Source organism: Onychostoma macrolepis, chromosome 22, assembly GCF_012432095.1.
Source record: "Onychostoma macrolepis isolate SWU-2019 chromosome 22, ASM1243209v1, whole genome shotgun sequence".
NCBI classification, from domain to species: domain Eukaryota; kingdom Metazoa; phylum Chordata; class Actinopteri; order Cypriniformes; family Cyprinidae; genus Onychostoma; species Onychostoma macrolepis.
Genome location: NC_081176.1, coordinates 4,999,033 through 5,071,121, shown reverse-complemented (window position 1 = coordinate 5,071,121; position 72,089 = coordinate 4,999,033). Strand labels below are relative to the sequence as shown.

The 72,089-nt window shown below is 38.4% G+C and overlaps 3 protein-coding genes and 1 long non-coding RNA gene across 8 annotated transcripts in view; 1 reads left to right on the top strand and 3 right to left on the bottom strand.

Annotated features, from left to right (window-relative positions):
* Positions 1 to 21,386: 21,386 nt before the first annotated feature.
* Positions 21,387 to 32,172, bottom strand: LOC131529850 (uncharacterized). 2 transcript variants are annotated; one of them, XM_058759793.1, is made up of 5 exons: positions 31,594 to 32,172; positions 28,131 to 28,451; positions 25,897 to 26,025; positions 25,724 to 25,755; positions 21,387 to 24,794 (listed from the first exon to the last, which is right to left on the bottom strand). In XM_058759793.1, exons 1-5 carry the CDS (start codon positions 31,727 to 31,729, stop codon positions 24,417 to 24,419), a joined length of 996 nt encoding a protein of 331 aa, XP_058615776.1. In that variant the 5' UTR covers positions 31,730 to 32,172; the 3' UTR covers positions 21,387 to 24,416. The 2 variants fall into 2 exon arrangements, with proteins under 2 accessions (XP_058615776.1, XP_058615777.1); XM_058759794.1 differs by lacking the exon at positions 31,594 to 32,172 and adding an exon at positions 28,644 to 29,323.
* Positions 32,173 to 33,820: 1,648 nt separating this feature from the next.
* LOC131529865 (uncharacterized) lies at positions 33,821 to 44,838 on the bottom strand. 3 transcript variants are annotated; one of them, XR_009268235.1, is made up of 6 exons: positions 44,788 to 44,838; positions 43,617 to 44,313; positions 42,933 to 43,017; positions 42,487 to 42,581; positions 36,061 to 36,152; positions 33,821 to 35,290 (listed from the first exon to the last, which is right to left on the bottom strand). It is a non-coding gene; the product is annotated as an uncharacterized LOC131529865 (long non-coding RNA). The 3 variants fall into 3 exon arrangements; XR_009268236.1 differs by lacking the exon at positions 44,788 to 44,838 and having other exon boundaries at positions 33,824 to 35,290; positions 43,617 to 43,976; positions 44,176 to 44,678; XR_009268234.1 differs by lacking the exon at positions 44,788 to 44,838 and having other exon boundaries at positions 33,828 to 35,290; positions 43,617 to 44,643.
* Positions 44,839 to 56,818: 11,980 nt separating this feature from the next.
* Positions 56,819 to 59,817, bottom strand: LOC131529856 (paraneoplastic antigen Ma1 homolog). Its single transcript, XM_058759801.1, has one exon. It carries the CDS (start codon positions 58,052 to 58,054, stop codon positions 57,209 to 57,211), a length of 846 nt encoding a protein of 281 aa, XP_058615784.1. The 5' UTR covers positions 58,055 to 59,817; the 3' UTR covers positions 56,819 to 57,208.
* Positions 59,818 to 66,267: 6,450 nt separating this feature from the next.
* LOC131529849 (uncharacterized) overlaps positions 66,268 to 72,089 on the top strand; it is a 15,373-nt gene continuing 9,551 nt past the window's right edge. Inside the window, exons 1-3 of one of the 2 annotated variants that reach the window (XM_058759791.1) lie at positions 66,268 to 66,582; positions 66,725 to 67,012; positions 68,071 to 68,142. In XM_058759791.1, the coding sequence (XP_058615774.1) occupies positions 66,288 to 66,582; positions 66,725 to 67,012; positions 68,071 to 68,142 (655 nt within the window). In that variant the 5' untranslated portion in view covers positions 66,268 to 66,287. The remainder of the gene's footprint in view (positions 66,583 to 66,724; positions 67,013 to 68,070; positions 68,143 to 72,089) is intronic. The other variant, XM_058759792.1, reaches the window with a different exon arrangement.

The window sequence follows — 72,089 nt, the reverse complement described above, 5'->3', positions numbered from 1 at the left end:
ACAGCAGCTTTCAGTTTGACTCAGAAGCTGAACCTCAGTAAAACCGATAGTGTGAGATGGCAGACAGTTTTAACTTTCACCCATTAAAACAGTTAAAATACAAGGGTTAGATGCAATAAAACATTATACCATATGCAAATACAGTGTGTAATCTAGGAGGATCAAACTCTGTCAGGGGAGGATTCACATCAGCTTGAGTGTTTTTAGCAGATAGTTTTCTTAGATCTGACAATGAACAACTGAAGAAAATGATTCACATGTTTGTTTTAATTACTAAAGTTCTATCATCATATAATATTAAATTATCATAATATTATATTATAATGCTTGACTGACTGATACTAAGTGTCAGTAGATAAATAGTGTAGATTAATCTACAATGTTTTATAATAATAATTTATTCATTTTAGTGTCCATTTAATTAATTTAACATATATTTAATATTGGGGCATCCAAAGTTATTTGACATTTAAACATTTTTAAAAAGTAACGCAATAGTTACTTTCCTGGTAATTAGTTACTTTTATATTGATGACAAATATGCATTCATACTTGGTTATTTTAATTACTAAAGTTCTATCATCATATAATATTAAATTATCATAATATTATATTATAATGCTTGACTGACTGATACTAAGTGTCAGTAGATAAATAGTGTAGATTAATCTACAATGTTTTATAATAATAATTTATTCATTTTAGTGTCCATTTAATTAATTTAACATATATTTAATATTGGGGCATCCAAAGTTATTTGACATTTAAACATTTTTAAAAAGTAACGCAATAGTTACTTTCCTGGTAATTAGTTACTTTTATATTGATGACAAATATGCATTCATACTTGGTTATTTTAATTACTAAAGTTCTATCATCATATAATATTAAATTATCATAATATTATATTATAATGCTTGACTGACTGATACTAAGTGTCAGTAGATAAATAGTGTAGATTAATCTACAATGTTTTATAATAATAATTTATTCATTTTAGTGTCCATTTAATTAATTTAACATATATTTAATATTGGGGCATCCAAAGTTATTTGACATTTAAACATTTTTAAAAAGTAACGCAATAGTTACTTTCCTGGTAATTAGTTACTTTTATATTGATGACAAATATGCATTCATACTTGGTTATTTTAATTACTAAAGTTCTATCATCATATAATATTAAATTATCATAATATTATATTATAATGCTTGACTGACTGATACTAAGTGTCAGTAGATAAATAGTGTAGATTAATCTACAATGTTTTATAATAATAATTTATTCATTTTAGTGTCCATTTAATTAATTTAACATATATTTAATATTGGGGCATCCAAAGTTATTTGACATTTAAACATTTTTAAAAAGTAACGCAATAGTTACTTTCCTGGTAATTAGTTACTTTTCTAATGATGCAACTCAGTTATCCTTAGTGCGTTTTATATTGATGACAAATATGCATTCATACTTGGTTATTTTAATTACTAAAGTTCTATCATCATATAATATTAAATTATCATAATATTATATTATAATGCTTGACTGACTGATACTAAGTGTCAGTAGATAAATAGTGTAGATTAATCTACAATGTTTTATAATAATAATTTATTCATTTTAGTGTCCATTTAATTAATTTAACATATATTTAATATTGGGGGCATCCAAAGTTATTTGACATTTAAACATTTTTTAAAAAGTAACGCAATAGTTACTTTCCCTGGTAATTAGTTACTTTGATAATGATGCAACTCAGTTACTAACTCGGTTACTATTTGTGAGAAGTAACTAGTAACTATAACTAATTACTTTTTTAAAGTAACGTGCCCAACACTGGTCATCATAAATATCTACAAAAGTCATGGAAAGTCATTAGTCCAAATGCGCAGGAGCCCTGAGAACACGAGAGATGGTGATAAAACAGCGAATGTGTTTTATACTGTTCTAAGTGTCTCATTTACTAAGTACTGCAAATATTCAACACAATAAAACTATGTAACCTTAAACATTGATTTTACCCCACAGCAGATAACTTTAAAACAAATTACAGTATACATCCCTGTTCATTTTATGTCTCTGCTGCTGTTGTAAAGGTTCTTCAGTTCACATGCAAATTATTAAAACTACAGCTGATTTCAGGATTTGTAAACCAACAGCAGCCTTAAAACTTCTTCATGTTCATCAGGTGTGTTTGGTGCAGAAACAAATGAAATACAGTCATTGTCAGTGATGGAGGGAGATTTTGTCACTTTAAGAACTAATGTTACTGAATTACATGAAGATGAAGACATAACGTGGAAATTTGGAGCTGAAAAGACTCTCATCGCTAAAATCGCTGAGAAACTAAACTTTTCAACGTTTGATGGTAATAATGGGAGATTTAGAGACCGACTGAAGCTGGACAATCAAACTGGATCTCTGACCATCACAAACAAACAACTCAACATGCTGGACTCTATGAACAACAGATAAGGGGAGTGAAACTGACATCAAAAATGTTCAGTGTTTCTGTCTATGGTGAGTAGAGATCATTTGGTGACAGGTGACAGATCATACCAACACTCACTTAACACACTGAGCTAAAAATAAAATTATTGTGTAGATTTATTCATATTTCATATTTATTCTCTCATATTTTGCAGCTTGTCTTCCTGTTCCTAACATTACCAGAGACTGTTCTTCATTATCATCATCATCATCATCATCTTCATCACAGCAGAATTGTTCATTGTTGTGTTCAGTGGTGAATATGAGTCATGTGACTCTCTCCTGGTACAAAGGAAACAGTTCATTGTCCAGCATCAGTGTGTCTGATCTCAGAATCAGTTTCTCTCAAGTCAAGTCAAGTCAAGTTGAGCTTTATTGTCATTCTGCTACATGTGTGGACATATAGTGGAACGAAATGTCGTGTCTCGCAGGACCACGGTGCTACATACTAGTTAGACATGAGATACACATACAGCAATGCAAAAAAAAAAAAAAAAAAAACCTCTATAGGGCTACACAACAGTTTAACCATCTGACTATACATATACTATAAATACTATAACTACTATACCTAGTTGACTACACATACACAAACTGAGACTGTACAAGAACTTTACATAAATACTGTACATGAAATAGTGCTAAAGAGATATTTGTACATGAAATTGTGCAGGAAATATATATTTTTTACATTAAATTGTTCAGAAGAGAGATTTTGTGGGAAGCAGCGCATAGTGCAAAAGAGTTAGTAGTGCAATGCTCCAGTAAACATTATTTTGTAGTGCAATATTCAAGTAAACATATATTATCTTATTGAGTCTTTGTTGCAGGGAGTGTTTATAGAAAGTGTCTAGTGTGCATATAGTGGGACGAGTGCGTTACTACAGGTGGTTTGTATAGCCCACTCACCTATGTGTAGCACACCCAGAATTGCACTTAGGAGAAATTTGTCAATAGTTATTTATGAGTTGGGGGGCTGAGGTGTTCATGGTTTCAGAGCGGGGACAGGGAGATTGAGTTAAGAGCTCTCACAGCCTGGGGAAAGAAGCTGTTGAGCAATCTGACAGAACGAGCTTTGATACTCCGGTACCTTTTCCTGATGGCAGGAGCTGGAAGAGGTTGTGGGAGGGTGGGTGGGATCCTTCACGATGCTGGAGGCCTTGCTGGAGCATCGTGCAAGGAAAACGTCCAGGATGGAGGGAAGAGGGGCACCGATGATCTTTGCGGCAGTGTTCACTGTCCGTTGTAGGGTCTTGCGGTCAGCAGCACTGCAGTTCCCATACCAGACAGTGATGCAGCTGGTCAGCACACTCTCAATGGTGCCCCTGTAAAAGGTGGTGAGGATGGGTGGAGGGAGACTTGCCCTTTTCAGCCGACGGAGAAAGTAGAGGCGCTGTTGTCCCTTCTTGTTGAGTGACGGACGTTGGTGGTCCAGGTGAGATCCTTTGTGATGTGCACCCCAGGAATTTAGTGCTACCGACTCTCCACGGTTGAGCCGTCGATGGTCAGTGGGGGTGGTCAACAGAGTTTCTCCTGAAGTCCATCACAACCTCTTTGTCTTACCCACATTGAGGGACAGGTTGTTAGCACCACACCATTCAGCCAGCTGTGCCACTTCCTCTCTGTAGTGCGTTTCATCGTTGTTGCTGATGAGGCCTACCACAGTTGTGTCATCAGCAAACTTGATGATGTGGTTGGAGCTGGACTTGCTAGTGCAGTCGTGGGTCAGCAGCGTGAAGAGCAGCGGGCTGAGCACACAGCCTTGTGGGGCACCTGTGCTCAGTGTGGTAGTGCTCGAGGTGTTGCGGCCGATACGGACTGACTGAGGTCTTGCAGTTAAAAAGTCCAGGATCCAATTACAGAGGGAGGTGTTAAGGGCCAGCAGGTTTAGTTTGTGGATGAGCTGTTGTGGGATTATTGTGTTGAATGCTGAGCTGAAGTCGATGAACAGCATTCTTACATAGGAGTCTTTCTGTTCCAGGTGAGTAAGAGCTAGGTGGAGAGTGGTGGATATTGCATCGTCCGTGGAACGGTTTGGACGATATGCAAGCTGGAATGGGTCCAGCATGCTTGGGAGACTGGACTTGATGTGATGCATGACTAACCTCTCAAAGCACTTCATCATGATTGGGGTCAGTGCTATGGGACGATAGTCATTCAGACAGGACACATGTGACTTCTTTGGTACTGGGATTATGGAGGTGGATTTGAGACACGTGGGGACGACTGCCTGGCTCAGCGAGGTGTTGAAGATGTCTGTTAAGACATTCGTCAGCTGTGCAGCACAGTCTCTCAGTACACGTCCAGGTATGTTGTCAGGGCCCGCAGCCTTTCGTGGGTTAATCCTGGATAGGGTCTTCCTTACATCGGCTGGGGAGAGACAGAGTACCTGGTCGTTTGGAGATGTGGGTAGTTTCTGTGCAGGTGTGTCGTTCTGTATCTCAAATCGTGAGTAGAAGTGGTTGAGTGCCTCTGGTAGGGATGTGTCATCGTCACTGGCCTGTGGGGGGCCTTGTAGTCAGTGATGGTCTGAATGGCTTGCCACAGGGTCCGAGTGTCTTTACTGTCGCTGAAGTTGTTGTTGATTTTTTTAGCATACTGATGTTTTGCCTTCTTGATGCCATGAGACAGATTGGCTCTTGCTGTTTTGAGGGCTGCTTTATCTCCTGATCTGAATGCTTCATCTCTGGTCTTTAGCAGCCCACGAACCTCTGCTGTCATCCATGGCTTCTGGTTGGCACGTGTGGTGATGGTCTTGGTGACTGTCACATCATCTATGCACTTTTTGATGTAAGCAGTCACAGTTTCAGTGTACTCCTGTAGGTCTGTGTGGTTGTTGTAGGTGGCCGCCTCTTTAAACATGTTCCAGTCTGTGTCCTGGAAGCAGTCCTGCAGTGCTGAGGTGGCATTTTCTGGCCATACCGTGATCTGCTTTTGAACCGGTTTGGTGAGTTTCAGAAGTGGTCTGTATGCTGGGATTAGCATAACAGAGATGTGGTCCGAGTACCCGAGGTGGGGGCGGGGTTCAGCTTGGTATGCATTTTTCTCTATTGTATAAACAAAGTCCAGTGTGTTATTTCCCCTTGTTGCAAAGTTCACATGTTGGTAGAACTTTGGCAAAACTGTCTTTAAGTTTGCGTGGTTGAAGTCACCGGCTATGAATGGTGGAGTCCAGGATGTTGTTCTTTAGCCATGTTTCAGTGAAAACAAACACACAACAATCCCTTGCCTCATGTTGTGTAGACCGACTGAGTTGAATTAAGTCCAGTTTGTTTTCCAGAGAGCGAACGTTTGAGAGCATGAGTGTTGGAAGAGCCGGTCTTGTGGGGTTAGCCCTTAGCCTGGCTCGTATACCTCCGTGCTTACCGCGCTTCCGTCCTCTCTCACACCGCTTGCGGCGCCGCCTTGTGCGGGCAGCGTCAGTAGGCGAGGCCGCGGTCTCGAGGTCCGGCCCCAGCAGTAAGCAAAGGCCTCGTAGCTTCTCAGTAGCCGCCGGCGAGAGTTTGTGTTTGTATGTGTTGTCGATATCCAAAAGGCTTTGGCGATCATAGATGTATCCCGGAGTGATCTCCCGATGAATTAGCGGTAAATTGACATTGTTTGGAGACGAACAGACGACATTAAAAGACATAAAAGCACCGTCTTTGGGACCCGGAGAAGCCGCTGCGTCTGAGCGCGCCGCCATCTTGGATTTTTTCTCTACCTTTGGAGGTGGAATATCAGGATAAAAACACCTACAGCTGTGTTCTCAACAATTCATTCACTAACCAGACCACGCATCTGGACATCAGTCAACTCTGTCACACATGTGCAGGTACAGCAGCGCTGATATTAATATTTATTTATTTCATCAGTCTCTCTCTACATCTGGAGGTGGAATATCAGGATAACAACACCTACAGCTGTGTGCTCAACAATCCCATCAGCAACCAGACGAGACATATCAACATCAGCAAACTCTGTCACACATGTGCAGGTACAGCAGCATGTTTATTAACTCACCTGATATTTTCTTGTAGGTCAGACTGACACATTCACTTCTCTATGATTAAAGCATTGGATGGAAACTTTACTTCACAAACAGTCTTTCTGATAGTGCTGGTTTCTGCTCCTGCTGGATCTCTGTTGATTGTAGCTGCAGCCGGGATCTTCTGCATTTGCAGGAAACACAGAAAACCTGATCAAGAAGGCAAGCGTTACCTAAATGACATGTACTGTAGCTTTTTAGTTTAAAATTAAACTTGTTAATGCTGCCAAAAATAATTTGGCATTAAAAATTCATTTGCATACATTGATGCTTTCACTTTAACATGTTGCAAAGAAACAGATCTAGTTAAGATTGTGTTTTGTTGTTTTAATGCATCTATTACTGTTGTGGTCAAAACAGTTCAGGCTCATACAGAAGAGATCACTTACTCTGATGTGGCGTTCCACAAAAGAAACACACAGAAATCGGTAAAACAAATTATTCCTAATTCATGTTACTCTGTCTATTCTCTGTCAACTAGAAACTCTCTCTCTCTCTCTCTCTCTCTCTCTCTGGTGCATGCTGGGAATTGGGAAGGGAATGCATGGGAGGGTGATCTAGGTGAGAGGTATTTTCAAAAAAAATGTTTTACCTTTTCTTTTAAAAAAAAAAATAACACAAAAATAACAATAATAAAAAAATAATTAAAAAAAAAAATTTGCGAGAGTTGTCTCGTGTCGGAGGTAGGGATGGCGCCTCACACGAGTGTGCAGGCGTCAGCCCTGTCGCTTCGGCATGGGATTAGGTGTGTGACCCAAACAGGTGTGCCTGTAGAAGACGTGTTACTGGATGTGGCAGAGCGCGTGGGGCACGACAATATAATTTCGGCGTCGCGGATGAACAAGGCTGTAGTGGTATTTTTGAAGGAAGAAAATCTTTTTTTTTGATCGAGAGTGGGATTTCGGTAAGTGGTACTTTTGTTCCTGTTCAACCTCTAGTTTCAATTACGACGAAGGTGACTGTTTCTAATGTTCCAACTTTTATTCCTGATGCCGACATTGAGCGAGAGCTTTCTCGTTATGGAAAACTTGCCAGTGGAATTAGAACGGTTCCACTTGGGTGTAAACATGCCGCTTTAAAACACGTATTGTCGTTTAGGCGACAGGTATACATGTTTTTAAATGCACCTACGCTGAATATCTCTTTCCGCTGTGTTTTTGAGGGCAAATCGTACATGATGTACGCGAGCACGGGAGAGATGCGGTGTTTTGATTGCGGGTGCATTGGACATGTTCGGTTGTTGTGTCCTCATAGAGTTGAATCTGAGAATGAAGCAGGCCCTAGTAATACTTCAGGTGAGAGTAAGCAAAATGAGGTACAAGAGAGTGTTGCATTAAGCGAAGCAGCAATGGTGATTAATAAAGATCAGAATGCGGATTCAAATTTGAAGGAAGAGATAACAAAGATTTTGCCCCTTAATAATGAAAATAGTGCAGAGGAAAGTTCGGGTAGTGAGACAAACCAGGAAAAAATGAATAAAGTTGAGGTTGGAACTGATGTTACTGTTGTTAGTGATGAGAGAAGCACTGTGGTACAGGTGTCTGAGCAGGTTGAGGCCGTGGAGAGCTCGGAGGGAATAGGCCACACGAATGATGATGCAAACGGTTTGAAAGGTGATGTTTTGGAAAGAGGAAGAACAGTATCTTTGATCAAGAAGATGCAATCAGAAACGGTTGACGAGGAAATGGATGAGGATGATGATAATGAGGATAGCGTATTGTCGGATTTCTCAGATGTGTCAGACGTTTCACAAATAAGCTGTGAGCAGGTTTATCCACTGGATGAAATAAACAAATTCTTGGATGAAACCTTTGGAAAATCTGTTGATGTGCATAACTATTTTTCTGATCTAAAGAGGTTTGAGACTTCTGTTCTTTATTGGCAGAGGAAAGTTGGAGAAGATGGACTCAGTCAGAGAAAAAGGTTTCGTTTAAAAAGTTTCTTGCAAAATTGCGAAGGGTAAAATCCCTACAAAACGTAAAACCAGATAATTGAATCTATGTTTTACACATCACTCAGGGTGACTTTACTGTACTCTTTATTTCTTTCTGTCTCTCTTTTCTATCTCTTAATATATGCTATGGAGATGATAAGAGTAGCCTCTTTAAATATTAATGGGGGGAGAGACAGGAGTAAGAGAGCAATGGTAGAAGAATTAATAAATATTAAGAATGTAAATGTCTCTTTTTTGCAAGAAACACATACAGATTGTAAAAATGAAGTAGAGTGGCGTAGATGGTGGGAGGGTGAGAGTGCTTTTAGTCATGGCTCAAATATGAGTGCTGGGGTAGCTATTCTTTTTTCAAAGAATTTGAATTTGAAAATTTTGTTAACTGAAGAAATAGAAAAGGGTAGAGTTCTAATGGTCACAGGAGAAATTAATGAGTCAAAGTTTCTTTTTATAAATGTTTATGCTCCAAACAATGGATCGGATCGTGTGGAACTATTTCGAAAGTTGCAGGGTGTATTAAGAAAATGTGACAATGATTTGTGTGTAATAATGGGTGGTGATTGGAATTGCACTACAAACTTTCTTTTGGATAGGAACAGGGAGGAATCTCATCCACTGTCTAGTAATGCTCTTCTTAATATTATTAAGGAGTTTGAGTTAGTGGATGTATGGAGGAATATGAATAAGATAATTAGACAGTATACATGGGTAAAAATATTAGATTCCAATGTAACTGGAGCAAGACTAGACAGAATATATGTAAGTAAAGCAACTATGAATAGAGTATCCAATGCTAATATTTTCCTAATGGCTTTTCTGATCATCATATTGTGACCATAGATTTTAATATTACTACTCAGAATGTCCCAGGTTTCATTGGCCTTTTAATACTAAGTTGCTGCAGGATAGGTTTTTCTGTGAAAAATTTTGTGATTTTTGGAAAATGTGGAAAATGAGTAAAGGTAATTTTGAAAAAATTGCACAATGGTGGGAGGTGGGGAAAACACAGATAAAGGTTTTTTGTCAGAATTTTTCCTACAACACTACTGTGTGTGTAAAGAAAAAAATTGAGCAGTTGGAAAAGGAAATTAAAGGAATGGAAAGTGAGATGGATGTAAATGTTTTGGGTGTATCCAGTGATTTAAAAAGTAAGAAATTTGAATTAAGATCTATCTTAGAGGAAAGAGCGAAGGACGCTCTAATTAGAGCCAGAATTTCTTCTATTAAGGACATTGACTCTCCCACTTCCTTTTTTTTTAATCTGGAGAAGAAAGTTGCACAACAAAAGCGTATACTTCATCTGCGTAAGGAAAATGGATCATTAACATCAAATCCAATGGAAATGAGGAAAATGGCAATGGACTTTTATGCGGATTTGTATGGACACACTGACTGTGACTCTGAGAATATGGCGCAATTGTTACAAGGACTACCAAAGTTGCTACCTGGGGATAAGGAAAAGCTTGATACCATGATTCATTTGAATGAACTTTCAGATGCAGTTCAGCAACTTTCCAATGGGCGTGCACCAGGAATAGATGGTTTACCTGCTGAATTTTATAAGACTTTCTGGACTGATTTAGGTGAAGATTTTTATGAAGTTTGTTGTGAATGTTTTGAAAAAGGCATGTTACCAACTAGCTGTCAGAGGGCTGTGATCTCTTATACCAAAAAATGGAGATCTTGGTTTATTAAAAAATTGGTGCCCTGTGTCTTTGATGTGCTCAGACTATAAAATATTGGCTAAAGTTTTAGCCAATAGGTTAAAAAAATATTTACATGTTGTGGTCAAAAGGGAGCAAACATATTGTATTCCGGGTCGCACAATCATGGACAATCTGTTTTTAATCAGAGATGTTATTGATGTGTCTATTATTGAAAATTGTAATGTGGGCTTTTTATCTATTGATCAGGAGAAGGCTTTTGATCGGGTACATTTTTAAAGTCTTAGAATCATTTGGGTTTGGGAATGTTTTTATTTCATGGATACGTTTGTTGTATAAAGGGGCTTCAATAATGCTTAAGATGGGGAATGGTTTGACTTATCCTTTGCCTGTAAAAAGAGGTATTCGACAGGGGTGTCCTCTCTCAGGGCAACTTTATAGCCTAGCAATTGAGCCCTTTTTATGCAAATTAAGAAATGAATTAAAGGGTTTTATGGTTCCAGGTGACCCGCGGGATTCAAGATGTTTTTTGTCGGCTTATGCCGATGATGTAACTGTTTTTGTTACCAGACAAGAAGATGTGCAAATACTATGTAAGAGTTTGGATGTTTATGAAAAAGCGTCTTCGGCTAAAGTCAATTGGGGAAAAAGTAACGGGTTTATTGTGGGTCAGTGGGAAAATGGTGGGCCACCTCCACTTCCTGGGGGATTGCATTGGGGAAGAGAAGGAATCAAAATTCTTGGAGTGTTTTTAGGAGTAGAAAGCTATAGAAGAAAGAACTGGGAGGGTTTGCTGGAGAAGGTGGCTGTCAAGTTGTCTAAATGGAAATGGCTATTGCCAGAGCTATCCTACAGGGGTAGAGTTTTGGTTACAAATAACCTGGCTGCCTCCAGATTATGGCATAGACTGAACGTATTAGAGCCACCAGATGACATTGTCAAAAGTATCCAGAGAAAACTGGTGGAGTTTTTTTGGTCAGGACAGCACTGGATTCCAGCGTCAGCTTTATATCTTCCAACTCATGAGGGGGGACAAAGTCTGATTGACATAAGAAGCAGGATTCGTACTTTTCGATTACAGGCAGCACAGAGACTGTTATATGAGGAGGACGTGAGTGGACAAATGTGGCATGCGCTCTGTTAAGGAGAACGTCAAATCTGGGATATGACAAGCAGCTGTTTTTACTGAAAGTGAATGAACTGGATTTGAATCATCTGACTTCATTTTACCAATCCATGTTAAAAGTGTGGAATGTGACGTTTTCTGTGACTAGAGACATTTTGCGACCACAGGACTGGATTATGGGAGAACCTTTATTTCATAACCCTTTGATGCAAACAAAAATGTTGTCTTCAAGCAGTGTGAGGACTTGTCTGGTCAGAGCTGGATGTACAAAGATCGAACATCTAAGAGATGGCAGTGGGTGGAGGACGGCAGTTTCAATTCAGCACAAGACAGGAATACGTGCTTTACGTCACTTGGATCAGATGTTAGCGGAGGTACGTACAGCACTGCCTGGAGCCTGCAGAGAAGCACTAGAATCTCTTTCGGAGGGATGGAGCTACAGTTTTCCATCCATACGAGTCTCTGCTGCACAGGAAATTCAGGGTGATGAAGATACTTTTTTGTCCTTCAAAACTCCAGAGTTGGGATTATTTCAAGACATTGGTAAAAAGGCACTGTACATTGTGTGTGTTAAAGTGTCACATCAAACTGTGTTGAAAAGAGTTAAAACATGGAGGTGGCCAGAAGTGTTTGGGCCAGACTTCAGGGGTTGCTGGAGATCTCTGTACAAGCCTCCTATTGAGAAACGTACAGCAGATTTACAGTGGAGACTGATGTATGGTATAATAGCAACAAACAGACACGTGGCGCACCTGAATCCAGAAGTAGGGAGGGAATGTCTTTTTTGTGGGGTGGAGGAAACAGTTGAACATTTGTTTATCCAGTGTGGGAGGCTAAGAGGTCTTTTTTATTTTTTAGAGGTTTGTTTTGAAAGCGTGGGTGAGGAATTTTCCTATCAAGTTTTTATTAGTGGTCCAAAGTACAAAGTCAGTGAACGAAGGAAAGTGGTTTTGTTAAATTATCTTTTGGGCTCAGCCAAGTTGGCAATTTGGAGGACTCGGAAAAACAGGACATTGGGTATTGGTTCAGTCGATGCAGAAAGAGTTCTGAAGGGGATGGTGGCTGCTCGAATAAAAATAGAGTTTGCTTATTTTAAATTAGTTAATAATGTTATAGATTTTTCTGCAATATGGTCTGTGGGGAGTTTTTTGTGTGAGGTTGGGCAGGATGAAATGTTGGTTTTAAAGATTTAATGAAAGGGTTGAAATTTGTATCGATTGGATTGTGTTGTTGGTGTTGTTGTTTTTTTGTTTTTGTTTGTTTTTTTATTGTAGAAGTTTGAATGGAATATTGGAATGAAAAATGAAAACGGATAAAATAAAGGTGTTTTAAACCTCTCTCTCTCTCTCTCTCTCCCTCTCTCTCTCTCTATAAACAGACGAAAATATTAAAAAAAGAAGATATTTCCTTAAAATGATTTCAGGTTTATACAACAGAAACAAGTCCAGGTTTGTGTGTCGGCTGACTACTATAGTATCACATATTAATGTAAACATAATTTATTATTGGAATTGAGCACAGTTATTTCTCACTGTGGTAATAATTGTGCTTTGCACACCAAACGTCTTTCCCTTGGCTGAAAAACACATATGATTACATTTATGTTCTACAAGTGGACTGAACCTTGTATTTGCTAACTTTGGCAGAAACTCACTGTTAAACCATCCGAAAGCAAAATCACACATCAGACCAGAATTTTAGTGTCCAATTCGGCATTATTTCAATCCATTGTATAGTATTCATGTGAATCAGTGAAGCCAGAAATTTACATGCTATGTCACAACCATCTGTCTGTCCAAAATGTCTTTCTAAAAGAGTCACACTTCACTTTGTTTGAAGTATTATCATTTCTTGTGTAATGTTTTTTATTTTTTTATTTTTTAGCAAGAGGAAGATCATGTGGAGTATGCACCTGTTGCCACGAGAAGATGATCTTCAGTCTTCAGTGTTTTTCTATCAGATCTGTGTGACTGCTTTTACTAGGAATCTCCAGCAACAACCTCAGACTCTGAGTGTTGGGACGAGTTTAGGGATTGGTGAGAATCACCATGTGTGACACTTAAGGACTAATTTTGAAAGGATCCCCTAAAATGTCTCATTTATGTACATGTGTATGGAACAGTGGTTTGATCTGTTGAGTGGACAAACAACTTGTGCATGAGAATGTGTCTACTGCTGGATGATTGTGTTTGATGTATTATTCGTTATTAGTCTTTTTTTGATGTAACAAAGTGATTAAAGGTACGGTTCACGGGGCAAATTCCAAATGGAAGTGATCATCTCTATCCCCTTGGAGTGGAGACTTTGGAGTGAACAGGGCACGTGCGAGCCATTATTTAGTTGTTTGAAATGCACTTGGCAAAGGGAGCGATCTGATTTCCTCATTATCTTCAGCTGGGATGTTCCCGTGACAACGCAGCACGGTGTGCGTCAGTAGATGTCGCTGTTTTAATGTCATATGTCTTTTTATTGTTGTTAGCATAACTGTTGCAAATGAATATACATTTTATATTTTAAAACGTTTTTCAAGTTTTTTGCTATATAACAACTAATATGTATACAACTTTTTAAAATATAAAATGTATATTTTTTTATGCCGGTGTCGGTCAGCGAATCTGCTGTGCTGCGTTGTCACGGGAACATCCCAGCTGCAGATAATGAGGAAATTAGATCGCTCCCTTTGCCAAGTGCATTTCAAACGACTAAATAATGGCTCGCACGTGCCCTGTTGACTCCAAAGTCCCCACTCCAAGGGGATAGGGATGATCACTTCCATTTGGAATTTGCCCCGTGAACCATACGGTTCGGTACGCGTACCGTGCCACCCCTAGTATGTGGGATTTTGACTCTACTAAAGCATAAAAATACCATAATATGTTTGCAGATATTTAAGAAACATGCTAAGTTAACATACTTGTTTATCTGAAATTTCTTCCTTCCTGTCAACTTTGCATTTAATATGCTTTGATACAGCACTCTGTGAACAGCCACCCCTTTCAGTAATGACCGTCTGTGACTTACCCTCTTTGTGGAGGGTGTCAATCAGAATCAGAATCAAAATCAGCTTTATTGCCAGGTATGTTTGCACATAAGAGGAATTTGTTTTAGTGACAGTAGCTCCACAGTGCAACAGAATGACAGCGACAGGACAGGACACAGATAATAATAATAAAAAATAACAAAAAATGTACAAATATACAAAATGGACAATATGCAAAATAGCACAAACACAATAAAAAAGATAGACAATTCAGTATGTACAGGTATGTTAGGTGCAAATTTGAAATGTAATAAGTATGTGTGTTAAATAAAAAATAAAAATAAAAAAGTAGGATAGTGTTGTGTGTTTCATGTTTATTGTTAAGAGTTCAAATGTTCATGAAATTAATTGCCTGAGGGAAGAAACTGTTCCTATGTCTGGTCGTTCTGGTGCTCAGAGCTCTGTAGTGTCGACCAGACGGCAACAGTTCAAAGAGGGAGTGTGCTGGATGTGAGGGGTCCAGAGTGATTTTGCCAGCCCTTTTGCTCACTCTGGATAAGTACAGTTCTTGGAGAGTAGGGAGGGTTGTACCAATGATTCGCTCAGCAGTCCGGACAACCCTCCATAGTCTTCTGAGGTCAGATTTGGTAGCTGAGCTGAACCAGACAGTTATAGAAGTGCAGAGAATGATTCAATGATGGCGGAGTAGAACTGTTTCAACAGCTCCTGTGGCAGGTTGAACTTTCTCAGCTAGCGAAGGAAGTACAACCTCTGCTGGGCCTTTTTGACAATAGAGTCAATGTGAATGCCCCACTTCAGGTCCTGGGAGATGGTGATGCCCAGGAATCTGAATGACTCCACTGTTGTTACAGTGCTGTTCATGATGGTGAGTAGTGGGAGTGCAGGGGGGTTTCTCCTGAAATCCACGATCATCTCCACTGTTTTGAGCGTGTTGAGCTCCAGGTTGTTAAGACTGCACCAGACAGCCAGCTCCTTAACCTCCTGTCTGTAAGCAGACTCGTCACCGTCCTGAATGAGAACGATGACTGTGGTGTCATCTGCAAACTTCAGGAGCTTGACAGAGGGGGCTTTAGAGGAGCAGTCATTGGTGTAGAGGGAGAAGAGCTGTGGGGAGAGAACGCAGCCCTGAGGAGCTCCAGTGCTGATGCTGCGGGTGTTGGATGTGTATTTTCCCAGCCTCATTAGCTGCTGCCTATCTGTCAGGAAGCTGGTGATCCACTGACAGATGGAGGCGGGTACAGAGAGCTGAGTTAGTTTGGGCAGGAGGAGGTTTGGGATGATCATGTTAAAGGCAGAGCTAAAGTCCACAAACAGGTCTGTCCCTGGTCTGTCCAGGTGTTGCATTATGTAATGCAGTCCCATGTTGACTGCATCATCCACAGACCTGTTTGCTCTGTAGGCAAACTGCAGGGGGTCCAGTAAGGGTACAGTGATGTCCTTCAGATTAGCCAAAACCAGTTTTTCAAATGACTTCATGACCACAGATGTTAGAGCCACAGGTCTGTAGTCGTTAAGTCCTGTTATCTTGGGTTTCTTTGGGACGGGGATGATGGTGGAGCGTTTGAAGCATGAGGGGACTTCGCACAGCTCCAGTGATCTGTTGAAGATCTGTGTGAAGATGGGGGCTCTTCTCTTGTTCTTTTTGAAGACCTGGCGCATGTCATCTTCTCTTATCTGCAGTGCAGGTGTGGGGGAGAGGGGGGTTGCAGGAGGTGTTAATGGTGTTTTTTCAAACCTGCAATAGAACTCATTCAGGTCGTCTACCAGTTGTTGATTCTCCACAGTGCTGGGGGATGGTGTCTTGTAATTGGTGATGTCTTTCAGACCTTTCCACACTGAAGCCATGTCACTGGAAGAGAATTGGATCCTTAGCTTATCGGAATAATTCCTCTTTGCCACTCTGATCTCCTTTTCCAGTGTGTATTTGGCCTGTTTATACAAGACTCTGTTCCCCTTTCTGTAAGCATCTTCTTTGGCCTGACGGAGCTGTCTGAGTTTTGCAGTGAACCATGGTTTGTCGTTGTTATAAGTTAGATGAGTCTTGGTAGGAATGCACATATCTTCACAGAAACTGATATAAGATGTTACAGTCTCTGTGAGCTCGTCCAGATGGTACCTCATTCTCTACCCTCTCCCTCCTTCATTTTTTAAAGGTAGACATCAACTTTCTTAATATTCCTCAATCTATTCATTATAAACAATATAACAAGAAAAAAATAGTAAAATATAAAAGAATGCCAGTTTTCTGATACATTTTTTGTAAAAGGTTTATAGTGTATGTAGAGACCCGAGGTATGTAAATGTGCAACTATATTTTGTATCTGATGACTCAATACATGCAATGCATCTTTTTTCCTCAAGGGGGTACTATTTGATACACAATGATGATGTGATGTTTCACTCATAAGTACTAAGGCATAAAACAAAAGAATATCATCAGCAAAAATTGAATTGGTTTGAATGGCTTTACTGCAGAGCAATTACTATATGCAATGAAATATAAATGTCACTGCCATTTAATGCTGGATGTGGTGAATAAGCTAAATATGCTTTATTTTATTCTTCTGTAACTGTTCTTAAAATATCAAGAGACTTTTTTTTCTATTGCAGCAGTTAGAGATCCATCCAAGCTGGATGTATAGGTCCGGGTCCCTAAAGACCCGAATATGTAATAATGATTGGCAAAACATTCATGCACTTGAGGGTTAAAGTCCCCTAGAATGATTAAAACAGAGTCCAGGTGTTGTTGTTCTGTGTCTGTGATCAGATCAGCGAGTTTCTGTAAAGCTGAGCTCACGTGCGCTTGCGGAGGAATGTAAACACTCACGAGAATGAACGAGCAAAACTCAAGGTTGTATGTGTATATATATATATATGTACATACATACAACCTGAATTCTGGAAATGTTGGGACGTTTATAAAATTTGAATAAAATGAAAACTAAATCACATGAGCCAATATTTTATTCATAATAGAACATAGAGAACATAACAAATGTTTAAATGGAGAAATTTTACACAGAAACCACTGTCGGTAAACACAATCCGCCCTGCCATCTGCAGATGCCAACTAAAGCTCTATCATCAGCGTTCAGTTCAAAAGCCAGCATCTCTGATGGTATTGGGGTGCATAAGTGCATACAGCAACTCGCATGTTTTGGAAGGCACTATGAATGCTGAATGGTATATAAAGGTTTTAGAGAAACATATGCTCCTCTCCAGACGACGTCTATTTCAGGGAAGGCCTTGTGTATTTCAGCAGGACAATGCAAAACCACATACTGCAGCTATTACAACAGCATGGCTTCGTAGTAGAAGAGTCCAGGTGCTGAACTGGCCTGCCTGCATTCCAGATCTTTCACCTATAGAGAACATTTTGCGCATCATTAAACGAAAAATACATCAAAGACAACTACAGACTCTTCAGCAGCTGGAAACATATATCAGGCAAGAATGGTACCAAACTATAATATAATTAATACAATAAATATATAATATAATAAAATATTGGCTCATGTGATTTGAAATTCTTTTAGTTGCCTGGACACATCATCATTGCAATCATCTGTCTCTCATCACCTCATCAGCCTCCCACTATAAGGATAGCACACACACACCATCACTTCGCTGGTGATTGAATGTTGTATAGCTCTTCCATGGTTTTTTAAGTTTTCCGTTTCCTTGCCTTCGTGTTTTGATCCCTGGACTGTTTTCTTGTTTTGCTGCCTGCCCTGACCATTGCCTGACTTTCTGGATTACTCTTTTGCCTTGCCTCTAGTGATGGGAGAAACAAATCTATTTGAAGCTTCGAATCAATTGAACCAATTTCTTCGCAACATGATTCACTGTTTCGAAGCACTCGAAACGCACAGGCTACTGATGCCTGCTGGTCAAAAGTGTGTAAATGCAACAAAAACTCAGGCTAAAACGTGCATAAAAACAGCTTTTAAAACCCCTTTTTTTTTTGAAAATATAATACATTAAATGCAGTAAAAATAATAAAGTACCATTAAATATGAAGTATCTGTATAATATGTGGGTTTTGTAAATATCTTATATTAATTTGCAGGTATTGCTTTGTTTGTTTTATGGACAGCTTGTATATAGAGGACAGTAAGATTAACTACTTTAACTTATCCTTTTAATTACACAAATGTCTCGTTTTGAATGTCTACAAACTGATGAAACTGATCCGAGATCAGGTAAAAACTATAGACGCTGGTTCAATGGTTCTCAATGAACTCGCATGATTCATGGGTTTACAGAGATTGCCCCCCAACAGCAAACCATTGAAATTTCAAAATGTTTTGAAACAGTTATGATGTAATGAAGCCTCGTTTACTGAAATCACGTGACTTTGGCAGTTTGATATGTGTTCGAACCACTGTTTCGAAACAACTGATTCACAAAAGTTTCGGAGCTTCACGAAGCAGTGCTTTGAAAGCACCCATCACTACTTGCCTCTGCCATCGTTGTTGTTGACCATGCCTGTTTGACTACACTCTTATTAAAGCCTTGCATTTGGATCCCCACTTCGTTGTCACGCCTCCTTTGTTACATATATATATATATATATATATATATACATTCCTCTTTAAAAACTTTAGCTAACTCTTGCTAGAGCTGGAAATAACTCCTGAAACTAGCACTGTTTATCTGCAGGGTCACAATATGTGTGGTCATGGTCATGTTCTTTTTTTTAGAAACAGGGCTCCAGGGGCCAGTTGCATAAACTTGTCACCATGTTAAAAGCCACCATGTTAAAATTTAAGAACTAGTTTGACCAACTAGCAGTTGCCAAATAATCAGTCTTACTTTTCCAATACAAATAAGACCAAACTACCTTTTCATAACTGAATTAAAAAAGTTATGACCAGTCTTGAAGAAAGAAAATTAGGTGACTAACTTTTTAAAACTAGTCTAAACACTTTATGCAACCGGCCCCAGATTATAACATAGCCTACTTATTCTGTCTTTTTGTAAAACATTCTGTTGCAGCTCAATACCATTAACAAAAATCAGCCTAAAGAAAATATTTTGGTAACACTTTACAATAACAGTACATGAATTATCATGTACTAATACCTTAATTAATAATTACTTGACTATGAACTAATGAAGAGTTAAGACATGTATTAATCAAGAACTAATGAAGAACTAACTTAACTACGACATGAGTCATATGAATTACCTCATGAATAACACCACCTTAATTACATGTTAGTTCCTGCATGTTAGTTAATGTATTAATTAACACTTTGGGGTAAACTAAATCAAACATGCTCTAGAAGAAAGATTCATGAAAATGGCACACTGCAAAATTGTTTATAAATTTTCCACCTGCAGCTGTCACAAACATCAGTGAATGACAGTGGATTTCTTGCAATATTTACGTTTAACCTAACTCATCCAACGCACAATGATGCATTCATAATTAAAAACAACTTCATCTCATCCTGTTTGGAGTGATTCCACTGCTGCCCTCCTACAATAACGTATTCATTAAGCGCAGAGGTCATGTGGCTGCAGAGGTCATGTGGCTGCATTTGGATGGAGAAGGAACTGAACGGTGGGAGGAAGGTTAACATTTTGAAGGAGCAATAGTGGCCCAAAAGAAGAGCAAGAACTCAAGACAAACGTCTGATTTCAGTGCATTATTATGATATAAAGACAGTAAACCAATCCATAACATAACCATCATCTCTATGCTAACACTGATTTTAATTTGGAAAATCGCATCTGCTTAATGAATACGTTATTGTAGGAGGGCAGCAGTGGAATCACTCCAAACAGGATGAGATGAAGTTGTTTTTAATTATGAATGCATCATTGTGCGTTGGATGAGTTAGGTTAAACGTAAATATTGCAAGAAATCCACTGTCATTCACTGATGTTTGTGACATAGCTGCAGGTGGAAAATTTTTAAACAATTTTGCAGTGTGCCATTTTCATGAATCTTTCTTCTAGAGCATGTTTGATTTAGTTTACCCCAAAGTGTTAATTATTACATTAACTAACATGCAGGAACTAACATGTAATTAAGGTGGTGTTATTCATGAGGTAATTCATATGACTCATGTCGTAGTTAAGTTAGTTCTTCATTAGTTCTTGATTAATACGTCTTAACTCTTCATTAGTTCATAGTCAAGTAATTATTAATTAAGGTATTAGTACATGATAATTAATGTACTGTTATTGTAAAGTGTTACCAATATTTTTTTTTTTTTAACAAAAATGCCATTTCATAAACAACTAGACAAACTAATAGATACATTTAGTAGTTACATAGTTACATTTGTGCGTTTCTGAGCTCACACATTCGAAGCACAGAACGAGGCTGTGATACGGCGCTTGTCACTTGAGTACTAAACTCTAAAAAAGTTATCTTTCATGTCTTAATGCACTTAAACTGTCAAAAACAGTTCATATGAAAAACACAGAAGTTACATAAACACAGTCAGTTATGTCTGTCAACATAAACAGCTGGAAAAGAAATCACATGTGTATATTAGTGTGACAGCAGTGTAACATACAGTACTTAATGCTGTCTGTGTTGTAAATATGGATCAAAAAACAAAGGAAAACAGAAAATCACTCACTGCTTTTGACTGAATAACTTCAGTAGCTTATTAAGAATTAATTCCATGCTTATATGCTGAATTTCAATGCTCTAGCAAGGAGATAAACATGGTGGAATGTGTACTGCTCACTCACGGATAGAGCTAAGCTAATAAGTCAGAGAGCATTACCAGTTTAGGGGTGGAGCCTATTCAAAGTGACATCACCTTGGAGGACATTTCTGAATGCTCATTTTGAGACTGTTTCTGATTTATCAGGAAAATAACAAATGGAGTGGATGGATTTTTAACACAGTTGGGTGGTTGTGTACACACACTATGGACACAATATTATGTTTAAAAAAATAAAAATAAATGAAAGTGAATTTTGCATAATAGGTCCCCTTTAAATTCCATTCAACTAGAAAAAGCAAATAAAAGTGTTTATTTTTCTGTTTTATTTCAATTTAGAAATTTGCATTTTACAATAAAACAGACAACAAAATCAGAATGGAATCAAATCACAAAATCAGTTCCAATATTATAGAACATACACTGCAACATTACAAATTAACCATATGCTATCTGGAGCATTGGTATAACTATTGGGAAGTCCATTTTACACGGCAAGATGATTTTTTAAAAGGCTGTCTCTTAGGTGCCAGGTTGAGCATAAAAGGCACCTATTGTCTGTTGGATCAGTGACCTGGAAGATAGTGCACATATTATGCAACACAGTTTGCTAAGGATACTCAAATTTTGTAACTTCCCCTAAAATGTGTTAGGACTTTTATGGGCCCTGGAGATGTTTTGACTAATACTATACTAATACAATTACTTATACTAATACAATTATATACTAAAGTCCCTTTACACTGTGTTCAGCACAAAAAGCACTGAAAATACACCCATTAAAGCTTCAGATGTTGTCTTCCTTTTTATCTATATGGCCTGCTGGATTCACATACTTTGTTACTGCAGATAAAACAAACAAACAAACAAACAAACAAGTGATTGTGTTGGCACTTCTGTGTACTCAGAGGATGAAAAACTCATCACTAAACACCAATGACTTGTACACATGGGAACAGTCATTTTAGACACTTTCAAAACTGTTGCAACAGAGATAGAAATACAATTTTTAAATAAATTAATTACGTTTCCATCTTCGTTGCCACAGTTTTGGAAGTGCCGTTTTTTGTTCTAAAGAAGGGGGTGTCCCGATACTTTTGTCCATGTAGTGTATGTACAAGTCATTGGTGTTTAGTGATGAGTTTTAGGCTCAAGGTCTGCATTTAAAGTCACACCAGAGGTGTTCAGCTTGGATTAGGACTTGGCTTTCTGCAGAACAGTCAAGTTCTTCTACACTGACTCAATCAATAATTTCTTTTTGAACCTTGCCTTATACACAGAGACATTGTCATGTTAGAATAGAAAAGAGTCCTGTCCAAACTGTTGCTATAAAATTAGAAGCAAACAATTCCCTAGAATATCATTATATGCTTAAAAATTAAGATTTGTATTCATGGAAATTACTAAAGTAGTCAAACCTGTTAATTAGATGGGGGTGACCCAATACTTTTGGCAATATAGTGTGTGTATATATATATATATATATATATATATATATATATATATATATATATCCAATTAATCGTGATGATAGCCGCTTAGCTGCCAACACATCTTTTACACACAATGCACACACTGCGCCATTTCACGCAGTTCACTATTTACCCGATAACAGCACTCAAATAAACTTAATTTAACACACTGATATCTCGAACTAATGGTTTAACATAACATCAAATAGAATACTTTCTCACATTTGATCATTTAAACATGAAGTGAACAGCTAGAAAACAAAATTTAACATCAAATTAACAGAGCTCATGAAATCGTACCTCTCTCCTCTTAATGGCATCGCCAGAAAGAGGACGAGCCTAGATTTCACCGTGATTTCCTTCTCTCACCTACGTATGATGTCAGCCGATGTGCACACTGTAATTATAACCTTTGATAAGAGCGCACAACCTTCTGTCAAAATAAAATACCCCCTAACAAATAATAATTAAAAATAAAATAATGTAAATAACTAAAATTTATAATCTGGTGTAACAACATATCCCTGCTACATATACATACATGCATACATACATACATAACATACGAACCAAAAGCCAAAGCATCGGTATGGGCCACGGAATTTTGAAAACACAAGTTTATAATTGACAAAACAAGTGAGGCTTTCTGGTTAAATAAAGTGTATATACTAGAGGTGTGAATCTTCACTTGCCTCATGATTCAATTACAATTCAGAGCTTAAGGATTCGATTCTAAAACTCACCAAGACAGATATTTTGAAATAATTCTGTGTGCATCTGACCGTTCAAGCGCAATACGCCACTAAAGAAAACTGAATTCAGTGTCACATACTGTCTGAGAGAGAAGGCTTTCTGTGTATGCGCTTCAGGTGTGTGTCAGTCAGTGCGATTAAAGCATTGAGATATTTTCCATGGCTTATTGCGCTTAATAACTCTCTTTAACATTGAGCACGTCCTGCAGTTTATTTTCTCATTTATGCATGTTCCTTTAGTAAAACCTTAAATCGAAACAATTGGTGCAAGTGTTGTGCCTCCTAATGACATGCACAACTTTTTAATTAATATATTACAAGCGTAGCCTATACTTTTTTTTCACAACAAAAACAGTGATATGCATATTTAATTACGTTTTTAAAAATCGATTTTAGCAAATACTGTATGCAATCAAATAGAAGTATCACTGTCATTTGAAGGTGGATGTGGTGAATAAGCTGCCTGCCATCAAAATCAGTGGTAAAATCATCTGCTCAAACTGAACCATTCTAAGTTTCAAAAGGTAATGAAATTTTTTATTTTTATTTTATTTTTTTCTTTTGTAATAGTTATTAAAATATCAGGAGAGTTTAGAGAGTTAGAGGTCCATCTGTGTTAGATATATAGGTCCGGGTCGCTATAAAGACGCAAATATATAACAGTGATTGGCGAAACTGGCGATCCACCCGCCGGCCCAAAAGCGGAGTCCAGTGGCCTGGTTGAAGGTTTAATGCTCATTCGGTCTTTTACTTTCGCCTCTGAATTTATCAGGATTTGGTTTCAATTTTAGTCTAGCTCCGTGTTCAATCTGACTCCAATTTCAAGTGATCATTAAATTTAGGCAATATTTCTAATTAAAAACTGATCACAAATATTGATTGTTTATTAATTTATATATTTGATTATTCTGGAAATCCCATACTTTCAATTATCCATTCATTAACGTCCCAGTGTCACTTAGAAATTCACTTGGCCAACAGTGAAGTTGGAGAGTGGAGAAGGGGCTCGTAAATGAGCAAAGGGGGTGGTGGTGTTTGCTCTCTTTGGAGATCTCTTCTCCAGCTTAGTTTTATTGTTTTGTTGCATGGCATCTGTTTTGTGTAAGTTCCTGACGTTTTGGATTCGTAAGGAAATAATTTCACTCCTTACAAAACATTCATGCATTTAAGGGTTAAAGAAACAGCAATACTGGAAACACACTGTTTCTGTCTCGATAGCTGTAATAATCCCTTCACCATGGTTTTACTGCAGGTAACACCCTGTCTCAGCCTGATTAACATTTGCCCCTTCAGCAGCACCTGTTTGCAGGGTCTCAGCCTGATCAGCAGATGCCCCTCCAGCAGCATCCGTCAGTGTGGTTTCATTCTGATCAGTGGACGCCTCTCCAGCAGAACCCATCTTCATGGTACTGAAGGTCTGATCAAGGGATGTCCTATCAGCAACAACCATCTGTAGAATCTCATCCTGAATAAGGGGCAATGGTTCTCCACCATGCTCCTGAAATCTTTTGTCTGTTTGTCTGTTCAAGCTCAAACGGGGCACACCACACTGTAGGACAGAGATCCTTAAATCAGTCAACTCATCATTGGAGATCCACTGCACCTGCTGCTCATTTCCACCCTGCAAACAGACAAAAGAAAAACACAACACAAACCAGAACTTAAGACGCCACCTAGAAGCGACCAGATCCCGTATAGGGAACAGGTGCTACCCTGGGTCGTAACATCTTTGTTCTTCATTCTGAAATAATACAGCACAGGAACACTGCTCTCTTAAATAAGTCAAGTATTATTAGTTCTATGTGATGATTTTTGAATGAAAACAAACATACTTTCACACAGAAACCTCAGAAGTTGCATACCACCTAAGGCCCCAATATACTCATGGTTAAGTACTTTTCCTTATTCACTTTAGGAGTAAAAATAAGTTTGAAATATGTGACCAGCAATATACTGTTCATATATTACATTCTAATATAATAAGATATAATACATTCTGACGCCGCCTGCACTGCTGAGAGTGGCGTTTATGCAAATATGTGCTGTGCACTTTTCTCTCAATAGCAAAATAAACACACAGCAAAAATAACAGTGCTGAGAAAACAGCAGCTAAGAAAGCATCTTATCATAGCGATGTGGATATGTTTGGACGGGCTGCAATTCAGCATGTATATAGCACTTTGTACAATAGAGCTTTAAAGCAAGCAGCTATACACTATTGAACATGAAAAACAGTGTCGTATTGCTTTCAGTTCGACAGAATGACATTTTCAATTTCTATAAAGTAGCTCTCCAGAGTATTCATGCTTTTATTCACGGATGTCTGATCTTGAGGGACTAAACAGAATAAATGAATTGGAGAAGATTTTGATGTCAAAAAAGCCCCAGAGCCACACCTACCTATAGCATAATCACCACAGACAAATGATAGTTCAAAGCAAGCAGTTTCAAACTCCCAAAACAAACTCCAACATAAAAAAATCACATTGTTTTGGTCTAATGTGGTTTAAAATGACATCACAGACAGATTTTGTGTACATAGTGTCTCACCAGGTCAGGATCACTGTGCTGTGTCATTGTTCCTGTTTGAACAAAACAACAAAATTTTACTTTGGTCAATTACAATAAATATACAAACTTTAACATTTTTAAACATTCTCTTTTTTTTCACACAGTAAATCTCATTATTCCAGCTTGTCGAATCAACTGTATGCAATACTTGCCATTTTGTCCTGCTGGTGTAGATCTCCTGCAGCAACAATAAATCACACCAGCAGCTGCAACCAGCAGAACAACAGCAGCAACAGCAACACTACTTATTACTGCTGTAGACAGGCCTGAATCTGGAACCGCTAAAGACAGACAATCATCATTACTAGAGATGGACTGATAAACAACTTTACCAATACTTTTGACTGATATTTTGTAGAAAATTGTATGATGTTGATTTGTAAGGAAAAGCAGCTTAAACAGCAACAAGAAACAGCAGTGTTCACAGGAAAACTGACTAATTGTCACGCTCTGCTACTGTGTTGGAGATGAAGGAGATTCACATTCAACTGTCTTTATTCATCCAAATAAAGCCACACAGGTAACAAGCAGAAAACACACACGTAGCAAAGGGGTTTGACATACAGGTGCATCTCAATAAATTAGAATGTCATGAAAAAGTTCATTTTTTCTTGTAACTTATTTCAAAAAGTGCAACTTTCATATATTTTAGATTCATTACATGTAAAGTAAAACATTTCAAAAGTTTTTTTTTGTTGTTTTTTTGTTTTAATTTTGATGATTAGAGCTTACAGCTCATGAAAGTCAAAAATCAGTATCTCAAAATATTAGAATATTTACATTTGAGTTTCAATAAATGACCATCCATACAGTATAAATTCTGGATATCTCTTGTTCTTTGAAACCACAATAATGGGGAAGACTGCTGACTTGGCAATGATCCAGAAGACGAACATTGACACCCTCCATAAAGAGGGTAAGTCACAGAAGGTCATTACTGAAAGGTGTGGCTGTTTACAGAGTGCTGTATCAAAGCATATTAAATGCAAAGTTGACTGGAAGGAAGAATTTGGGTAGGAAAAGGTGCACAAGCAACAGGGATGACCACAAGCTTGAGAATACAGTCAAGCAAAGCTGATTCAAACACTTGGGAGAGCTTCACAAGGAGTGAACTGAAGCTGGAGTCAGCGCATCAAGAGTCACCAAGCTCAGACATCTTCAGGAAAAGGGCTACCAAGCCACTTCTGAACCAGAGACAACGTCAGAAGCATCTTACCTGGGCTGTGGAGAAAAAGAACTGGACTGTTGCCCAGTGGTCCAAAGTCCTCTTTTCAGATGAAAGTAAATTTTGCATTTCATTTGGAAATCAAGGTCCCAGAGTCTGGAGGAAGAGTGGAGAGGCGCAGAATCCATGTTGCTTGAAGTCCAGTGTGAAGTTTCCACAGTCAGTGATGATTTGGGCTGCCATGTCATCTGCTGGTGTTGGTCCACTGTGTTTTCTGAAGTCCACAGTCAACGCAGGCATCTACCAGGAAATTTTAGAGCGCTTCATGCTTCCTTCTGCTGACAAGCTTTATGGAGATGCTGATTTCATTTTCCAGCAGGACTTGGCACCTGCCCACACTGCCAAAGGTACCAAAAGCTGGTTCAATGACCATGGTGTTACTGTGCTTGATTGGCCAGCAAACTCACCAGACCTGAACCCCATAGAGAATCTATGGGGTATTGTCAAGAGGAAGATGAGAGACACCAGACCCAACAATGCAGATGACCTGAAGGCCACTGTCAAAGAAACCTGGGCTTCCATACCACCTCAGCAGTGCCACAAACTGATCACGCCACGCCGAATTGAGGCAGTAATTAAAGCAAAAGGAGCCCCTACCAAGTATTGAGTACATATACAGTAAATGAACATACTTTCCAGAAGGCCAACAATTCACTAAAAATGTTTTTTTTTTTTTTTGGTCTTATGAAGTATTCTAATTTGTTGAGATAGTGAATTGGTGGGTTTTTGTTATATGTGAGCCTAAATCATCACAATTAAAAGAACCAAAGACTTAAACTACTTCAGTCTGTGTGCATTGAATTTATTTAATACACGAGTTTCACAGTTTGAGTTGAATTACTGAAATAAATGAACTTTTAGGAAGGAAGGACCAAATAAGGACATAAGGGAGCACAAGGGGAACAAAACGCAAGACAAGCTTGACACTAATATTATGACTTTTTTCTGTTAACAATAAACTTCAAAAGTTTAAAATCCATAAGGTGACAATTGTCAGTTTGATGTGCATGTAAAAACATGATAGATTTGATCTAAATTATAATGTAATATTGAGTCAAAGCTCACTTCTTCAAACAGGCCACAATGAAAACAATTACTGGGACAATTTAAATGTATCAGTTTTCTAAAATGATTCAAGTGAATGACTAAAATGATACTCACCAGTGACACTAACACTGAATGTCTTTATAATGCCATTGCTCATCAGTAGTTTATAAACTCCAGAGTTTGGAGTTGTGATGTTCATGATGGTCAGAGATCCAGTCTGATGATCCAGCTTCAGTCTGCCTCTGAATCTCTCAGTACCATTATTACACTGAACATCTGTACAGATCTTACTGAGATCTCCAGTGATTTGAGCGATGCGAGTGTCATTGAAATACCATCTAATTCTGTCTTGTTGGTTTGTTTCAACACCAGTGTGTAGAGTGACTGATTCTCCTTGCATCACAAACACACTGTCCGTATCGTCACCAGATGCACCTGAAGAAGAAATTAATCACAATTTTTAATAAATTCCCAATTTCTTCCCAATGAATGCAGATTATATAAAATAAAACTGCTCTGTCCCTCTGCATTAATGGCAACACCATTAGGTGTGTTTGAGATGTCAAACACTTTGCCCTTGATGAGAGTACTACAATAATACACAAATGAACCAGTTCAAAAGTTTACCTTGATTCTTAATACTGTGTCGCTACCAAGATCAAAATCTGTTGCTATGTTTGTGATAATTGTTCATGATGCCCTTGTTTGTCCTGAGCATTTAAACATAGTTTTCCAGCATCTCCTGCATATCTGAACTCTTTTCAGTGACTGTATGGTTTTGAGATCCATCTTCATACTGAAGCCAACTGAAGGACTCAGACAAATATTACACAAGGAAAACATTTAGTAATGCTCAAAAAAAAAAAAAAAGAGCCTTTTTGAATTGGATGATTGGGAAAAAAACTACTTATGTTGTCTTCTGGGAAACAAGTAAATATTATGTAGTTTTTATACTAAAGGACAGTACTAATTTCACAGTAAAGTACTGGCAGTAATGGTTCCAGCCATTTACAATAATTTCACCATTTCAATACCGTTTTCCACTATTCATAATACTAAATACAATTATAAATTATACATTACATATACAATGTATAATTAAGATCTCTAGTATATGTAATAAACACTGTATACAAGCATGTCAGACAGTTTGTTCACTAGATGGAGATAAAATAAATAAAGGAGAAACGGATTATATTACATTATTTGCTATTAGTAAAACACAGACAAAAAATTAAAAAAAATAAATAACCAACACAAATCCTTTAAAGAACTGATTAAAAAAAATTAAATAAAATGATCTCATTATTCATTTACCCTGACGCTATCCCAAATGTGTGCAATGCTTTTCTTCAGCAGAACACAAACGTTTTTAGAAAGAAATTTGACATAGATGCATTCCATGCAAGTGGAGCTGCAATCTTTTGGAGGGTCCAAATGTCATGCATGCACCTTCTTATCAACTGATGTCTTATGTAGCAAAACAACAGGTTTGTCTAGGAAATAAATTGATAAATAAAGTTTGAATTAAAAATAATTTTCCTATCATCAATTTATCATGTAGTTGTATGTTAGCGTGTTCACTTGAGAAATATAAAGCGATGCTTTAACTGTAATAGAATAATGAAAGTCACATGAAAGTTCATAAATTTTGAGCAGTATCAAAGCCCTGGTCAGGAACACTAATTTGAAGTTGATATTGTTTTACTTAATTATTTTTTTTTTCTTACTTAAATCACAATAGTGAAACCCATTGACATCCTACAAAGCATGAATGTTTTATTTCTTCTGTTACAAGCATTTAGATGATCATTACAATATCTAGCTTGTCTGGATGTGTTTTACAGCAGTACTATATTGCTCCATTCCGCTTTAGCGTCTGCATGCTCCTTTTGCAGAAGAGCAACCCCTGGTCACACTTTTCCCTAGGTCACGCATTTTGGCACAGCACCTCTGTTCTTACAATAGGCCTATATGCCTATATCAGGATGCTCTACTAGCAACACTATATTTGAGCGTAATGGGCTGGTTGGGTTGGTTTTATTTCGTAGACCCAAACTCTGCTCCTGCTAGAAGATGGTAGGTGAGGTAAAGTGAGTTTCATGTTGGATATTCGTAAGACATTCTTAGAGCAAATTAAGGGACTGTCTCAAAAGTGCATTAAAAAAAATAATAATAATAAAAAGATATGCACTTGAACTCAAAGAACTGAGCACATGCAATTCATCATGTAACTAGAATGTAAAGATGTGAATTAAGTGGGAAACATGATTTTAAGCTGTAAATGGGATATTCACTATGAATTGTTACATTGTTATTACATTGTACTCCCACATTTTCTTTTAACTGGTGCTAGTATGGCACCTGTAATATATTAATATATTCAGTAACACTTCTAACACATCATACACAACTTGGATTTTGGATAAGTCATTTTGTCTATTTTAATGATTTTTTTTTTAAATATTCACTGATCACATTTGCAACTTAATCACTGATTGTTATAGGTTTTAGTGTGTATCTAAACTTTTTTATTACTGATTTTGTCATACTGCAGCATTTGCTCCAGCAGTATTATGGCAATCTTATAATTTGAGGAATTTTAAAAACATGCTGGACAACATGTTTTGAGCATATCAGTCAAATACACACAGATATCCAAGAATCACCGTATGAAACTCAACAATGGTGACAATCAACAAAATGCTTCATGCTGCAGTGCATTCTGGGTGTACAAATGATATGCATTACTGTCAAATATAACAATTGTGCTGGTTTGGCTTTGCAGCCTTCTGTCCAGTTATTTCCCCGCCACCTATGTTTTGTAAATAAAATAATTAAATTATGGTATGGTAGTCACAGGTAAAACCATGCATTATTGCCAGGGGTGATAATAATAATAATAATGAGAAGAAGAAGAAGATAAAGAAATATGGAATGTCATAAATAAATATTATAAACACACAGAAAAAGTGACAAAAGTGACATTTCCCAATAATTAATAAGTATAATTGCCTAATTGTAACATTTATTATAAAGACATTTCTTTTCCACAGTGTTAGTAACAGCAAGGTAAATTACTACAAGGATGGTGCAGCAGCTGAATTAACAAGTTTTTGTCAAGATGTTTTCCAATTTACCTCGTCAATGCAGTTTACGTGGTCATTGTTTTCAGCTATAGTTCACCACAGGGCCTTTATTGTTCCCATATCATACTGTACAAGTGTTTAACTCAGAATTTTGTGTCGAATTTAATCGGATTAAATGATATAATTATACAGGCGGAGCAATATACTTCATCACTCCGTCCATGGCGCACTGTAGCTACACAGAATACTGTCAATGCAGAAGACAAACCAATTGGCTGCTGTTCCTGCATGATGTAACCCGTTATGACAGATTACCAAACCATCCCTAACGCACTAGCCTAGCCTATCTGACAGCTTCTGTTGTGCCCACGAAGCATCCTATGCATGTTGGCTACTGTTTTTACTGAAAACACCGTTTTAACCACAAATTTCGGCTATCACAAATCGTTAGAACGCAGAAAGAAAGATATTAAGCCTAAATGTCTTACCATGGTCGAGTAAACACCAGGAGAATAAGGGCGAAATAAAGAGAAGTTCCATTTTCATTAGGTTTTCTAAAAAATAAATGCAGATTTTGATACATAATAGTGCTATGTTCTTTCTCTTCAGTAAACCCGAGGCCATTGTGTCTTCTTCTTATTGTTTTACGGCGGTTGGCATCCAGCGTACTGGTGTATTACAAACTGCTGTGTCACGATTAATGAAAAGTGAAACTATAACTTGGGAGCATGGGGTGGGGGTTGACTTCGCACACTGGCACAATGGATTAGAAGTGGCATTATAATGCATTATAAATGTACCAAATCCTTGTTGTTATTGTACTAAATAAAGTGTGTAAGATTGTACATTTTACATCCTAGTCTACATTTTAATATTAGAAACAGTTAGTATTAGATGCCAGATATTAGCCTATTTATTAAGACTCTGGATAATTGATTTTTAGAATAGAGATCACGGTTCTCCCAAGATTCTGAAGCAAAACATTAGATAAATACAAAATAATATGTAGGCTAATTCACTTAGGTTTCTTACAAAATGTTTTATTTAAATGAGAGTAAAATGTTATAAATGAGCCTATTAAAATAAAAATATGTAAAAATTATTTGAAATATATGAACTTGTTTCATTTTTGAACGAATCTCTTGATTGAATGAATTAGACATTAGATACATTTTAACAGTCACCGTTCGCTACCTTTTGGCATAACGTGACATTTATAACCGGGAGGCGCCAGAGAATTTTAAACGCAGGTGCTCAGGGGATAGATCAATGACAGGAGGAGCTGGGCAATAGTAAATATGACCAAAACAGGTTATTATTATTATTATTATATTAATAATAAAATCGCTGTAGGTGCATTTCAAGTATTTATGAGGAGTGTAGGAGTAGGCCTATTATCGCGCTTAATTTATGACATGGGGGCGCCTGCGCAATCTTTTTTTTTTTCTTTTCCTGCGGAAAGAACTTAAAATACTTATTCATTTTTGGATGTGCTTTCTGTCGTCTCATGCAGTCTCTGTGGATGGAGCGCGTCGCAACAATGAACCGGCTCACAGACATAAACTAAACTGAAACAAATCTATAGAAAGCTTGAAATGTCTACTAGGAACTAATTAAAAAAATAAATAAAAATAAAATAAAATAAAAAAATCTTCTCTAATTATGTAGTCCGTATGAAAATGTGCACGTCCATTAGCCTACTGTGGAGATGGAGAGTCAGCGCCGGCGTTTGCAGCCGACACTAAATGAGAAAGCACTAATTTAGTAATAAATAATTAAAATGTCTTCTTTTTCCCCGATGCATTCATAATTATTACTTTTGTCGGTGCTTTGCAGCAAGCTTTATAGCCTGCATTCTGCGCTCAAGCCTGCGCATAAAGCTTGCTGCAAAGCACCGACAAAAGTAATAATTATGAATGCATCGGGGAAAAAGAAGACATTTTAATTGTTTATATTAAACAGATTAATGTAATACTAAACCATCTTTTAAAGGATGGTTTAGTATTACATTAATCTGTTTAATATAAACATTCGACTAGTTTACTAGAAAAATCCATAGTCGGGGCTGCATGGCCTAGCCTACTTGGCACAAGGAACCGATCCATTTTTTAAATAAAATGCTGTGACATTACGACATGCGACTGCAAATCACGTCACATAGTATTCCATTGCACGAGTTATGCATGTGTAAGTAGACAAATGTTTTTGTATTATTTAATCTTTCTTAAACTATGGTCTTTTTATGGGTGCTGGAGCACCTGCGCCGCCCGTTACAATCATTTGAAGCGTAATAACAGTTCCAAAGGTCAGATTCTCATTTTGAACGCGGCTGCCGCAACATCAGAGTCTATATCCGGATTATAAACGTTTACCCCAATACTTTCATTATTATTTGATGTTTGCAACACAGAAATGTAGCCTACTGTGTAGACTGTTTGTAAACCCAGACAGCACACGTACGTCTGGCCGACGTCGGCCCGATGTACAAAATTTCGTCGGCACGATGTCGCTCAGGGATCGTTTGCTAATCGGCAATACGTCGCCGCGACGTCGGCCTCTGATCGGATATGCCCTCCGGCCGATGTTGGGACGACGCAGCTGTAAATCCCGGCCGCTCTGCGTGGACGCGGTTCACCGGCGTTTTGCTCATCGTTACGGACCACCTGCAGCTGCCGCCGCAGGTTTATAATAAAACAATACACACCACTCTCAAGAACAGCTGCAACTTTATTAATATTTTAATTTAACACATTACACATACAAATACATTTACATTTACCAGATGTTTTGATCAAAAGCGGATAATTCACGATTATTTGTGGTCTTTTGAAAATTAACCATGATTTTACCACAGCATTTGCAGTAAAACCATAGTAAACTCAAAATTAACCATAGTTTTACTACAATCACCATGGTTTAACTATGACTGTTGCAGTAAAACCATAGTAACTACAAAAATAACCATTACTATAGCATTTAAAGTAGTAAAACCATAGTAAAAATAAAATCTACCATAGTTTTACTACAGTAACCATGGTATAACTATGACTGTTGCAGTAAAACCATAGTAACTACAAAATAAACGTTACTACAGCATTTGCAGTAAAACCATAGTTACAACATTTACCATAATTTCAAAACTATGGTCACTATAGTCATAGTTACCAGTTTTACTGAAGTATTACTACAATATTACTATAGAATATGACATCGAAACTGTGGTTTCAAAAATAAAAAAAAACACATGGTTACTATAATCATGCTTGCTAGTTTTACTATAGTAAAACCATGGTTAAATATTGTATAAGTATAGCACTTTTCACAATACTTATGCATATTCTGTAAACCTACTTTGAAATGATATTTCAAGGTTACAATTTAAAAACATCCTTTAATCAGCCAGAGGTGACTGAGACTCACTGGGGAAGACCATCTTCTGGCAACAAAATAATGTCCATATGACAGTAGTTCATAAAACAAGTCATGTGTTCTGTGCTGTCAGCATCGAAGGCTATCTTCATGGCAAAAACTGAGTTACAATAATACAACAGTTGCATAAACACAAATTAAAAAACCAGGCAAACAATAAATAAGCAGTTAAAAATTTTAAATAGCATGATAAAAATTCTAAAATATTTTTATTTAAAGTCTCTTATTTTTGTGTTCAGTTAAACATTATCCTTCAACATTATTAAAGGGTAAGTTCAACAATTTTCAGTCCATTTTGTATTGTTACAATGTTGGTAACATATGTAAAAGAACAATGTTTATTCTTTCTCCCAGTGTAGTTGTCAGCAAAACTGATGCAAAACAGCATTTTTTCATTTAGATGCTGCAAAAGTGTTTGTGTCATTTTGTGAAAACTCATTTCATTTTGCGTCATCTTACGAAGTGCTGCTTACAAATAAAAGGGGACAAATAGGGTCCATATAACTCAGAGAAAGAGTAAATATTGTTCATTTACAGATATTACAGACGTTGCAATAATACATTAGCGGGTTGAAAATCGTCAAACTTACCCTTATAGGCAATATAAGGATAATATTTGTTTTGTGTGTCCAGTGTTTTGTGTGTCCATGTACAGTTGCCGTCATCTGTAGTCTTTGTGAGCGTTGGCATCTTCACAAGTGAGTTTGGATCCAAACTGGAGCTGGCTTCATCTCTAGTAACCTCGGGATGGGCATCCTAAGATAGAAACAGGAAATCAAAAGAATAAAGTTTAGCATAGTTGCTGTTCATATTATTCAGACATATAACTGGAGTGCAAGGTTATCAGATGTGTTGTGTGAATACTTGGCTAAAACATGTATTTTAATGGACTACACATGCCACAGTATATTTAAGTGGGTGGAGCATCATTTGTAATTTACACTACTGTTAAATGTTTGGGGTCAGTAAGATTTTTTTACGTCTTTGAGAGAAGTCTCTTCTGCTCACAAAGGCTGCATTTATTTGATCAAAATGAAGTAAAAACTATTTAACAACAGTTTTCTGCATATTATGCAATGTAATTTATTTCTGTGATCAAAGCAGAACATTCATTACTCCAGTGTCACATGATCTTCAGAAATCATTCTGATACGCTGATTTGCTGCTCAAGAAACATTTCTGATTATTATCAATGTCAAATGCTGTACTGTTTTAAAACTTTATTCACCAAAGAATCCTGGAAAAATGAAGCAGCACAGCTGTTTTCAACGCTGATAAGAATCAGAAAATTAGAATGATTTCTGAAGGATCATGTGACACAAAATTCAGCTTTATCATCACAGGAATAAATTATCTCTCCAAATATATTCAAATTGAAAACAGTTATTTTAAATTGTAGTAAATTGTAATAATTTCATACATTAAACTGTGGTTGGCGTAAGAGACTTTCAAAAACATAAAAAAAACAAAATAATCATACCAACCCCAACTTATGAAACAGTGTGTATGTTCGAGACTTTACTTACTAATCCTGCGGTTTATAGCATCTTGGTGATGTTGTCTTACAGGAGTTCACACTGACTCTGCCGGGTGCAGCAGGCCATCAGCACTGAAGAATCTATGAACAAAACAAGCAATTTGACACAGAGCAAACAATATTTAGTTTGCAACTCCAGATTTATAAGAAGGAAACGAGCTAGAGCAGCAGTAAAATGCAGATAAAAGAAAGAATAATATATATAGCAATCTAATAACATATACATATATAACTAATACTACTAATAATATAATCTTAAGATAACAGAATATATGTTTTTAGTTTCAGGTCGAGTGTCACTTATGTTCAGATAAAATCTTACTAAACAAGTCTCTAGTTTTGTGTTCAGTTAAACATTATCCTTCAACATTATTAAAGGGTAAGCTAAAACATTTTCAGTCCATTTTATATTGTTACAATGTTGGTAACATATGTAAAAGAACAATGCTTATTCTTTCTCCGAGATACCCAGTTACAAGCATTAGTGACAGAATCATCAGCCAATCAAATTTTGAAGTTCAATGACAGCCCGCCCTCTGGGTCTAGTGACGTGCCCAGTGCTACCCCCAGCATTATACCACCCTTTTAGTGAGGGATTTCCAAGGTACGAAAGTGAAATTCAATGAAAAGAAAATGACAGCTGCAGTCACCGGCGCCTACACCAGATCTTGTTGCCTAGCTACTAAAAACACCTTTTCAAGGCGCTCTTTTGAAGACAAGTCAAGTCAAGTCACCTTTATTTATATAGCGCTTTTACAATACAGATTGTGTCAAAGCACTTAACAGTATCAAATTGGAGGACAGAGTGTCAGTAATGTATAATGATAAGATTAAACACTCAATTTTCAGTTAAAGGCATTTCATTATTGAATTCAGAGATGTCATTGTCTAGCTCAGTTTAGTTTAAATAGTATCTGTGCAATCAAATCGGCGATAATCGCTAGAAATTAAGTGTCCCCAACTGAGCAAGCCAGAGGCGACAGCGGCAAGGAACCAAAACTCCCTCTGTGACAGAATGGAGAAAAACCTTGGGAGAAACCAGGCTCAGTCGGGGCCAGTTCTCCTCTGACCAGACGAAACCCGCAGTTCAAAAGTTTATATTTCTATTTTAATTTTGTTGCAATTTCTAACAATAGTAGTATTATGTAGTTAGGTATTTTATTATATTTTAGTTATTTTGTTATTTTGGTTGATATATCTAGGGATATATCTCTGGGGGTCATCTGGGTGTCCTGGTCTCCGCTGACGATCAGGGCTGTAGACATCATCTCTTGGTGCTGATCCACCATCCGATCGGATACGGACTGAGAAACAGACTAGGAAAGAAACAGACAAATATTAGCGTAGATGCCATTCAACTTACGATGTAACGAGTACATCGTGTGTTATGGGAGTGTTCCCGGTTCCGGTTGATCTAATTAATGCAGCCTAACAATCCTTTAACGGATTTGAATAATAGAAGCGTGACACGCGTTATGTGTAAGCCAGGCTAAAGAGATGGGTCTTTAATCTAGATTTAAACTGACAGAGTGTGTCTGCCTCCCGAACAGTGTTAGGTAGACTGTTCCAGAGTTTGGGTGCTAAATAGGAATAGGATCTGCCGCCCGCAGTCGATTTTGATATTCTAGGTATTATCAAACGGCCAGAGTTTTGAGAACGCAGCGGACGTGGAGGACTATAATGCGATAAGAGCTCGCTCAAGTACTGAGGAGCTAAACCGTTCAGGGCTTTATAAGTAATTAACAAGATTTTAAAATCTATCCGATGCTTGATGGGGAGCCAGTGCAGTGTTGACAGAACCGGGCTAATATGGTCATATTTCCTGGTTCTAGTAAGGACTCTAGCTGCTGCATTTTGGACTAACTGTAGTTTGTTGATCAAGCGTGCAGAACAACCACCTAATAAAGCATTACAATAGTCTAACCTTGAGGTCATAAACGCATGAATTAACATTTCTGCATTTGACGTTGAGAGCATTGGTCGCAATTTAGATATGCTTTTGAGATGAAAAAATGCAGTTTTACAGATGCTAGAAACATGGCTTTCAAATGACAGATTGCTATCGAACAGCACACCTAGGTTCCTGACTGATGAAGAAGAATTGACAGAGCAGCCGTCAAGTGTTAGATAATGTTCTAGGTTATTACATGTGGGGTTTTTAGGTCCGATAATTAACACCTCTGTTTTTTCAGAATTTAGCAGTAAAAAATTATTCGTCATCCAGTTTTTTATATCGACTATGCATTCCGTTAGTTTCTCAATTTGGTGTGTTTCACCGGGTCATGAAGAAATATAGAGCTGAGTATCATCAGCATAACAGTGAAAGCTAACACCATGTCTCCTAATAATATCTCCCAAGGGTAACATATAAAGCGTGAAAAGTAACGGCCCTAGTACTGAGCCTTGAGGTACTCCATACTGCACTTGTGATCGATATGATACCTCTTCATTCACTGCTACGAACTGATGGTGGTCAGATAAGTACGATTTGAACCATGCTAAGGCACTTCCACTAATGCCAACAAAGTTTTCTAGTCTATTCAAAAGAATGTTGTGGTCGATAGTGTCGAACGCAGCGCTAAGATCCAGTAGAACTAATAAAGAGATACAACCACGATCAGATGACAGAAGCAAGTCATTTGTAACTCTAATGAGAGCAGTCTCAGTACTATGATACGATCTAAATCCTGACTGGAATTCCTCACAGATATCATTTTTCTCTAGGAAGAAATATAATTGTGAGGATACTACCTTTCTAGTATCTTTGACAGAAAAGGAGATTTGAGATCGGTCTGTAATTAACTAGATCTTTGGGGTCAAGTTGTGGTTTTTTAATGAGAGGCTTAATAACTGCCATTTTGAAGGTTTTGGGGACATATCCTAATGACAATGATGAATTAATAATAGCCAAAAGAGGATCTATGACTTCTGGAAGCAGCTCTTTTAGTAGTTTAGATGGAATCGGGTCTAACATACATGTTGTTGGTTTAGATGATTTAACAAGTTTATACAATTCTTCCTCTCCCACAGTAGAGAATGAATGAAATTGTTCCTCAGGGGATCTATAGTGCGCTATCTGATGCGATACTGTAGCTGACGGCTGCAAGGATACAATTTTATCTCTGATAGTATCGATCTTGGAAGTGAAGTAGTTCATAAAGTCATTACTGCTATGCTCTTGGGAAATGCCAACACCTGTTGATGCTTGATTTTTCGTTAATTTAGTTACTGTATTGAATAAATACCGAGGGTTATGTTTGTTTTCTTCTAGAAGAGACGAAAAGTAATCAGATCTAGCAGTTTTAATGCTTTTCTGTAGGATAGGGTACTTTCCGCCAAGCTAAACGAAATACCTCTAATTTAGTTTTCCTCCAGCTGCGCTCCATTTTCCGGGCTGCTCTCTTTAGGGCGGGTGTGCTCATTATACCACGGTGTTGGACTCTTATCCTTAATCTTCCTTAAGTGTAAAGGAGCAACCGCATCTAAAGTGCTAGAAAAGAGAGAGTCCATAGTTTCAGTTACATCATCAAGTTGTTCTGAGCTATTGGATATACTGAGGAACTGAGATAAGTCAGGAAGATTATTTATAAAGCAGTCTTTTGTGGTAGAAGTGATGGTTCTACCATATTTGTAACAAGAAGTTGGCTTTACAGCTTTAGCTATATGGAGTATACAGGAGACTAGATAATGATCTGAGATATCATCGCCTGCTGTAAAATTTCAACGCCACTGACATCAATTCCATGTGACAGTATTAAATCTAGAGTATGTTTTCGACAATGAGTAGGGCCTGACACGTGTTGTTTAACACCAATTGAGTTTAGAATGTCTATAAATGCTGATCCCAACAAATCTCTTTCATTATCAACATGGATATTAAAATCACCAACGATTAGGACTTTATCTGCAGTCAGCACTAACTCCGATAGAAGATCAGAAAATTCTTTAATAAAGTCTGTATGGTGCCCTGGTGGCCTGTATACAGTAGCCAGTACAAACATCACAGGATTTATCATTAACACTTGTTTCTTTGGATAACGTTATATGAAGCACCATTACTTGAACGAATTATACTTGAAACCTGGCCTCTGAGAGATACTGAAAATATTTCTATAAATTGTAGCAACACCTCCCCTTTACCTTCGGACGCGGTTCATGTTTGTAACAGTAATCTTGGGGTGTAGACTCGTTTAAAGTAATGTAATCATCTTGTTTTAGCCAGGTTTCTGTCAAACAAAGCACATCTAGTTTATGGTCAGTGAACATATCATTTACAAAAGTGCTTTTGAAGAAAGGGATCTAATATTCAATAAGCCAAGCTTTATCATGTGTTTATCTGTATTATATCGTTTTTATTTGTTGAACATCAATTAAATTGTTACTATTACTTTGGTTTGGATGTTTTCTGTATTTTCTAGTTCGGGAACAGACACAGTCTCTATAGCGTGATATCTAGATGAAAAGATTCTATGTGCTGAGAGTTAACTGACTTTGGTGACATGAGGCGGCTAGCAGACGATCGGTTTAGCCAGTCTGTCTGCTTCCTGACCTGGGCTCCAGTTAGTCAAGTACAAACTCTAAGACTATGTGCCATATTTCTAGAGAGAAGAGCGGCACCACCCCAGGAGGGATGAACACCATCTCTTTTCAACAGGTCAGGTCTGCCCCAAAAATTCTTCCAATTGTCTATAAAGCCTATGTTATTTTGCGGGCACCACTTAGACATCCAGCCATTAAGTGACGACAGTCTGCTATGAATCTCATCACCCCGGTAAGCAGGAGCGGACCAGAGCATATTACGGTGTCTGACATCGCATTTGCAAGTTCACACACCTCTTTAACATTATTTTTGGTGATCTCCGACTGGCGAAGTCGAACATCATTAGCGCCGACGTGGATAACAATCTTACTGAATTTACGTTTAGCATTAGTCAGCACTTTTAAATTTGCCAAGATGTCAGGCGCTCTGGCTCCTGGTAAACAATGGACTATGTTGGCTGGTGTCTCTATTTTCACGTTCCGCATAATAGAATCGCCAATAACTAGAGCACTTTCATCAGGTTTCTCAGTGGGTGCTTCACTGAGTGGGGAGAACCTGTTTGATGTTCTGATCGAACGGAAGAGTGGTGTTTTGACCCGCGACTATGCCGCCTCACTGTCACCCAGTTGCCCTGCTGCACGGGCTCAACCGAAACCGAACAATGTACAGGACTCCTTGAGCTAGTCGCATCCAAAGCAGTATCTACAGCCCTCACATTCTTACTGTCCTCAACTAAAGTTTGGATGTGTGTCTCTAGTTCTAAAACCTTCTCTGTCAGCCTAACTATTTCTCTGCATTTATCACATGTGAATCCCTCGCTGCTGACAGAGACAGATAAACTATACATGTGGCAGACAGTGCAAACAACAATAGCAGGAGAAGAAGCCATTACTCACCGTGATTGATGAATGATACCAACTTAACTTACCACTTACCACTGTTGTTAGATGAGCTCGTGAAAAACGGAGCGAGGGAAAAAATAAAATAATAATAGGCGCGAATAGAAATGCAAATGGAACCGCGAGTGACAAGCTAACGGGCTAACAAGCTGCACTCGCGGTTTTTAAAGGCGAACGATCAAATTAGTTAGATTAGTTTGAAAGATAACACTAGAAATATGGTGAGAATTAAGTTATATATTATCACTTTAGACAAAAGGGAGTGAAAGTAAGGTAGAGATTCAATAAAAAGCGAAGGTACACGGAGCTACAAACACAAACCTCACAGCAGCACAACAGACTGAAGTAATCGAACAAGAGGATGAAACGAGATCCAACAAACGAGAATGACTGAGAAAGGAAGACCTACACCCAAACTGAATTCGCTAACAAAGGCCAGCAAAGTTTTTATGCACCATTTCAAAGATTGCAACTATGATTGCTATGAGTGGCTAACAGCTAGCACCGAGCACAAGTTATTTTGTTGACGTGTTTACTTTTTAATCCAAGTAAAGAGGCATGGAATGATAGACCCAGGGACTTTATTTACAAGTGACAGGTGAGTGCTTTATTATTTGATGAGTATTGTATCATGCACATTGTTATGGAGGTGTACATGGTGCGTTGATAATACTGTGGTGTGGTGTGTGGATGTCCAGCATTTGTACAGTTTTGCTGCTTTGGGCACGTTGTCATTTTAGAGTGACGTGAATGTGCATAGTGACTTGTGTATTGGCGGATTACTTTTACTGATCATGATGTAGGAAAATTTACTCTGCATTTAACCCACCCTAATCTAGCCTACTGTTGAAATTGTTGATCAGCAGTCATTGTTGTTGAGAGCCTGTGTGCGGCATAATATGTGCATTACGCATATGGCTACATTAGCTGTAACAGAAATGTGTAAAATGTGTACATGTAGTTTACAGTTGCTTACTGAAGGCCCTGACTGAAACCCCACGGTACGCCACTGTCTGACAGTAGGTTCACTCCAACTCTGCTGGGTGCAGCAGGCCATCACCACTGAAGAATCTAGGAAAGAAACAAGCAATCTGTCACAGAGCCAGCAATATTTAGTTTGCAACTCCAGGTTTATTAGAAGGAAACGAGCTAGAGCAGCAGTAAAATGCAAATAAAAGAAAGAATAATATATAACAATTATTAACAAATATATATACACACATACACACACACACACACACCAAATTCTACTACTACTACTAATAACAACATAATCTTAATATAACAGAATCTATGTTTTTAGTTTTAGGTTGAGTGTCACTTACGATTTGATGTCAAGGCCTTCTTAAAATTGGCTAAATATATTCAGAAAAATGCACATTAATATATTTCATGATCTATATTTCAGCTTCTTCAGTTCACCTGTATTTCTAAGTCAGTAGCTCCCTTCAGAAATGTTGAAATCTTGGAGCTTCCCTTCTGTTATGTAGAGTTTCTTTCTGTCCTCCTGAAATCACAGAACAATTTTTATTAGTATTTGTTTACCATGAAATATCAAAACTTGTTTTCAGTCGATTACACTCTCCATGTAAGTGATGTCATCGATTCAGTAAAGTCTTTTCCAACAACCCTTTGACAAATCGCCAGGAAAACCTTTACAGAGCTATCAAAATCTCTCATATGGGTAGTTGACATATCAATGTGTCCTATGGTGTGACAGCAAAAAAATTTAAAAAAAAATTAAATTAAATTAAAATAAACTAACATTGAAGATAAACCTTTCTCATGCTATTTGTAACTCTAAGAATGAAGATACATTTTTCTCAAGTTATTTGTAGACATTTTTGCTGTCACACCATAGGACACAGTCCAATTTTTTATTTTATTCGAATATTTGATTAAAAGCCCAGGGTTTCATAAACACGAGCTCAATCTAGAGTTAGCCTACCTGAAAACTAAGATGCTAACAGACTTTTTCGAAGACACTAAACCATTTCTATAAAATAAATATTTAATTGAAACATGTCAATAACAAGTAAGAAACGTGTCAGGGACGTCTGTATGTAATATTTGTGTGATTAAGTTTAGGGACTATACAGTACTTACCTGAAATCGGTGAAAACCGCAGCGAGAGACGGAGATTACTGTTCGCCAGTAGTTGTGTCAAAGCCCCGTTTCCATGGCAACTCTGCTCCCCGCTCGCGCAGAGCTCAACGCGCACACAGCATTTACACAAATAAACATATAGGATTAAAATATTACATTAATAAATTACAGACTCTTTCAATTAATATTCAATAATGAACTTATAACTCAATTTGTAGTTCAAAAAGCAACAGCAACAATAGCTCACCGTATAGAGACGGATTCTTTCTGGCAGCCGGTAAAAGAGTGAAAAACACGGCGAAAAAGCAGTTAGGACTTCTCTTTAATAATCCGCTTTAACATTTCCCCTCAGAGAAATGGCTGGAAACGCATTAAGGCGTAAACATTAAATTTAAAAAAATCGCTAGCGTGACCGTTAGCTAAACAAGTTAGTTGGAAATTAGCCACAGTCTCTTCACCTGTGCTGTAGCACACCAAATGTGCCTAACTAGTACCTTTTAAGTGTCACAGAATCAACAAAGTAGTATTTGTTTGTAATTTAGCTGAAGTGAAATCTTACCTGAAAGCACAGATGTCACCGGGACCAGTGTCTTCTCTCTGTGGGTTGCTAAGAGACGAATAACTGGGCTCGCCGCAAACAGAAAAGCGCGGCATCGGCCCGCGGTCGTGAACCGACTCGGGGCCGACGACTGATGAGCTGGAAAACAGAGCACTGACCGAATTATATCGGCCTACGCCTGGCCGATGTTTATTAGATGTTTCAGGTAGTGAGGCCGACGTTTCGATATTGGGCCGACGTCGGCCAGACGTACGTGTGCTGTCTGGGAAGCTGTTTCAAACATAAAGTTTATGATGAGCGCTGCTCTCTCTGGATCAGCGGCTGCGCGAAAGCAGGTTTAAATATTCCTATGTGATTGTGATTTCAATGGTTTAATAGACATGGTCTCATCGACATAGCAATAAAACTGAGTGTGTTTGAATCGAGATCATGATCTTTTAATGAGTAATCCATGAGCCTGTAGCCTATGTATTTTTGTATGTCATAATTTGTACCAGACCTCAAAAGCCCCGCCCGCTTCCGCGATCCATGCACACGCACACATTAGCCTTTATAATTTAGCCTTGAGTAAAGAAAACGCTGTACTTATTCAAACATCAGTTCTTTATTTACCCTTGTATTGCAAAGAAGTAGACGTCTGTCTTCAAAATGCACGCCGTCGCCACACTTCATTCTGAATTGAGGCGGGGTGGAGTTATGATGTTTGACTAACAATTTGAGGATGCAATGGCCTTACGAGGTTTAGTCACAAGCTCCTTTGAATGATTTTCATTGGTTAAATATTTGTAAAACCCACAAAACGACATAGCAATGACCAATAGCACTGATTTAAAATAATAACGAAATATAATAGAGATAAGGAAGTTTTTTGATAATTTTCCACGGAACACCTGAAAACAATGGTTGGGAAACACTGTTTTAACAATAATTTACATTTAAGTCAGTGATTCCACTGCGTACCACTAGAGGGAGCCCGCGTACCACACTTTGAGAACCACTGATCTAAACCAACGACCTGTATGTTAGACCCTGTTCCATCTAAACTCCTAAAAGAGGTGCTTCCAGAAGTAATAGATCCTCTTCTGAATATTATTAATTCATCATTGTCATTAGGATATGTCCAAAAAACCTTCAAACTGGCTGTTATTAAGCCTCTCATTAAAACTTGACCCCAAAGAATTAATTAATTACAGATCGATCTCGAATCTCCCTTTTCTGTCAAAGATATTAGAAAAGGTAGTATCATCACAACTATGTTCCTTCTTAGAGAAAAATGCTATATGTGAGGATTTCCAGTCAGGTTTTAGACCATATCATATAGTACTGAGACTGCTCTCATTAGATTTACAAACGACCTGCTCTTATCATCTGACCGTGGTTGTATCTCCCTATAAGTGCTACTGGATCTTAGCGCCACATTTGACACTTATCGACCACAACATTCTTTTAAATAGACTAGAAAATTATGTTGGCATTAGAGGAAGTGCACTGGCATGGTTCAAATCGTACTTATATGACGGCCATCAATTCATGGCAGGAAATGAAAAGGTATCATACCAGTCACAAGTGCAGTATGGAGTACCTCAAGGCTCAGTACTAGGCCCCTTACTTTTCACGCTTTTACATGTTACCCTTGGGAGATATTATTAGGAAACTTGGTGTTAGCTTTCACTGTTATGCTGATGATACTCTATATTTCTTCACGACCCGATGAAACATACCAATTTGCAAAACTAACGGAATGTATAGTTGATATCAAAAACATGATGACTAGCAATTTCTTACTGTTAAATTCTGAAAAAACAGAGGTGTTAATTATTGGACCAAAAACCTTTGCATGTAATAAACTAGATCACTATCTAATACTTGATGGCTGCTCTGTAAATTCTTCGTCATCAGTTAGGAACCTTGGCGTACTTTTTGATAGCAATCTTTTCTTCAAAAAACATGTTTCTAACATTTGTAAAACTGCATTTTTCCATCTTAAAAACATATCTAAATTATGACCTATGCTCTCAATGTCAAATGCAGAAACATTAATTCATGCGTTCATGACCTCGAGGCTAGATTATTGTAATGCTTTATTGGGTGGTTGCTCTGCACGTTTAATAAACAAACTCCAGCTGGTTCAAAATGCAGCAGCTAGAGTTCACATTAGCCCGGTTCTGTCAACACTGCACTGGCTCCCTATTAAACATCGTATACATTTTAAGATCTTGCTAATTACCTATAAGGCCCTGAATGGTTTGGCACCTCAGTATTTGAGTGAGATCTTATCACACTATAGTCTTTCATGTCCGCTGCGATCTCAAAACTCTGGCCATTTGATAATACCTAGAATATCAAAATCAACTGCGGGCGGGAGATCATTTTCCTATTTAGCACCCAAACTCTGGAACAATCTACCTAACACTGTTCAGGAAGCAGACACACTCTGTCAGTTTAAATCTAGATTAAAGACCTATCTCTTTAACCTGGCTTACACATAATACAATATCGCATTTCTATTATTCAAATCCGTTAATGGATTGTTAGGCTGCATTAATTAGGTCAGCCGGAACCGGGAAGATGTAACCCCCGATGTACTTGTTGCATCGTTACAAGAATGGCATCTACGCTAATATTAGTCTGTTTATTTCTTATTCCGAGGTCACCATAGCCACCCAGATCCAGACTGTATCCAGATCAGATGGTGGATCAGCACCTAGAGATTACCTCTACAGCCCTGAATGCCAGCGGAGACCAGGACAACTAGATGAGCCCCAGAGACTGATCCCCAGTGAAGACCCTGTCTCCTAGAGACCACAGGAACCAGATGAGTCCTTTGCACAATCTGACTCTGCTGCAGCCTAGATTTAAACTGCTGATTGTGTCTGGCCAGAGGAGAATGACACTATTTCGACACACTATTTCCCCGTCTAAATACTGTAAAGCTGATGTAAAGCCACCCAGCTTTATATCAAGCTGATGTAAAGCTGCTTTGACACAATTTGCATTGTTAAAAGCTCTATACAAATAATAGTGACTTGACTTGATAGTAACACATAATTTAGATAAAGTAGAATGTCACGTGTTGTCATCTCGGCATTATGACATGGCGTGAAGGCAGCTTTAAAACTCCTTCCAGACAGCAGGAAAAACACGAGTCACAATATTAAGAGCCTCCAAAAAAATCAGTCACTGAAAAAACATCTACAATCATATTATATATATATATGAACGCTTATCAGTGTACAAAGAGGTATTTTTTGCCACTCAATGGTGTAGGTAAATCTAACAGCAGGTGTTATTTTAATAGAAAATGTGAATAACAGCAGCTTAGAGCGCCATCTGGTGTTAAAAATAAAATCTCACGTCTGGAACGATAATATTAAGGTGCGCCAAGTGTTCGTTTACCGGTCAAAAGAGCCCACCTTAAAGGGATAGTTCACCCAAAAATTAAATTACTCACCCTCAAGCCATCCTAGGTGCATGCAGGGCTGTTGCTAGTGGTTTGAAAAGTGGTGACGATTATAGGGGCCCACGGCTGAGGGGGGGCCCCTGGTGATTTCAACCAACTGGCCTAGGCCAGTCTGAAAAGATCCTCAGTACAATTAATGGGCCACTGCTGAGCGTCATCATGAAGGCTTATCAGTTGCATGCATTTTTTAAGCATATTTAAACATTAAAAAGAGTTTAAAGCATTCAAGCACAAGATACTAAAGAACTGAACTGACCAATTTGAGTTTTGCTGCTTCTTGCTCTTGAACCGACAAATACATACACAGTCTTGGTGAGTATCCTCGAAAAAAACCCTTCGGTTATGTCTCAAATGAATGTAAACAGTTGGGAAAGAAATCGGATGTGTATCTTTATATTGGATGTATTGTTTCTTAATGTAACAGCCTGATTTACTAACTGCTGTCGTTGGTGTCCTTAATGTTAATCCAAGAAATTAAATGAAGAGAAAATCACTCATTGCTCTTTACTGAAATACTTTGTAGTTTTAACAAGAATTAATCTATATTCTGAAGATATATAGATTAGGATTTATGCAAATAGAAAAAGCATCAGCAAATTAAGAAAACATCTTCATCAGTTTGACAGCAGGTAATGCAAATGCACAACACAAACAAATAAAGAAAGCACTGCAAATGCTCACAACACAACCAAATAAAGAATTTTATTTGCAGCAAGTTTCTTTGATTGGTTGTGTTGTTAGTATTTGCAGCGTGTTTCTTTATTTGGTTGTGTTGTGAGCATTTGCAGCGCATGTGTTGTCAAATTGATGAAGTTGTTTTCTTAATTTGCAGGTGTTTTTTCTATTTACAGCTCGTTCAGCTCTCTCGGCCACCGTACTTACATATAATTATGTGGAGCGAGATTTATGACCAATAATTTTCATGATAGGTGGGGCTAGTTAGCTAGCTAGTTACGACAAAAACTCAGATTTGCACAAGAGGCATTTATTCGCTGGCTGAATTATTGCATCATGTTTGGAGAGGATGCAGAGTCTCACCTGAAGATGAAATACTTACTGTAACTTTGAACAGCTGTGTTTCTTATAATGGTGTAGAGAACAAGTGAGTGAAACGGTTTTGCATAGTTTGGGCAGTAGCTGCTGGTAACTAGCCTCAAAGAAGCCATCAGTCATGGCAGGTTCTGTACAGGAATGACAACTGCACTGTACAACTGAATTAACTTCCAAAAATGCAGGTGACAGCCACTTTTGTATGGAATCTTAAGAATCTTAATGTATTGCTTAATGTATTGCTTTTTTATTTTTAATTTACAATTTTACTCTCCCAGTATTATTAGACAGATTTCAGTGTCATTGGTTCATGCATTTAGTGGACTCACTCACATATGACCCATCTTAAAGGCCCCGCCACCCCCTTGTGTCAAAGCGGTGTGGCACTTTCAATCTGCTGCAGAGACAAGGAAAAATAGGAAAGAAAATGAGCAAGGTAAGTGATGGATTTGACAAAGCTTATGTTGAAATGGTGGCTGCTGCAATGTGTTTTGTCAATTTAATTAGGCATTTCATGACAGCTTTGAAGACGCTGTTGCCAGTGTAACAACAGTGTAGTGCACGGTGAAGTGTTATCGTGGGCACTTCAAAAGAACAGAATAATTAGAGATACCTTGTACGAATTGTTTAGATTTTTAGAACATATGGTTATGTATATATTTATATTATTGACATGCAAGAAGTGATTTTATTTCCTTATGAAATTAATTCCTCATGAGGCCAAAACTCAGGAACTCTGTGTTCTAGCTTGTGAATATATTGTTTTTCCCCTTCATGTTTGGAATCGTTCTAAAGGTCTCTGTGCGATTGGTCAACTGGTCTCAATTTCACAGTAGTCACTTGTATTATGAGAAAGATTGAAAATGTTTATAGAGTTGTGTCCCCCTTTAGGGGTGCGTGAGAATGTTTTCCTATCTCCAGCCAGGTGTGACCCTGGAGCACTGGAACCAAAAAACCAAAAGGTCTTTTATGTTTTTACAACTGATCTCAAGATTTCTTTGTTGTCTGGTCTGAGTATATAAGGGAAGTGACCAAACACTACTGCGCGATTCTGTAGCCAGAATAAGCCCGTAGTGTGGTGTGTGCTCTTACACTCCGTACTATATATTTTCTAAAAGTCAGACATGCATTTCATTTTTATTCAAAAATGTAATTGTGTTAAATACATTGTGCCCATAGAGCACACTGTATAGTTGTCTGTGCTACTACATGTACACATAGGCTAGTTAAGTTTATTCTTTAAAACACGATTACTTCGCTGTAAGTGTTCTTTGAAATACTTAGGTAAGAGGTTGTTGATGCTATGCATTTTAGACTGTGTGTCTTGTGTTAAATTAGGATAACTGTTACATGTGTGACTATGTTAAATTTGTTTGCCTCCTGCGTAGATCACTTGGCCATATAGCCACAGTACCTATGTACAGGAGCAGGGTTCCCAGACAGCAACATAGTGTTGGCCCAGATTCGGCCCACATCTGTGGGCCGAATCTGGGCCGACACTGGTTGCTGTCTGGGTTGCCACACGGCTACAATGTGATATACAATTGCATTATCCTTTCTAAAATTGGCTTCTAATTATTTCACTATGTAATTGGCATGATACAATTTTACCTGACGAATAATAAATTGTTATATTTGACTTATTCTGATCTCTTCAGAAATCATTTTTTTCAAGTAGGTTAATGTGTAATGATACTTCCACAAATCTGCGTTCAGGACAGATCATACCGAAGCACCAATGGAGGAACCATGAGGGGCTTTTGATTTCTGACTGTCACTGGCGTAACAAGGTGTAGCTCTCGTGGTTATAGGAAAAAAATACACTTTTTTGTTATGAGTATGCAGGGTGCATCTCACTCAAAGGCATTATAACCACTCTGCATCCTCTGAGTAAGTTCAGAACTGAAGAGTTTGTGTCCATGGGTTCACTATCGGCCGAGTGCAATTCCTGTGCGGTACCTGGTCCCTAATGAACGAAGAATTGAGAGTATGGGATTTCCACAATAATCAAATATCTAAATTAATATACAATCGATATCTGTGATAAATTTTTAATTAAGAATATTGCCTAAATTTAATGATCACTTGAAATTGGAGCCAGATTGAACACGGAGGTAGATCAAAATTGAAACTAAATCCTGATAAATTCAGAAGCGCAAGTAAAAAACCGAATACGCATTAAACCTTCGACCAGGCCGCTGAATTCCGCTTTTTGGGCTGGCGGGTGGATCCTTATGTAACCCAGGTCCCATGTAATTAGAAAATAAAGCTGGAGTGGTTAATACAATGAGACTGGGCCTGGGCTCGTTGTATTGGAAATACAACTTGCTTTGAATGCTACTTAATAAACGTATTTGTAATACTCTTTGTTGTTCTTATAATGACCACCACAACTGTATTTTAGATACAAAAATATTCAAAAGTATTTATTTACAACATGAAAAATAAAATAAATGTATCTTAGAATAAAATAAAACAAATCACAGGGGTATGAAAAAAAAATTGAAAATAAAGCTTACAAGCAAATAAAGCTTCACTTTCCCAAAAGAAAACCTTTCTGTGGTTATATTGCAATTAAATAATTATTTAATCCCTCTGAAAATGTCCACACTCGTTGCAGGCCTGTTCAATGACACTTTGTGTGCGGTGGGGCCTAAAAACTGGAATGGCCGCTTCACTCAGAACTGAGCATAAACAAAAAGCACGTGCATGTGGATGTTAGTACTCACGAATCCAGGTTAAGTCAGTACGGCAAAGACAATGGTAATGGCGATGGTAATGGCAAAGGAAGAAACAGCACCAAAAGTCACAGGACGGCAACAGGGCACGCAGAACAGCAGGGCAGAAACAGCAGGGCACTCAGTTGGAAACCCGTCTCTCTCTCACCAACGTCCGTCTCCTTAGAGCATATTATCTGAATTGAGCCACATTATCAAACACTATCTCTTATTGATTTAGCGTTAGCGTTAGCTTTGCTTTAACTTCAGAGATATCACAATGCTAAAACTACAACATATGAGCACATTGGCACAGAATGCTACCGCTAGCTAGCATGTCGCTAACCACGTTATACATCCAGTCTCTTAACTATAACAGTTCGATATAGCACAAAATTACAGGCATACACAATCATATTCACCTCTTGCAGGTCACACCAAAGTTTTGTCAGGACCACAAGTAGTCGACCTTCATAACAAAACATTAATGCTTCCCACACCACGATGCCTCCGTCATTAGCTCTCTATCATTATTAGCGTCTCTTTTCTCTCCTCCTGCGTGCTCACTAACCCTCACACAAACCTGTCCCACTAGTCCCGCCCCTTACACGGTGATGTTACTCTGATTGGCTCCAGTATTAACACAACCAAAAACAAAACAGAAATTAAATGATTGAACAGGTAACAGGTTAGGTTACCCAGATAAACACAGCTTCTTCTCTACTTTTCTCGCAGATGAAACTTAAAGACTTTTATATGAATTTATCTTTAACTATAAATAGTCTTATTTATTAAACTCTACATATTATATTTATACTTTTAACCAGCACAGCTTTTAACTTTAACTAGCATGAACTATTTAAGAACTTTTCTTTTCTTTTATTTATTTTGTGTTACACTGTTAATGATCTTTTATACTCTGTAACTTATAAGAATTTTGTACAGGGCTACACCCTCCCTCTTCTGAATGTGTAGATGTCCTCATCACACCTTTTTGTCCCTCTTCAACTTGACAGGGTAATTCCTTTTATCCTCCTCCATATACCTTGGGGATGTTTTAGACTTTTTCCTTAGTTTGTTGTCTTGGTCTGGAGGGTTTAACTTGAGTTGGATGACCATACCATGGTGCATGATGGTAACTGGTTCAAAAGATGGATGACCAGGTTTCTCATAAGTAAATCTCAAAGGTGGCTTTGGTTTTCTCAGGGATGTCCGGACTGTAGAAGACCTTCCACTTTTTGTACTTTCAGCAGTTATATTACGTCTGTTTCTTTGTAAGGGAGGTGAGCTTGCTCCCTCTTCTGAATCTTGAGAATCTTCTTCCACAGATTCAGTATTTGTCTCTTGGATATCTGAGTGTGACAGAGGAAGTGCAGCGCCTTCAAGCGGTTCCTCATACTCCGTTTCTGTAAGTTGTTGAGTTTCTGTAACTTCACAGTTTTCCTCCTCAGAGCTTTCACTCATCATTCTCCACAGAGTGATTTATGTTTATCCGTCTCCGGACCTCATCCATATCAAAATCGGGAGGTTTGTGAACAGTTTCAAACTCGGAACCTGATGACTCTGTGTCACTTTCTTCAGACTTAGTTGGTTGATGTTTCTGAGCACGTTGAGTTCTTGTTACAGGTCTCCGAACAGAGCTTGCCTCATCTGATGGGTTAAACATCCTGACCATGTAACCGATGGGCAACAGTTGATCTCGATGGAGAGTTTTCAGCACACCTGAACCATGCTCCGGTTGGACCTTATAAACAGGCAGGTTAGGCAACTTCTCCACAACAACATAGGGCATTGATTTCCATCGATCTTGGAGTTTATGTTTGCCTTTTAGACCCACATTCTGTATGAGAATTCTGTCTCCTTTCTCCAAAGGTTGGTCTCTCACACGTTGGTCATATCGGGCTTTATTTTTTAGGTGATTCCTTGTAGCAGCGTCAGATGCCAACTGATAAGCTTTTTGCAACTCTTTCCTCATCCTGGCAACGTACTGTTGGTAGGAGGTTTCACTTTCACCATTTGGTGAGATTCCAAAACAGATGTCAATGGGTAACCTTGCTTCCCTTCCGAACATGAGATGATAAGGGGAGTATCCCGTGGAATCATTTTTTGTGCAATTGTATGCATGTACCAGGTAGGTGATATGTTGACAATGTTGTTTCTGTACAGCATCCAGGGTACCAAGCATGGCTAAAAGCGTTCGATTGAATCGTTCTGGTTGGGCATCCCCTTGAGGGTGATAGGGAGATGTTCTTGACTTCCGAACCCCAAGCATGGACAAGAGTTCTTTTATCAGGCGACTTTCAAAATCTCGGCCCTGATCCGAGTGTATCCTTGCAGGTAGGCCATAGTGCACAAAATACTTGTCCCACAATACTCTTGCAACTGTGATAGCCTTTTGATCTTTTGTAGTGAATGCTTGTGCGTAACGTGTATAATGGTCTGTCACTACCAACACATTAGCAACACCTTTAGAGTCAGGCTCTATTTGCAAAAAATCAATACAAACTAAATCCAAGGGGCCATTGCTTGTTATTTGGTTTAAGGGCGAGGCATGCTGAGGGAGCGTCTTTCTGGAGATACATCTACCACAGGTTCGAATGTACTGCTCGACCTCAGCTGTCATTCGCGGCCAATAAAATCTGTCCTTGATCAGTTCGGTGGTGCGTTCAACTCCCAAGTGTCCACACTCATCATGTAGAGACCTTAACACCATTGGGCGGTATCTTGTGGGCAAGACAAGTTGTTTGATCTGTTTTCCGCACATCTTTTCTTTTACTCTGTAGAGTAATCCATCTCTTAACTCCAACTTGCGGCTTTCACGAAGGAGCAGCACAGTTTCAGGTGAGTCGTTCTCTGAGCGTGTCAGGCCTTGTTTCTTCTCCAGTGTTTTCTTTAATGGTCCAATTGTTGGGTCCATATCTTGTGATGCTTGAATGTCTTTTGAGCTCAGTTGGTCAAGTGTATTCATGCTAAGGTTCACTGGAAACGCATAAGCTTCAGGTACTGCGGCGGCAGGAGCTCCCAACTGATCAACTAATCTGTCTGGCACATCAGCCTCTTCACTGACACAGACTCTTTTGCAGAGGGCTTTGATGCCAACAGGTGGGACACTAGTCCACTCTTTTGTCTCCTCTGAAGAGTACTGTCTGGACAACAAGTCAGCATCAATATTGTGTCTCCCGGGTCGATACTGGATGGTGAAATCGTAGGTGGCAAGGGCGGCGAGCCAACGATGTCCGACTGCACTGAGTTTGGCGGAGGTCAATACATATGTTAATGGATTATTGTCCGTTCTTACTATGAACTTTGCTCCATACACGTAATCGTGAAACTTGTCCACTATAGCCCATTTTAATGCCAGAAATTCCAATTGATGGACTGGATAGTTGCGTTCTGAGTCTTTAAGCTACGACTGGCAAAAGCTACTGGCCTGAGGCCCTCAGAATATTCCTGGTTCAGGACAGCGCCTAAACCATCCATACTGGCGTCCACATGTAAGATGTACTGTTTTGTGGGGTCAGCGAAAGCTAGCACTGGGGCATGGATCAAACAGTCACGAATACGCTCAAAAGCGTCCTGGCAGGTCTTAGTCCACCGTTCTCCGAACGGCTCTGATGGCTTGAAATAGACTTTGCTTGGGTCAACACTTTTTTTAGTCTTGGGGTCTTTCCAAGTGGGGGCGTAACCCTTGGTAAGCTCGGAGAGGGGACGGACAATGGCAGAGTAGTTTGCAATGAACCTCCGATAATAACTGCAAAATCCGAGGAAGGACTTCAGCGGTTTCAGGTGAGTGGGCTCTTTCCAATGCTTTACTACCTCCACTTTGTCTGGATCCGTAGCTATTCCGTTAGCAGAAACAATGTGACCCACATACTTGACCTCGGGCTGACAGAATTGGCATTTGTCAATAGAAACTTTCAATCCGACCTCCTCTAGTCTGTCCAACACTTTGAGAAGACGTTGCTCGTGCTCCTCAAGTGTCTTGCCGAAAATGATGATATCATCCAAGTACACGAGAGCTTCCAGAAGATGCATATCGCCTACAGCCTTTTCCATTAAGCGCTGAAATGTTGCTGGCGCTCCGGTGATTCCTTGTGGCATGCGCTCAAATTGATAGAACCCTAGAGGGCAAATGAACGCTGTCTTCTCTTTGTCCTCCGGAGCCATCTCTATCTGGTAGTAACCACTGCGCAAATCCAGAACTGAGAACCATTGGCTGCCTGATAGAGAATCCAAGGCGTCGTCAATGCGTGGCATTGTGTACTGGTCTGGCGTGGTGCGGTTGTTCAGTGTTCTGTAATCAATACATATTCTTATCTTCCCATTCTTTTTGCGGACTACAACGATTGGTGAGGCGTACGGGCTACGGGACTCAGTGATAATGCCAGTGGCCAGTAGTTGTTGTATGTGTCGCCGCACGCCGCCTATGTCGGCAGGGGCTAGTCTCCTTGACCTCTCCCTGAAGGGTCTGGGGTCATGCAGGCGTATGTGGTGTTCAACACCCTTGGCGCGACCAACATCCCACTCATGCAGTGAGAAAACATTCCGCCTCTCAGCCAACTTCTGCTGAAACCGACTTTTCCAATCTTCGGAATGGGAGAGTCCCGAAATTGAAGAGACTTGGGTCTAGGGTTTCAGCTGGGGGTCAGAAACCCGAACTGGGGTAACTGTATCCACAGCATACATCTCAGCAACGATGGTCCCAACTGGGATAGAAGTTGTCCTTTTAGACTCATTCTGAATGAGGACAGTGAAACTGTTATTGTCTATGTTGGCGTCTGAGAGCACACCAGGCTGTACCAGCAGACCGGCGGGGAGCAACTGTTCAGTGGGTGCATCAATCAGTACAAGATCTTTGGACGGGGCACTCTGTCTTTCCACTTTGCACTTTGCATAGTACTTTACACCTGGAGCAATGGAGAGTAAACCGGGTCCTTTCCACTTTATCTGTCCCAAGACTTCATCTTTTGCTAACTGCTCTTGTGCTTTGACAGGGGCGTAAACAGACTGAATCCTCATTGAGTGCAACGTGTTCTCGTCACCTTTTGTCTTCACCAGCTCCCACAAGCGACGAAACAGAGATGTATTGGTGCCAACTAATACAGGGATTTGTTGCTGGTTTCTTGGCTCTGGGCAGATTAAAGCAAGCACTTCTACTCGTCCCGATACACCAGTGATCTCTTCAGTGAACTCCATCTCAACCACAACATATCCTTTGTAAGGAAACTCGGTGTCTGAAAGGCCCCAGAGTCCAAGGCCAGAGAGGGGTTTTATCGGAACATCAGATAAGTGTTTGTTATACCAGCTTTCAAAAATAATAGTCACGTTAGACCCACTGTCGATGAGAGCATCACAGACCACATCATTAACTTGGATGGTGTGAATAAATGATGGACCCACGAGACCTTCAGGTAAGTCAGTGTTAGGTTCTGAGACTTCAACCTTATTGGTTCTAGCTACATGCTGCTCTTCAGCTGCAGGATTTGGGTTCTCTTGGTTTGGTAACGGGGAAACTCGCACCAAGCGTATGAGCTTTCTAATAACTTTCTGGAGATTCTCAGGGGCAGTACATCTGGTGGCTATGTGGCCATTTTCCCCACACCGATAACAGAAAAACTCATCCTTGTCTTGTCGGGGAGGAAAAACTTTGGAATGAGCGGGCTTGTGAACGGGAGCTGCTTTGTATCGGTGAGGCTGGGGTGTGGGTTCTCGTGGGGGGTCTGATGTGTATTTCACTGCCATTACACTCATTTTATTTTCTAGGGCTTTCACTTGTTTCCTTAGCGATTGTAATTCACTCTGTGACTCATTTTTTCTGTTTTTGTTTCTCTTTCAGACCTGTAAAGGATTCATCAGAGGTTGGCTGAGGTGGTAGGTTGCTGCTCTGCTCTAGCTGTGCTCTCAATTCTCGAATCTGAGCTTGCAGTTCACTCCTAGAGACTGATTCAGGTTCTTTCTCCTTTTCAGCTTGGACAATGCGTACACGCTGAGGACGCATGTGTGACACATGGCTTTGTCTGGCTGACTGGCGAACCTCCTCTTCTATCACTTCTCTTAACAGGTTCAAGAATGTAGGGGGATTACTACTCCGCTCCCTAATTTTCAACTGAAGCAACATGAGTTCAGAGGTAGACCCTCTAAGAAGCTGCTCTAAACGAGCGCTATTGGCAGCGCTAACAGGTAAACCACCTCCCTGTACTACTTTGACAAGGGATTTTTCTACTCTTCGTAGGAACTCAGACAGACGCTCACCAGGCTGTTGGTGGAGGGCTCTAAACGACAAGTATAGTTCTTCTGGGGACTCTACTGTACCAAAAATGCTCTCTATAGCCTTTATGTACTCACGTGGGCTAGCATCAGGTTGAGTCAGGCGCACAGCTTGAATGATTTCAAAGGCGGGCCCTTTAATACTTTCCAGTATCCGACGTCGTTTTTCTTTGTCGGAGCACTCACCTTCCTCTACTAAGAGTGTTGCTTGTTCCAGCCAGTTATCTAAGGTCTCTTCTCCGGTTGGGGTGGGACTGACCCCGGAGAATGTCCGCAGACGTCTGTATGGGTGACTGTCATGTTGTTTGTTTGTTCTGCTCATAACATCACCGACCGCACGGATGATGTCTTCAGGGTTGCTGTTACCCTCTTTGGTGGGGGACATAGACCTTGTATGTCCTCTAAGGTCCTCCCTTCGCTCTGCAAAAAGGTAAGTAGCTTCTCTTCAAAGTTATCAAACTGAGGCTCTGTGTAATAAACAGTTTTCCAACCACTTCCTTCACTTATAGGCATTATCTCAGGTGGGATTTTAGAGGGGTCAATCTCTTCACGACACTCACATAGCACCATCACTGATTGTTGTTGAGGGTGAAACATTTTGCCTCTCACTTTAACTTTTCCCAATGCTTTGATGGTCCCTGCTGTTTCTTCAATATCTTCTCTTGAAACACCTTCTGGCACTCCTTGTAAAAGGAGGGCATGCTTTAAATCTAATGATTCTCCTTTGCACCAGTTAATTAGCTCACGTTGTGATGAACTACTTGTTTGGCTTTCCATTGCTGTACTTTACTTAAATTGCTTTTAGTTACTGTTAGCACGTTACTTTTATACTAATGCTCAAAAGTTGTGGGGTCTAGTTGCTTGTACTCTGTCTATAAATCGTAGTTTATGTTAAATACATCCCAGCGGTGCCTCCATTTATGTAACCCAGGTCCCATGTAATTAGAAAATAAAGCTGGAGTGGTTAATACAATGAGACTGGGCCTGGGCTCGTTGTATTGGAAATACAACTTGCTTTGAATGCTACTTAATAAACGTATTTGTAATACTCTTTGTTGTTCTTATAATGACCACCACAACTGTATTTTAGATACAAAAATATTCAAAAGTATTTATTTACAACATGAAAAATAAAATAAATGTATCTTAGAATAAAATAAAACAAATCACAGGGGTATGAAAAAAAAATTGAAAATAAAGCTTACAAGCAAATAAAGCTTCACTTTCCCAAAAGAAAACCTTTCTGTGGTTATATTGCAATTAAATAATTATTTAATCCCTCTGAAAATGTCCACACTCGTTGCAGGCCTGTTCAATGACACTTTGTGTGCGGTGGGGCCTAAAAACTGGAATGGCCGCTTCACTCAGAACTGAGCATAAACAAAAAGCACGTGCATGTGGATGTTAGTACTCACGAATCCAGGTTAAGTCAGTACGGCAAAGACAATGGTAATGGCGATGGTAATGGCAAAGGAAGAAACAGCACCAAAAGTCACAGGACGGCAACAGGGCACGCAGAACAGCAGGGCAGAAACAGCAGGGCACTCAGTTGGAAACCCGTCTCTCTCTCACCAACGTCCGTCTCCTTAGAGCATATTATCTGAATTGAGCCACATTATCAAACACTATCTCTTATTGATTTAGCGTTAGCGTTAGCTTTGCTTTAACTTCAGAGATATCACAATGCTAAAACTACAACATATGAGCACATTGGCACAGAATGCTACCGCTAGCTAGCATGTCGCTAACCACGTTATACATCCAGTCTCTTAACTATAACAGTTCGATATAGCACAAAATTACAGGCATACACAATCATATTCACCTCTTGCAGGTCACACCAAAGTTTTGTCAGGACCACAAGTAGTCGACCTTCATAACAAAACATTAATGCTTCCCACACCACGATGCCTCCGTCATTAACTCTCTATCATTATTAGCGTCTCTTTTCTCTCCTCCTGCGTGCTCACTAACCCTCACACAAACCTGTCCCACTAGTCCCGCCCCTTACACGGTGATGTTACTCTGATTGGCTCCAGTATTAACACAACCAAAAACAAAACAGAAATTAAATGATTGAACAGGTAACAGGTTAGGTTACCCAGATAAACACAGCTTCTTCTCTACTTTTCTCGCAGATGAAACTTAAAGACTTTTATATGAATTTATCTTTAACTATAAATATTCTTATTTATTAAACTCTACATATTATATTTATACTTTTAACCAGCACAGCTTTTAACTTTAACTAGCATGAACTCTATTTAAGAACTTTTCTTTTCTTTTATTTATTTTGTGTTACACTGTTAATGATCTTTTATACTCTGTAACTTATAAGAATTTTGTACAGGGCTACACTTACAGACACATTGATCTGGAAAAGAAAAAAAAGAAAAAAACACAGACGGGCTGAATGAAAATGCAAGCTTATTTTCTGAAAGGAGGTGGCGCTTATGGAACCGCAGAAATACAAAGGAAGTCGAACAGTATTTACATGTTTTCATTTACACATTTGTTTGCACATATATATTTTTTGCATTTTAATGTGGACTAAAACAAGCCAATCTAGAAAATAAATTATTGTTATGAACAATAATAATTAATATTATAATAATTTAAATAATGCTAATTTTCATAACCCATTGGCAGGTGTTTTTGCTTTATTAAAGCATTAATCTTAAATTTTGATATATTTATCTGAAAGTAATGGTCATTTATAATTAAAAAAAAAAAGCATATAATATAGGCTTATCTTCATATTTATGTAATGAAAGATAAATAAGACATTTTTTTTTTTTTTTTAACTTTACAATATGCTGTCATTGTAGGAAATGCACATTGGAGGATGGGAGGTAGTGGGGCCCCTTTTGAAAATCTGCTTAGGGCCCCCAAAATGCTAGGATCGGCTCTGGGAGTATGTGTGAGCCTGTCTTACCATGGTCGAGTAAATGCCAGAACAATAAGGGCAAAATAAATAGAAGCTTCATTTTCAGCAGGTTTGCTAAAAAATAAATAAGAGTGCTATGGTGTTTATCTTCAGTAAACGTGAAGCCATTGTGTCATGAGTGAAAAGTGAAATTGTAATTAGGCTCCATACGCACTGCAGCGCGATGACATAGACTCATTGTAGGCTACTATTTAATGTGTGATTATAGCCTATATGTGATGGTATTGTTATTGGTACCACTAGACGTATGTAATGTGAGAGGGCACAAAGGAGAGTAAAGGAGGGAAGGCTGTGAAATGATGTAGCTACAAATGTCGGCAGTATTTCATGAGAAACAGCCTCTTTATTTGAGAAACACAACACACCTGTCGCCACGTTCTTTAATCTGCATTAGTGCTGATTGTAAAGTGCTGTTAAAATGCTGTTTGTTTGATGGTGTTAGTGCATAAATTGAACGCTTGGGAGAATACTTCTGAATGTTGTAGTTTACTGTATATTGATTGATTGATTGTGGCTTCTAATGTCTCTTAAATTAATAAATATATAGTATAACTTGGTGTTTTGGTTATTTTCAGTGTATAGTGGTGTGTTTAGCTGTCAATCTGGGATGCATTTCCCAAAACCATCGTTAGCCAACTATGGATGCAAGTTCTGTTGAACTCTATTGGTAACGATGGAACTTGCGACCGTAGTTGCTTTTGGGAAAGAATCCAGTTTGACCTCTGATCAATAACTCTTCTCTGACTGTTTTAAGGTTTGCTGGATTGATTCAGTCCTCCATTTCACTATAAAGCTGTTTTATCTAGAGTGGAAGTCAAGACGGTGAGTTCATAACACAACAACAGAACACACATCAAACAAATGGTTTGTTTAAAACCCTATGCAAATAGTACTAACCATAAACAAATTTAAAGTTGTGGGCCAGCAGTGTCAACCTGAAGCTTTCACCTGCACACCCACTAAAGCTAAGCAGGGTTTAGTCTGGTCAGTACCTGGATGAGAGACCTCCTGGTTTGCTGCTGGAACAGTTGTTAGTGAGGCCAGCAGGAGGAGCTCATCCTGTGCTCTGAGTGGGGAGGATTCACACGGACAGTTCTGCTGTGTTTTCAGCACCTAGTGTTATTAGATATGCTGGACAGCTATTGAAGAAAATGTCTCACATGTCTGTTTTGTTCTGTTTGTGCTGGTGGAATCTGATTGGTAAGTTATACATTTATTTTCTTTAATTATGTGGTTTAATTTTTCCCATTTCAGAGTAATAAAGTAGCTGCTACACTAACAAAAAAGTTACAAAAACTGTCACTGAGGCGGTATACTTTAGGTACTAAAAATACATTTAATATACTATTTTTTTTTTTTTTTTTTAAAGTTCAGCCTGTAATAATTATCCTGCATTTGTTTAGTAAATGTTGCACATTGATTTTCCTCTACAACAGATAACTTTAAAGCAAATTAAAGATTAAGGATGTGTTGGACCATAAGGATTAAGCTTAAATCTAGATTACTAACTTTTTTTTAGTCACCTAGGCTGGGCTTTCTTATTTATTTTTAATAGTGCTGTCAAATGATTAATCACATCCAAAATAAAAGTTTTTGTTTACATAATATGAGTGTGTACTGTGTATATTTATTATGTATATATAAATACAAACACATGCATGCATATATTTAAGAAAAATATGTTATGTTTATACCGTATTGACCCGAATATAAGACGATGTTTTTTTCTTGGAAATACATCTGAAAAAACGCGGTCGTCTTATATTCGGGGTCTAGACTTTGACATGTCAATAATACATCCACAACAATAGGTGGCGCCAAACACGCATAATATGAGTGTGCCATGAAATATGTAATGTAATGTGTGCTGTAAAGATCGCGAGAGAAAACAAAACAAAAAGAAAAGCTTACAGGGGCATGAGTCGTGACTGTCATGTTAGTCTGATGGGAACAAACTTCCTCTGTATTTCAATGGTATATCAAAAAGTGTATATTTTTCAATGTCATTGTTGGTACATTTTACCAGTATTTACCATACTTTCAAAACAACAATTAAAATAGGAAAAATATGCAATTTGAAAATAATTTAAGAAAAAATGTTTGAGAGAGAGAGAGAGAGAGAGAGAGAGAGAGAGAAAACAAGATTTGGTTTTCAAAAAGCCTTTTCCCAAAAGGTACATCTGGAAAAATGGGGGTCGTCTTATAATCAGGGTCGTCTTATATTCGGGACAATACGGTATATTAGATATTTATATATAATATAAAATATAATAATATAAATTTATAAATATAATAACATGTAAATATTATCAAAATATGTACTGTATGTGTGTGTTTTTATATATACATAATAAATAAACACAGTACACATACATACATTATGTAAATAAAAACTTTTATTTTGTACGCGATTAATCACGATTAATCATTTGACAGCACTAATTTATTATAATAAAGAACCCAAAATTTATATTTTGGGCAATTATAAAGGCCCTTTTATACCATAAGTGAAATGAATAAGCCTCAGGCTGAAGGAAGTAACTCTTCAAGGAGAGCTGTCAGTGAATAAATGTGAAAACAAAGTTACTTGCATTCCTAATTTGAGAAGGTAACTCTTCACTGTAAATTTAAAAGTAATGTGTTACTTTAGTTACTTGATGACAAGTTTTCTCTGTCTGCTTGATACTAATAGTTTATCTTTAATGGTAGCGGTTAACAGTTTACAGCAGCAGTTTATAAAGACAGTTGATATTGTATTTTTATTTATATGCAAAAGCTACAGTACTTATATCAGACAAAAATGTTCTGCTTGTCAGTCAAAAAAGGAAATGGAATATGTGTTGCTTTTTAATTACAGTGGCCTACCATTGTAATTACCTTAATCTGTGTAAAATCTGTTTGTTCTCCAGGTGTGTTTGGTGAGTCAGTGTCAGTGATGGAGGGAGATTCTGTCACTCTAAACACTGATGTTACTGAAATACGTGAAGACGATGACATACTGTGGACATCTGGAGCTAAAAACTCTCTCATTGCTAAAATCAGTACAGAGATAGGAATCTTCTCTACATATGATGATGGTCCTGATGGGAGATTCAGAGACAGACTGAACCTGGACAATCAAACTGGATCTCTGACCATCACAAACATCACAGCTGAACATGCTGGACTCTATAAAGTAAAGATAAGGGGAGCGAAACTGTCATCAAAAATATTCAGTGTTTCTGTCTATGGTGAGTAAGAGCGGTCAAGAGCGCTCTCTTCTCTCTTCTGTCAGAAGTGGCTTCCAAGTCTTCATTACTTATCTTGTTGGATCTGTCCGCTGCTTTTGATACGGTCAATCACCAGATCCTCCTGTCAACCCTATTGGGAAAGGGAGTCTCAGGAACCGCCCTCCAGTGGTTTGAGTCTTACCTCTCAGATAGGTCCTTCTCCAAGGTATCTTGGAGAGGTGAGGTATCCAAGTTGCAACATCTAGCTACTGGGATGCCTCAGGGCTCAGTTCTTGGACCACTTCTCTGTCTACATGGCATCACTAGGTTCTGTCATTCAGAAACATGGCTTTTCATATCACTGCTATGCTGATGACACTCAACTCTACCTCTCATTCCATCCTGATGAGCCGATGATAGCTGCATCCGATTTCTTGCTGGATGAAGGACCATCACCTTCAGCTCAACCTGGCTAAGACAGAACTGCTTGTGGTTTCAACAAACCCCTCACTTCATCACAATTTCACCTTCCAGTTAGGCACATCAACCATAACTCCGGTTACACTTTATTTCAATAGTCCACTTTAGACATTCTACTAACTATAAGTAACTTTGTAACTACATGTCAATTAATTCTCATTAATTTGCAACTACATGTCTTCTAACTCTTAGTAGGGTAGGTTTAGGGTTAGTAGAATAAGTTGACATATACTTGCAAAGTTTCTCATAGTCAGTATGTTGTATGTTGTGGACCCATCAAAATAAAGTGTTAGAAGATATTAAGCAGACAGTCTACTAATACTCTAATGACTGCTAGTAGACATGTAGTTGCAAAGTTACTTACTGTTAGTAGAATGTCTAAAGTGGACTATTGAAATAAAGTGTTACCATAACTCCTTAAAAAAAACAGCCAAAAACCTTGGAGTTGTGATTGATGATAAGCTGAATTTCTCAGACCACATTGCTAAAACTGCCAAATCCTGCAGATTTGCTTTATTCAACATTAAGAAGGTCAGGCCCTTTCTTTCGGAACATGCAACACAACTCCTTGTTCAAGCTCTTGCTCTGTCCTGACTGGACTGTTGCAATGCTCTCTTGGCAGGTCTTCCAGCCAGTTCCAACAAACCTCTACAATTAATCCAAAATGTCGCTTAAAGATTAATCTTTAATGAGCCAAAAAGAACACACGTCACACCTCTGTTCATCAATTTGCACTGGCTACCAATAGCTGCTCGAATAAAATTCAAGGCATTAATGTTTGCCTACAAACCCACCACTGGCTCTGAACCCCTTTACCTAAATTCAGTACTTCAGACCTATGTTCCCTCTAGAAGCTTACATTCTGCAAGTTAACGACACATTATTGTACCATCCCAAAGAGGCACAAAATCACTTTAACAGACTTTTTCATTAACTGTTCCCTCCTGGTGGAATGACCTGCCCAACTCAATCCGAGCAGCTGAGTCCTTAGCCATCTTCAAGAAACGGCTAAAAACACATCTCTTCCATCTCTTTATTTTACCCTTTAACTCACTCTTTATTCTAATTCTATTTTATCTATCTGTCGTCTTCTTTTTTAAAAAAAATATATATATCAATTGCACATGTATTCTCTAACTCTTAGTTTTTCTTTAAAGACTAACACTAGCTTTCTTATTTTTTTCTGTTGACTAAATGTAAATGTAAATGTAATATGTAATGCGAGTTGAATTGCGGACAACAATGAAAGTGATAGCCTTCCATTCCCACATCTTTGGTAGTCTTTCAGGTGGGATGTTAAATGTTAAGGTGATAAGATTATCTAAAATCCCTAGCAATTATATTCATGTACCCTTTTTGGTCAGCAGATGGTTCATGATGGCCTACTGCTGCTCCCATGCTATAAGTGACGAAGTAACACTCTGGAGATACTATTTACATATTATTGAGATCGGGAATAATTATCTCTATGATAATTAAGCTCTTTGTAGGGAAAGGAGAATAGTCTACTACATATCTTTGAGTGGAATTTTGGTCGAGGCAGACTATAATTTCTTACATGTTTTATAGTTTGAGGTGACATCATTTAAGCATTCACTCAACACACTGAACTGAAAATTTAATGGTGTAGATTTATCCACATTTCAGTTTATTCTCTCATGTTTTGCAGCTCCTCTGCCTGTTCCTAACATTACCAGAGACTGTTCTTCCTCATCATCATCACAGCAGAATTGTTCATTGTTGTGTTCAGTGGTGAATGTGAGTCATGTGACTCTCTCCTGGTACAAAGGAAACCGTTTATTGTCCAGCATCAGTGTGTCTGATCTCATATGTCTTTATCTGTGAGAGCCACAGTACGTAGTCTGTCAAAAAAGGAAATGGTATGTGTTGCTTTTTAATTACAGTGGCCTACCTTTGTAATTACCTCAATCTGTGTAAAATCTGTTTATTCTACAGGTGTGTTTGGTGAGTCAGTGTCAGTGATGGAGGGAGATTCTGTCACTCTAAACACTGATGTTACTGAAATACGTGAAGACAACAGCATACTGTGGAAATTTGGAGCTGGCAATTCTCACATAGCTAAAATCAGTAGAGAGAAACAAATATTTTTCAAATATGATGATGTTCTGGATGGAAGATTCAGAGACAGACTGAAGATGGATCATCAAACTGGATCTCTAACCATCACAAACATCACATCTAAACATGCTGGACTCTATAATCTGGAGATAACTGGTGCAAAATGGTCATCAAAAACATTCAGTGTTTCTGTCTATGGTGAGAAGAGATCTTGTTCTGCCTATTACATAATTTTTTATTTATAGTTTGAGGTGATATCATATAAACACTCACTCAACACGCTGAACTGAAAATTGTGTAGATTTATCCACATTTCAGTTTATTCTCTCATGCTTTGCAGCTCGTCTTCCTGTTCCTAACATTACCAGAGACTGTTCATCTTCATCATCATCATCATCATATTGTTCATTGTTGTGTTCAGTGGTGAATGTGAGTCATGTGACTCTCTCCTGGTACAAAGGAAACCGTTTATTGTCCAGCATCAGTGTGTCTGATCTCAGCATCAGTCTCTCTCTACCTCTGGAGGTGGAATATCAGGATAAAAACACCTACAGCTGCGTGCTCAACAATTCATTCACTAACCAAACGAGACATCTCAACATCAAACAACTCTGTCACACATGTTCAGGTATGGAAGTAGTGATATTAATGTATATTTGTTGACCTGATGTCTGTCTATAGATCAGACTTACATTAATGTCAATAACTTTCATTAATGTCTCTCTTTTACTCTCCTTCACATTCTCCAGTCTTAGATTTTCTGATAGTGTTTATTGCTGCTGCTGAATCTCTGTTGATTTTTGCTGGATTTGGGATATTCTATGTTGTCTATGTTTTTAATGCACTAAATAGACTGATGTTTTACTGTGAAAATCCAGTGTATTACTGTGTGTTGGATTATGTGCTTCTTTAAAATTGACATATCTGAAATCATTAATAATAATAATAATAATAATAATAATAATAATAATAATAATAATGGTTGTGGTAGAAGACACTTTGGCAATAGGCTATTATGAAGGAGGTTCTCAGGGTTGTTATAGCTGCAGGGTCTAATGAGTTCTTAACATTGTTGGAGAAATTTACTTTTAAAAGTAACCCATTACAATATTGTGTTACTCCATACAAAAGTAACTAATTGTATTAGTTACTTTTTTATGGAAAGTAATGCACTGTTACTTTTGAATTATTTTTGTCACCTGGGCTAGGCTTTCTTATTTGCTTTCAATAAGAAAAAAACCCAAAAGCTATATTTCGGGCAACTGCAAAGGCCCTTTCACACCAAAAGTGAAATGAATAAGCCTCAGGCTGAAGGAAGTGCCTCTTCCTCTGCACTTACTTCCAGTTTCTCTCAACACGGGGACAGGAGAGCAACCGGGCTTGGTTATTGGTCCTTTTTCATAAATTATGCTGCCATTGTACTCCATTATTTGATACTATACATATATTTTCAGGCAATCTGAAAGTGCTGCTGCACTGTTTTATCTGTCTGCTTACTAATAGGCTTTCTTTAGTGGTAGCAGATTATAAAGACATATTTTTCTTTATCTGTAAGAGCTACAGTACTTATATCAGAAAGTTTTTGCTTGCCAGTCAAAAAAGGAAATTTAATATGTGTTGCTTTTTAATTACAGTGGCCTACATTTATAATTAATTTAATTTGTGTAAAATCTGCTTGTTCACCAGGTGTGTTTGGTGAGTCAGTGTCAGTGATGGAGGGAGATTCTGAATCAAAAACATTCAGTGTTTCTATCTATGGTCAGTAGAGATAATTTATCCTTCCTGTTACATATTCTTGATTTTATAGTTTGAAGTGATACTATATGATTACATCATGAAGGTGCCACAGATGGACACCAGGGTGCTTCACTCTCCAGTTGTTTTAGTGTTTTATTAGTTTTTCCTGTCTTTTGTTTATCAAATACAATCAGTTTCACCAGAACTGCTGAACATTCGGCAGAACACACCACGAAATCTTCTTTCAAGTTTTTGAATATTCTGACGTTTTGCTGAACATTGTAGTTGGCGGAGCAGCGACGCTAATCAAATGCTTCAGGATGCGCAAGCCCGTCCCGTGAACTGCCAAAATATAGACAACACATTACATGTCCCACCAGGGACAGTAATATGTTGGACCACTGTTACACCACAATAAAAAATCCCACAGGCAGCTTTGGGGCTCTCCGATCTCAGTTTGCTTCATTTTATACTGACCTACAGGCAGAAACTGAAATCAGCTAAACCTGTAATAAGAACTATAAAAAGATGGACTAATGAAACAGAGCGGGATTTACAAGCCGACTGCACTGATTGGAGTGTTTTTGAAGCTGCTGCAAACGATCTGGATGAGCTCACAGAGATTGTAACAACATATATCAGTTTCTGTGAGGATATATGCATCCCTACCAGGACTTATTTAACTACAGGAATAGGGACAGAGTCTTGTACAATCAGGCCAGAAACACACTGAATAAGGAGATTAGAGTGGTCAAGAGGAGCTATGCTAAAAAGTTGGAAGATCAGTTCACTTCCAACGACCCAGCTTCAGCGTGGAAAGGCCTGAAAGACATCACCAACTACAAAACACCATCACCCAGCACTGAGGCAAATCAACAGCTTGATGAAGACCTGGATGAGTTTTATTGTAGATTCGAAACCGGTCTCACACCCCATACCCGCTCTGATCATCTCTCTACACAAACATTAAATTGGTCCTATTATGCTTTTTCACTTTTTGAATTTTAGTCAGTGTGTAGTGTGTATGTTTGGGCATGAAAAGATCTACAAAGGTACAAATCTCAAAGTCCACTCCAAAGGGAGATATTTCGTTTAAAAAAAAATCATTTTTCAAGAACTACAACGAACGGCTCGTTTGGACTACAGCATTGATTTTCCGGTGTTTGTGATATCACAAAGCAGCCCATTAGAATATAATTAAAATAAATCCCACCTGCAGAAATTCGAATGGTTAGCAGGTTGGGAGAACGCTTGGTTGAGCACTGCACGTTTCAAAATCAAAACCCGGTGCGGGTGTTTTTATATCACTGTATTTCTGAAGGAAACTGACAATCAGAAAATTATGGATATCATTTTAATTTCATCTTGCATGTAATGTCTAATAAAGCAGCGTTAGTGAGAGGAGCGCTGCTTTGTGTACAGCATTACCGGGGAAATCTCGATCTCTACCACTTCAACAGCGCCTCCCACTGGCTCAGAATGAATTTGCATATATGCCACCACAAATAGTGTAAGTCTGTGGGACTATGGTATAAATAAATTCAACTGTATAACAGTTTCACTGCAATTCATGTTATAATGTTAGAATTAAAGAACAATAAACATAATACACATTACCGTTGCACTTATCTGTACATAGTAAATGCAGTTATTTTTAAGCTGTTGTTGACATCCTATCTAAAACGTAATTTAGCCAAAAAAAAAACAACAACAATAACGTTACCACTTTAATATGTCTTGTAATATCCGTGCGTGCAAAGGTTCTGCTCGATCCTCTTGTTCAATATTCTTGAGGTCTGAATTGATATGGCAATATTGACAAACTTGCTGCTTTTGCAAGGGTGGGGCAGTACTGAAACACCGTCTAAGCTGTTCGCCAATCACAACACACTGGAACAGCTAACCAATCACAACACATTTCATTTTTCGGAAGGCGGGCCTTCATCAAACCCGAAACTAATCGAGCCGTTTGTGCCAGGCTGGGGAGAAAGGTATTGTAATAATGTAAATTATGTGAAAAACAATGTGATTTTCGAACCACCAAGCATGAGAGCATATTCTAGTACACCCCCAAAACAAAATAAAGACTTTGAAAAAGAGCATAATAGGACCCCTTTAACACCTCTAGCAACCCCCCTCTCCCCCTCTTCTGCACTTCAGATTAGTGAAGATGATGTGTGTCAGGTCTTCAGAAAAAAACAAGAGAAGAAAGGTACCAGGCCCAGACGGTGTCACACCAGCCTGTCAGAAAACCTGTGCTAACCAGCTGGCCCACATCTTTTCACAGATCTTCAACAGATCACTGGAGCTGTGCCAAGTCCCTGCCTGCTTCAAACGCTCCACCATCATCCCCGTCCCAAAGAATCCCAAAATTACTGGAATTAATGACTACATACCTGATGCTTTAAAGGGGTCATATGAAGTGATTTCTTGTTTTCCTTTTCTTTAGTGTGTTATGTAGCTGTTTGTGCATTTATACGATCTGCAAAGTTACAAAGCTCAAAGTCTCCCACAAAAGGATTTATTCTATCTAAAAGAGAAGGCCGATCCAGACCAGGCCAAAACGCCTCATTCAAACATGCCCCCACATGTGTACGTCACGATGTGGAAATATTTGTGTAATGCCGCCCAGTAACCGCAGTAGTGTTGATGCAGCCTTGTCAGGGAGATGCTGTGTGTTTCTATGCAAAAGCAAAAGCACTTTATTTGGCCTTCTGAAAGTAGATTAGGAATTAGGAATCATTGGTTTAGTTTACAACAGAACAGCACAACCCAAATATGCGAATTTGAAAAAAAGGTTCAATTCCGACTTTGCTATGACAATCTGGGGCTTCTGAATCAGCGCCTGTAAGTATGTTTTGTTATTAGTTTAAGTATTTGCTATTGACTGTTCAAATGCGGAGTTTTGCTCATGTCGTGTGCGTGAGAGAGAGAGAGAGAGAGACAGAGTAACATCACAGTGGAGTCAGCTGTCTTAACCATGGCTTGTGCACTGCAAATGCATACAAGCATCATCACTGTGTCTGTTATGCGACTCTGTTCCCCTCTCGGGCTTGAACTGATGGTAAAACTAAGGACATTATTAACTGTCTTTATATTTACTTTGAAAGCGGAAGCTCGTCATTATGGTAAGGGGAATTACATTTCCGACATGCACTTGTGGTGTTCGGCCAATCACAATGCACTGTATCAGCTGGCCAATCAGAGCAGACTATGCTTGTCGGAAGGAGGGGCTTTGTAGAAAATGCTGCGTTTGAGAGAGGCGGGGCATAGAGGAACTATGATAATGTACAGTGTTTGAAAAATAATGTTTTTTTTTGAACGTTAAAGCATGTCAGCATATTCTGTTACACCAAATACACAAAATAATGATCTTTAAAATAACATCATATGACCCCATTAACGTCTGTGGTCATGAAGTTGTTTGAAAAACTGGTCTTGGCTTATCTGAAGGACATCACTGGACCCTTACTGGACCCCCTGCAGTTTGCCTACCGAGCAAACAGGTATGTGGATGATGCAGTCAACATGGGACTGCACTTCATCTTGCAACATCAGGACAGACCAGGGACTCATGCGAGGATCCTGTTTTTGGACTTCAGTTCAGCCTTCAACACCATCATCCCAAGACTTCTCCAGACCAAACTAACCCAGCTCTCTGTTCTTAACTCTATCTGACAGATAGGCAACAGCTAGTGTAGGAGGGCTTTGATCTCCTTGTGAAGCCAAACACTCAGGAACTCTCGCAATACAAATGTCATGCCACAAAACAATAAACTCTCTAATCAGACAGGAAGATCTGGGAGAAAGACCATTTGTTCATTGGGTCTTCACCCATCCTGCCCCCCTGGGCACATGGTCCAGGTCACTAAAATTTGACAGAGAAATGTCTAGAACTCAAGTTGCTATGCTTATATCATGCATTTACTGTATCTTCAGAATTCATAATCATAAACCTTTCATGTTTG

Coding starts and splice junctions, on each gene's coding strand:
- LOC131529850 (XM_058759793.1), bottom strand. CDS start 31,729: ATGGCCTCGGGTTTACTGAAGAGAAAGAACATAGCACTATTATGTATC. Junction 28,452..31,593: donor CTGGTGTTTACTCGACCATG/GTAAGACATTTA, acceptor TTTCTTCTTCAG/GTGCATCTGGTGACGATACG. Junction 26,026..28,130: donor ATTCAGTGTTAGTGTCACTG/GTGAGTATCATT, acceptor GTCTGTCTTTAG/CGGTTCCAGATTCAGGCCTG.
- LOC131529856 (XM_058759801.1), bottom strand. CDS start 58,054: ATGTCCCCCACCAAAGAGGGTAACAGCAACCCTGAAGACATCATCCGT.